Source organism: Ranitomeya imitator, chromosome 5 (genome assembly GCF_032444005.1).
Source record: "Ranitomeya imitator isolate aRanImi1 chromosome 5, aRanImi1.pri, whole genome shotgun sequence".
NCBI lineage: Eukaryota > Metazoa > Chordata > Amphibia > Anura > Dendrobatidae > Ranitomeya > Ranitomeya imitator.
The window spans coordinates 351,177,231-351,249,319 of record NC_091286.1 but is presented as its reverse complement, the minus strand read 5'-3'; the positions used below and the strand labels follow the sequence as shown (position 1 = coordinate 351,249,319).

The 72,089-nt window shown below is 44.4% G+C and overlaps 1 protein-coding gene across 1 annotated transcript; it reads left to right on the top strand.

The window, feature by feature from the left end:
- The first annotated feature begins 50,428 nt into the window (after positions 1 to 50,428).
- Positions 50,429 to 51,573, top strand: LOC138637757 (uncharacterized). Its single transcript, XM_069726674.1, has 2 exons — positions 50,429 to 50,473; positions 50,565 to 51,573. Exons 1-2 carry the CDS (start codon positions 50,460 to 50,462, stop codon positions 51,571 to 51,573), a joined length of 1,023 nt encoding a protein of 340 aa, XP_069582775.1. The 5' UTR covers positions 50,429 to 50,459.
- The last annotated feature ends 20,516 nt before the right edge of the window (positions 51,574 to 72,089 follow it).

The window sequence follows — 72,089 nt, the reverse complement described above, 5'->3', positions numbered from 1 at the left end:
ATAATTTATACAATGTGATTTTCTGGATTTTATTTTTGATATCCTATCTCTGAATGTTAAAATGAACCTACCCTTAAAATTATAGACTGTTTATGTCTTTGTCAGTGAGCAAACTTACAAAATCAGCAAAGGAATAAAAAACTTATTTCCCCCACTGTATACCACACGGTGAACGGCATAAAAGATAAAACAAAATCTTGAACTGCTATTGGTTTGTTCATTCTGACTCACAATGATCACAATAAAGCTCGACTCACATTTATCCTGTGCTCTAAGTTGGGGTTTACGTGTAAACTACAATTTTGTGCACCAAAATAGATACTGCTGAACAGAGGCCAGACATGTCGATATTAGCTTTCAGGATCAGTGTTTCCAATAGGTGGCTCTAAAGTTCTAGCCCTATTCATCTCTGAAGAGGCAATTTGCATATTTGAATTCCCAGAGGAGCATGCATAGCGTTTAAGTCACCTCACTCTGACATGCCAGGCTTTACTTGTCACTCTCCACAAGAAGAAGTGTTACCCCTTAGACCCCAGTCCAGAGCCTCTCACTTAGCCAAATGAGATCTTATACTTTCCACTGATGAGGGTCAACACCACAAAATATTGTGTCTGCAAATTGAGATTCTAGTTTGGCTTTTATCCTAAGTCATATTGCAAGGCTTGTTAAAGAGTTGCTGCTTCCAATAGGTGGCACTTGAATTCTAGTCCTCTTCCTCTCTCAAGAGACAATTTACATAGCAGATATTTAAATGGTAAACCCTCATGTAAGTGCTCAGCATAGGGCACAGGATCAATGTGAACTGATCCAAAATGCTATGTTCCCCTAAAATACACCAATAAAAGCTTCAACTCAATCCACAAAAAAAACAAGTCCCTCCTCAGATCCACATCTTTAATGGAAATATAGGGGGCTTCCATGTTGCTGGTAGCACGAAGGCTCTGGAAAAGCACCATGGCTTCACCCCAAATGAAATCCAGCAAAATCTGTGCACCCAAATCTTAATGCCCCCTTCCTTCTGAGCCATACAGTGAACCTAAACCACAATTGGCAACAACATGGTTGGCATTACTTTATGGAGGAGAGCCCACTTAATTTACCGAGTCCATGTCAGCACATGCTGAGCGCAATATCATGGACAATACAATCTTTTGGGAACTACAGTAACATATTTGCAATTTTTGTTCTGCAATATATACTATGTTTGGGGTCATTTGATCAGGATTTCTGCTGTTCTGGCACTTAGCGGCTCTGCAGATGGAGACAGCACACTATTCTAGGAAAATCCATGCTCTAAAAGTGAAATAGCCGCAATACTCTCCAAAGCCTTCTGGGTGGCCAAACAATACTATACAAGCACTTGTAGGGTATTACGTTCAGAAGAAATTATGAAACATTATGGGGCCATTTTTTACTTATTTCTCCTAGTGAAATTTTGAAATCTGGGCTTAAAACATAATTCTAGTAATAAAAATATAATTAGTTTTTCTCCTCCAACTAATCATATAAAAGTTTGTGACACTTCACTCATACCCCCTTTCGTCATTTCCCCTGTCTTTGTGTGTTTCTGTATTTTTGAGTTTTTACTTCTTTTTCTTCTCTCTATTTATTCTAAAAAAAATGTTAAATCAATGTACAATTTGCAATTATAATGTGAAATATACTTTCCTCTTTTGGTTATGTTTGATTCACTATTGATGTTACAATTAAGGCCTGTGTTATGACTTGTATTTGTTTTTCCTTTTCAAAACTTAATAAAGTTACATTGATAAAAAAACAAAATTGTGAAACACCTGTGGTGCCAATATGCTCACTGCACCCCTAGATGAATTCATTGAGGAATGTTTGCAAAATGGGGTTTGCAAAGTTTGTAGTCGCCATACTGCTCACTGCATGCACTGATCTGCTTCACCCAGTGACAGATCATCTCACTGAGCTGCCTAGTGCTACACTTCCAGTACTTTATAATTGAAAAAATGGAGGGCACCACCTTAAATATAGCCTATGAGTAAGAAAGTCCTGAATCTCCCTCAACAAGTAAACAAGCACCATAGAACTAATAGAAAAGAGACATGTTGTATAGGAGATCAACAGGACAAATAGTAGCTAAATATCAAAAATATTTTATTAAACAGTCTAGTAAGCAAACAACACAATTAAAAACAATTAAAAGCACAAAAAATGCCCGTAATAACGGGAAATACAGGACATAGCCCACAGACAAAAATGTACTTAAATATATTGGCACCTGAGAAAGCTGAAATAAATGACAGGGCGCATCCAAAAGGAGGAGCGATCATGACAATACATCAATCACATCCAGAATAATTATATAAATATTTCGGTAGAATAACACTGGAGAGCACCTGTCCCAGCTAGTAATCAGACTAGGACCACATAAAGGGATGTACACACCCAGACACCTGACTATTAACCTATAAGTGGTAAGGACATATCTGCCCAGATACCATATCCTAAAATAACCAATACACGTTAGATATAATGACCCAACCTAAAAAAGGGTAGTCTTATTGCGAGAATATCCTATATAAGCATACCAATAGGATGAGGAATACTCAAGCCCATTCAGGACAGTAGCAGGTAGGTCACAGGTCCAGGTCACAGGTCCAGTCCGTCCTGTCAGTCAGGATACCAGTCAGAATGTCACAGAGAAGTCCGTGGGGCTATGTTGCAACAAGTCAGAAGGCAGAAGCAAGTCCGAATACAAGCCAAGTCAGAAACCAGAGAATCAAACCGACAAACAGGGAAACACTGGGAAAAGGGCAGACAGAGGGAGTCAACAGACACGGGGCAAGTCAGAGATCACAGCCGGACAAATCAAGGGCTACCAGAGTCAGGTTCACACGCCGAAGGCAGAACTATAGCTGACACCGCCAGCAGGATGCAAAGGAGCTAAATAGCAAACCTGAACCCAGGATGAGGAAGAGCAAAGTTTACCCTTGACATGATCCACCTGGAAAAAGGGCAGACAGGATTAAACCCTAGAATGGATCATGACAAAAACAATATGTAAACAACACATAAACGGTTACGGCAACAGGGTAATAGCAGAGGGTCAAGTAACAGGTTAACTTATCAGTCTCTGGTTGCTAGACGATGGAGGCTGGAAAATCCCACAATGGCGCCGTAAGTGACGCGAGAAGTCTCTGATCTGGTCCTGGAGATAAGGCTAGGTTAACATTATTGTATGAGTCCGCAGTGCAAACGCATAGAAAAACTCATGCTTACGCAGCGTTTTTTATCCACATCATCTTACGGATGACCCTCAAAAAAGCTGCGTGTGCATGCGCTTGCATGCGTTTTTGCATGCGTTTGCATTGCTCATGCGCATTCGTTCGATATTTCCAATGTTTTTCAGTAGCTTTTCCTTGACATCAGACACCCAATGGGGGTGTCTCATGGGATTTCTATATATATATATAGACACACTGCACTGCGGAAATCCTCGTCTTTTGCTGCTGTTTCCTGCTGCAAGATGGATCTTAGTATAGGAAAAATCAGCCGCACTCAAATGGTTGAAAGTTCTGCAAACTGTGTAGTTTCTTTATTAACATATACAAAAAACATCACCAGGTGCTTTTTTTGGAGGTAAATAGGTGGCGGACTATTCAAATCAGGTAACGTTTCGACCCAACCGGGTCTTTATCAAAACCTCACTTATGCCAAAGAGGTAAAGGGGAGAAGAGAGAGCCGAGTTCCCATAGGGCAGCTCCGGTGGAGTTGTGTGGAAGCGTGTCCGCCTGGTGGGTGATGTGGACACATCTCTTCTCCCCTTTACCTCTTTGGCATGAGTGAGGTTTTGATAAAGACCCGGTTGGGTCGAAACGTTGCCTGATTTGAATAGTCTGCCACCTATTTACCTCCAAAAAAAGCACCTGGTGATGTTTTTTGTATATGTTAATAAAGAAACTACACAGTTTGCAGAACTTTCAACCATTTGAGTGCGGCTGATTTTTCCTATACTTGGACTGTTTGTTCATGCCTGCACCAGCCCAGTAACAGTGTGCACATCTTTTTCCTGGATTTGCAAGATGGATCTTGACATGGAGAGCTTCTATGCTAATCTGGATTTACAATTGGCTGTTGCCTTTGCTTTTGCTTGTCAAGAAGAAAGATGAAGACAAAGACTGAGAAGACGTAGTCATCGCTACTGGCAGCACCCCATCATTGAACTACGAGAGAGCCCTGGAGCCTACACTCGTTATACACCGAGCTGCGTGCAAACCCTCAGAAGTTTTTTGACTATACGAGGATGTCTGACGGAGTTTCGATGACTTGCTACAACATGTCTGAGGATCCATTACCAGGCATGACATACAACTCCGTAGAGCAATTCCTGCTAAAGAACGTCTGTTGGTGACCCTGAGGTACATAATTGTGAAAAACAAACACATGTTCATTGTATTATTGTTAGAAAACCCATGTATTAATTTTTGTATTTCCATTTTCTGTTCAACAAATTCCTGGCTACAGGAGAGACCTTATCATCTCTCCATTTCCAGTTCCAGATTGGAGTGTCCACCCTTTCTGGGATTGTTGGAGACACCTGCAGGGCTTTATGTGACATTCTGCGTCAAGAATTCCTCCTCCAACCCACAACTGAACTCTGGCTTGAAAATGTGGAAAAATTCCAGGACATTTGTAATTTTCCTAACTGTGTGGCAAACACATTCGGATTATGAAACCAGCTGGAAGTGGAACTGAGTATTTTAATTACAAAAAAATATTTTTCTATTGTTCTCATGGTGATTGCAGATGCTGAATGTCGATTTGTCGCTATGGACTTTGGCTCATTTGGACGAGGAAATGACTCTCAGACTTTCAAAAACTCTGACATGGGCCAACGTTTGTATCATAATAACTTCAATTTTCCACAGCCACAATCTCTTCCCAACACTGAAGGACCACCAATGCCATTTGCTATGGTTGGGGATGAGGCCTTTCAAATGTGTGCAAAACTCCTAAAACCTTACTCAAGTAGGGACTTGAATCATACCAAATGGATTTTCAACTACCAACTGACAAGGGCATGAAGAACTGTGGAGTGTGCCTTTGGCTTGCTGGTATCTAAATGGCGTATTTTGGAAACACCAATCAATCTAAAAATTGAGACAATTGATGAGGTTGTGAAAGCATGTGCACAATTATATCCTGGCGAAAGAGCGACCCAACTTACACCATGTTCCAAATTATTATGCAAATGACATTTTTCTCAGATTTTCCTAAATGGTCCGTGCAAATGACAGTCAGTCCAATAAAAGTCATCACCCGTTAGAGTATACATCGAATTTTATTGAAGAAACCTCCCAATGATAACAGTATAATCTCCAAAATGAATACAAACTCAAAATGCACTGTTCCAAATTATTAGCCACAGTAGAATTTCTAAACATTTGATATGTTTTACAGAACAGAAAATGCTCATTTGTGGAATTTGCAGCATTAGGTCACATTAGGTCACATTAACTGAACTCCAAAACATCCCAACAGGCCAAGTTACATGTTAACATAGGAACCCTTCTTTAATGTCACCTTCACAATTCTTGCATCCATTGAACTTGTGAGTTTTTGGAGAGTTTCTGCTTGTATTTCTTTGCATGAGCTGCTGTTTTGATGTGAACTGCCTCCCACCCTCATAGATCTTTTGCTTGATGATACACCAAAGGTTCTCTATAGGGTTGAGGTCAGAGAAAGAAGGTGGTCACCCCATGAGTTTATCTCCTTTTATGTCCATAGCATCCAATGACTCCGAGGTATTCTTTGCAGTATGAAATGGTGCATTGTCATGCATGAAGATGATTTTGCTCCTGTATGCACGCTTCTGCTTTTCAAAACCATGGAACAAAGTTGTCAGTCAGAAACTCTATTTACTTTCCAGATGTCATTTTCACACCTTCAGGAACCTTAAAGGGCCTTACCAGCTGTTTCCCCATGATTCGGGCCCAAAACATGACTCCTCCACCTCCTTGCTGACGTCACAGCCTTGTTGGGACACGATGGCCATCCACCAACCATCCACTACTCATCCATCTGGACCATCCAGGGTTGCTCGACACTCATCAGTAAACAAGACTGTTTGAAAATTAGTCTTCATGTATGTCTGGCCCCACCACAACCATTTCTGGTTGTGAACACTGGTTAGGGGTGGCCGAATAGTAGGTTTGTACACCACAGCAAGCCTATGAAGGATCCTACACCTTGAGATTCGAGGGACTCCAAAGGCACCAGCAGCTTCAAATAGCTGTTTGCTGCTTTGTAATGGTATTTTGGCAGCTGCTCTCTTAATCCAATGAATTTGTCTGGCAGAAATTATGCCTTTATCTGCATGAACTCTGTGCTCTGTTTCAGTCACAAATCACTTCACAGTATGATGATCACTCTTAAGTTTTCCTGAAATATCTAATGTTTTCATACCTTGTCCAAGGCATTGCACTATTTAACGCTTTTCAGCAGCAGAGAGATCCTTTTTATTTCCCATATTGCTTAATAATGTGGCCTGCTTAATAATGTGGAACATCATTTTTAAGTAGTTTTCCTTTAATTAGAATCACCTGGAAAACTAATTATCACATGTGTTTAAGATTAATTTCAGTAATCCATTGAGCCCTGAGACACAATACCATCCACGAGTTTATTTGAAAAACAAAATAATTAAATCTTTATGACACTTAAATGCAATTTGCATAATAATTTGGAACACAGTGTAGAACCCGAGGGACCTGTTACATTGCATGATTACAAAGATCACCCTCTGAAGACTACAGTGGAAGTTGCCCAGATGAGGGATAAGTTTGCTGCATACTTTATTTCTGATAATAAGCCTGTGGCATGGCAAGACGGAATGGTTTAAGCCTCTAAGTAAGGTAAAAATGTACCTGTAATGTAAAACTGTACCTGTAATGTTTGCTGAACTAAATAGTAAAATACCTGTTGTAAAACACCGGTTACAAGTTCCCTCAACAATACCATACACACGTGTGTGTTTGCGGCAGCACTTAAAGGGACACTGTCACTTGAATTTGGAGGGAACAATCTTCAGCCATGGAGGCGGGGTTTTTGGGTATTTGATTCACCCTTTCCTTACCCGCTGGCTGCAATATTGGATTGAAGTTCATTCTCTGTCCTCCATAGTACACGCCTGTGCAAGGCAAGATTGGCTTGTGCAGGCATGTACTACGGAGGACAGAGAATGAACTTCAATCCAATATTGCAGCCAGCGGGTAAGGAAAGGGTGAATCAAACACCCAAAAACCCCGCTTCCATGGCTGAAGATTGTTCCCTCCAAATTCAGGTGACAGTGTCCCTTTAAAGACACAAAGAAAACACAGATATTGTGCAAACAAAATAAACATTTATTTAACAAATAAATTACAGGGTTTAGGATCGGGGTCTATCTGAGGGTTAGATGTGGTGGACCTTTGGGTGTGGAGCTGTGAGGAATGGGTGGTAATTGATGAAGGGGTTACAGGGGAAGGGGCAACAAGATGAAGTATTGGATCATGGATGGGACTGGACACATTGGGAGTAGACAACACAGTGGAATCATGGGAATGGATAGACAAACTGGAAGGGACAGACAAGGAAAAGTGGTGACATATTTGACAACAGAGACACATTGCTAGGTGAGGGTGGATGTGGTGGGTCCAATTTTAGCAGGGATTTTTGACCCTGGGTCTTCGTCCTGGTGGAAAAATTTTTAGTTTTGGACCTTTGCTTTCTTGGCCATGTGGGAGTGGTGGCCTCTGTAATAGTCATCTGGCTTGGTGCTGTGGACTAGGCAGCATGGTGGATGCTGCTGGCTGCAGGAGTGCTGAACTTGGGAAAGTAGTGGTGGATGCTGCCGGGTGCAGGGGTGCTGAACTTGGGAGCGTCGTGGATGCTGCTGGCTGCAGGGATGATGAAGTCGGCAGCGTGGTGGATCTGTGAACTGGAGGGTAAAGTAGATGTTCGGCTGCTGGTAATATCCTCCGGCCTGTGGATTGTAACTTTGGGACTGCTGCTGCAATGCGTGGCTGTAAGCAGCCTGGCAGGCCTGCATGACGTTGATCTGGAATTGAGTCGTAAGGTTTTGCGACACTTCCCGCTCATTGAGCAAAAAAATGTTGCGCTGGTCTCTCAAGGTTGGCTTCCAGTCGGTCAAGGTGTTTGTTGACATCCTGTAGAAGTGTGTTCACATTGTGAACCCACTCTTCAGTCTATCACCAGGCACCTTAATCCCATCCTGGAAGACAGAGCTTAAGTGCATAAACTCGGGCATGAGTGACCTCTCCCAGGCCCTCTGCCGCTGACGAGAAGACCCAACCAAAGCAGCAGCAGAGGGCTGGGAGAGGGGAAAACCTGATGGATAGGCAGCTGCCTGTTCCTCAGTATGTAAGGCCTGCCAGGATACTCCTTCGCTGGTGGATGATTGGGACTGTGTCTAGACTGTGACCACAAAGAACAAAAAGACAGCGCCACAATGGATGGTGAAAAAAAATAAGAGCTTACATTTATTCTGCCTCCTGTAGCGACGTTTCGGTCAACAGACCTTTATCAAGCACTCTGACTGAAACATCGCTACAGGAGGCAGAATAAATGAAAGCTCTTATTTTTTTCACCATCCATTGTGGCGCTGTCTTTTTGTTCTTTGTGGTCTTGGTACTGTCCTGGATGGGCTCCCTGGTTTTGGATGTGCGCCCTTGTGTCCGCTGAGACCTTCAATCTATAAAGAAAAGGGTGCGGTTTTGACTTTCTTTTGTTTTGACTCTGTGTCTTTTCATTGGCTGGTCGATGAGGGTCCGCTCCAACAGAGGACGATCCAGGTTGTGTGGTGCTGAACCAGGTTCTGTGGTAAAAATAAAAGAAAAGCATTAGTAAAACACGGAAAAAGGTTAAATAATAGTAAGACAACACAAAATATACTCACGTTCGCGTAGCAAGCGCAGGCCACAGAAAAGCAAGGTTCCGGTGGTATTTTGTATTTTCTGAGTATTCTTTGAGCAACACCACTTTTAACCTGGTTCTCCTGTCTCATGTCCTTGTTGAAGGGATCCTTCATCGAGCGCCAACGCACTCTTATTCTCTTCACTGTGAAGGGGAAGAAAGGAAAAAATTAATTGTAAAACAATGCACCTACATTTACAGTTTCATTGGCATGTCACACCACATTGCAATACTTACCAAAATCATTTCTGGTACGTGGTGTGGCACAGTCCCAATCATGCACCAGCGATCTGGCCACTTCTACCCAGAATCGTCAAGTGACACCAACGTCGGACTGCTAACGATCACAGGTGTCCCACAAAGGTATTCGCTCTTGCACAAGGTGAAATAGTTGCTCATTTTCAATGTCCTGTTGGGCGTTTTCCCGTTGTGGAACCTATAGATCCAATAAAACAAAATAATGCTAAGTAAAAATAAAACAAAAATCAATTACAACTCTGATGAAAAGAATACTTAGACCATGTCTTTCCTCCAGAGACACATGAGCCCAATGACCCTGGGAAGATTCATATCCACTCGACTGCTCCTGCTCTTCATCAGTGGAAGTTACCTGTAAAGAAATTACATGATTTAACACAGGTATAGTATTGCCAGTCAATACATACCAATCAGTATAGCAAATGTGATTACATAATCGGTGTCATGTCCACCCTGGGAAGCAGTCACTTCTTCACTTGAGGACGTGGTTGAAAAACTGGCAAAAGTCAAGTGAAACACTACAGCAAAAAAAGAAAAAAAAAAAAAAAGAAAAAAATTTAAACTTGTTAAGAGCGAAACACAATGTAGTTCCCCTCCCCCCCCCCCCAAAAAAAAGGACACCAATGCATACATTACAAGCAGTAGTCCAACAGCATAGCAGTCAGCACAGGACAGGGACAGGCGGCAGCACCAGGAGATACGGCAGCACCAGGAGACAACCAGTCTAAATGAACAGAAAAAAAAAAAAATTAAGAGAGACAGACATTTTCAAAGGTTCTATACTTACATAGCTAGTGTTGTCCTCACCAGGAGAGACGCCAGCACCAGAGACAGATGGCAGCACCAGGAGAGATGGCAGCACCAGGAGACAACCAGTCTAAAGGAACAGAAAAAAACATTAAAGGTACTGTCACACTAGACGATATCGCTAGCGATCCGTGACGTTGCAGCGTCTTCGCTAGCGATATCGTCCAGTGTGACAGGCAGCAGCGATCAGGCCCCTGCTGGGAGATCGCTGGTCGGGGAAGAAAGTCCAGAACTTTATTTGGTCGCTGGACTCCCCGTAGACATCGCTGAATCGGCGTGTGTGACACCGATTCAGCGATGTCTTTGCCGGTAACCAGGGTAAACATCGGGTAACTAAGCGCAGGGCCGCGCTTAGTAACCCGATGTTTACCCTGGTTACCATCCTAAAAGTAAAAAAACAAACACTACATACTTACCTACAGCCGTCTGTCCTCCAGCGCTGTGCTCTGCTCTCCTCCTGCTCTGGCTGTGAGCGTCGGTCAGCCGGAATGCAGAGCGGTGACGTCACCGCTCTGCTTTCTGGCTGCCCGGCGCTCACAGCCAGACCAGAGAAGCAGAGCGCCGAGGACAGACAGCGGAAGGTAAGTATGTAGCGTTTGTTTTTTTACTTTTTAAGATGGTAACCAGGGTAAACATCGGGTTACTAAGCGCGGCCCTGCGCTTAGTTACCCGATGTTTACCCTGGTTACCGGGGACCTCGGGATCGTTGGTCGCTGGAGAGCTGTCTGTGTGACAGCTCTCCAGCGACCAAACAGCGACGCTGCAGCGATCCGGATCGTTGTCGGTATCGCTGCAGCGTCGCTATGTGTGACGGTACCTTAAGAGAGACAGACATTTTCAAAGGTTCTATACTTACATAGCCAGTGTTGTCCTCACCAGGACACCAGCACCAGAAGAGACGCCAGCACCAGAGACAGATGGCAGCACCAGAGACAGATGGCAGCACCAGGAGACAACCAGTCTTCCATGCAGAGTCTTGTGCTTCTGTGCAGAGTCTTGTGCTTCCTTGCAGAGTCTTGAGAGTAATGGATTACCTGTCTCCACACCCCCTTTTATACAGCAGTGATTTTGCAGGTGGTAACATAGTTTCCTGGACATGATTAGTGTGAAGTACTCATTGCATTCCGAACGCATGTGTACGCATGTCCTTGCATACCAATGCGTTCCCATAGACAGTAATGCATTTTTTTATGCAATCATCCGTAATCATCTGAATGCGGATGATTGCACAATATTTGACGCCTTCAAAACATGTTGCATTCGCCGCACACCATGAAACAACGCATGGTAAGCAAAATCATGCGAATGCATGTCCGTGCATACACCATGTTAAATATATGTATGCATGACGCATGCGGATCTATGCAGATCAAACGCTGCGTTCACAGACGCAAATGTGAAACCAGCCTAAGTGAAGCACTGTCTCTGCACAGCGGTAAAGTATCCAGTTCTTCCTGCACGTGGTCTCCTGATCTTGGAATAGGGTGCTTTCCGCGGGCAAGTTTGTGGCACCGCTGGTAAAGTGCACAGTCCAGGAGGGTAGGCCACAATCTCACTACTGAACTCAGCGTGCACCGCGGGATCGGTACTGCGCGGTTTATCTGCGGTTGTCAGAGGCATAGTCCGGTAAGCACTCTTGGGGTCAGAGGGCGGCATGTAAATTTCCCTTTTGGAGACAAGGTCTGTCAGAGCAGGGATCATAGTCGGATCACGGGGCTCTGTCAATTGGCGTTGATCAGCGGCGAGGGAGTCAACCTTCTCTTGTCGCACACGCAGGGTACCCGCCAAAAGCCCCTTCTTCCCGTACTCAGTCCTTTATACCCGATCTGCCCCATCAGTCAGGTGCATAGGCCTGCTCCAGTCAGGAAGTCTTTCCCCTGGCAATAATGGTGACAGCTCCAACAGTTCCAGCCCGGACACACAGCAGGGACCCCTAGCCCGGTCTACATCCTAATCAGGGCTAATAACATTTTTTTTTTTTATTTTTGCCTCGGAAAATGGGGGGTGCATCTTATAGTCCAGATGTACTTGTTCTTGCTGTGGATGGGGAGGTGGGGAAGCGACAGCAGAGCAGTGGGTCACAGGAGGCAGGAGCCAGTGGCTGTGGCTAACTCCTGTGCCCGCTGCTAAAGAGAAATTAATTTTCACTGCATTCCACACCCATAGGAGTGGAGAGCACTGAATATTCATTCCCTTTACTAGCAGGCACACGTGAATACCCGGTTGCTCTTTCATAGCGGGCACGCTGTTAGCAGCAGCCGCCGCCTTCCTGCAGCTACTGGGCATGCACGCAACTTAAGGGAATGAATATTCACTGCTCTCCACTCCCATAGGTGTGGAATGCAGTGACTATTCGTTCCCTGCAGTAGCGGGCACACGTGAACGCTCAGCAGCTGCAGGAAGTCGGCTGCTGCAGCTAACACTGTGCCCACTACTAAAGATCAATAGATATTCACTGCTCTTCATGCCCGAATTATAAGCAGCACATGACGTACCTGCTATGCGCTGCTTACAAGCATAAATCAGTTGCTGGCATCGGAACAAAACTCTGCGAGGGAGCGCAGGAAGGTAAGTATAATGGTTTATGTTTTTTTTTATTGTTGTTCTGATGGGGGCCATGCATACTAGGATGGGGATGGGGGCCATTCATACCAGGATAAGGATGGGGCCATGCATACAAGGAAAGAGATGGGGGCCATGTATACCAGGATAGGGATGAGGGGTTACACATTCCAGTTGGGGATTAAGAGACCATAAATACCGAGATATGGAATATTAGTACAAAATTGACATTTTTTGCTTCAATTTTTTTTCTAATTTACTCCTCTAAAACCTAGGTGAGTCTTAGGCTGCCGTCACATTAGCAGTATGTGGTCAGTATTTTACATCAGTATTTGTAAGCCAAAACCAGGAGTGGGTGATAAATGCAGAAGTGTTGCATATGTTTCTATTATACTTTTCCTCTAATTGTTCCACTCCTGGTTTTGGCTGACAAATACTGATGTAAAATACTGACCAAATACTGCTAGTGTGACAGCAGCCTTAGGGTCCAGTATGTTTTATTGTCCGAAAAATACGGTATTTTGTTTTCTGTAGTAAAACCGCTGTTAACTGCATTCGGTGAAGGGAAAATCTAGGATTAGAGGCATCTAGGCAGGGTTTAATATTTCTATTGCAGTACTTGTATAACGGGTCCTGCAACATTAACCCCTTAGTGACTGAGCTAATTTTGACCTTAATGACCAGGCCAAATTTTTGAAATCTGACCAGTGTCACTTTATGTGGTAATAACTCTGGAACATTTTAATATATCCCAGTGATTTTGAGATTATTTTTTCATGACATATTGTACTTCATGATATTGGTGAAATGCACTGTGCATGCGCCCACCATTTTGCTTCATGAAGAAGAGGAGGGCCAGGGGATGGTGATTTCAGCACTAAGGTATCATGTGGGGCCTAATTAGAAACTTTCTCTCCACTGAAAGCAGGTAACAACAGTTTTATTACAGAAAGGAAAATGTTTTGCATTTTACTGTGTATCGCAGGCAATTCCCACATGTTCATTGGCTAGTAGAGCGGGGACTTGAGCATGCGCCCAGCATTTTGCTTCATGTAGAGGAGGAGGATGGCGATTCCGGCACTAAGGTAAAGTGGGGGACCTGGGGACACCATTTATCTCTCCTCTGACATGTTAGATCATGTCAGAGGAGCGAGAAATTTTTTTTCACCTTTTTTTTTTTAACATGATTGCTGTTATTCGTTGAAATGATCAAGGACCAAAAAAATGGTCCTGGTTGTGTACTCCAGAGTCTCAGCTAACCCCCGGAGCTGAAACGTTGGAAATTTTCTGACACTGGGGAGCACTATTCTTCTATTCTCGATTGCCACGGAATAAGGCCTCTTAGCGGCCGACGTTTTTATGGGTATCGGTGGTCGCTAAAGGGTTAAAACAACAATCCTTGTCAAGGCTAAATATTTTCCTTTCTGTAGTAAAACCGCTGTTACTTGCAATCAGTGGAGTGAAAGTTTAGAATTAGAGTCATGTAGGCAGGGTTTAATATTGCTATTGCAGTAATTTTCAACCACTACCGCTAAAATAACAATCCTTCTCAGGGATAAATCTCCCTACCTAATTTAAAATGCGCAAGAAGTGTGGTAATGGACAGGAAAGTGGATGATGCACGCAGAGGCCGAGGACGTGGAACAAGTGAAACTGTGCTTACTGTGGGAGCACCACAAACATACTCAACCACGAGACCTAGCTTCCTTCAAGAGGGGGGCACGGGACACCACTCTTGGAGCCAAAACAGTGCAGACAACTGGTTGGTTGCATGTCAGATAATGTTTTCAGTATGTTTCCCAGCGCCACCCTGTCTTCCATGTAAGAGGTGGTGCTGTTATGGACAGTAAGAACAGGCTGTCACTTTAAAGGGACTCTGTCACCTGAATTTGGAGGGAACAATCTTCAGCCATAGGGGTAGGGTTTTCGGGTGTTTGATTCACCCTTTCCTTTCCCGCTGGCTGCATGCTGGCTGCAATATTGGATTGAAGTTCATTCTCTGTCCTCCGTAGCACATGCCTGCACAATGCAATCTTCCTGAAGCCGCGCGTGCGCAGATGAAGCGCTCTGCTTCCCGAGGCTTCAGGAAAATGGCCGTGGAAGGCCGCGCGTGCGCAGATGGAGATCGCGGCGGCCATTTTCCTGAAGCCCCGGGAAGCAGAGCGCTTCATCTGCGCACGCGCGGCTTCGGGAAGGTGGCCGCCCCACCGATAACAACAGGATTAACCCGGCTCTGCTGCTTACCGGGCTGCTGCATCACCTCACCGGAGAAAGGGACCCCGCTTACTGCGCCTTCTCATCCCTGCACCTCTGCCGCCATGGTAAGCCTGCATTGCGACTATTAGACGCACCCCCAATTTTCCCCCCTTTTTTGGGGGGGAAAAAGTGCGTCTTGTAGTCCGAAAAATACGGTAGATAAATAGCTGCACTCAATTGTACTAAAGCAAATGAATGTGTGATACATGAAATGTGAATAGCATAATGGCTTGTGAAATCTATGAAAAACACAAGATGCTTAGCACAAAATTTGGCCCAAAAATGTGAGCCCATCCACCAACGTCAAGGTAATCTCATGGATTGGATGGGTCCCTGACCTGACTGCCTAGACTGAACACTTATCTCTGGCTAGACTAGTTCTCTGTTCAGTCAGTTTACCATTACTTGCAAATATTTGAGCAGCCACGGTCAGAAGAATACGACAGTGGGGAACAGCATTTTGTGTGGTAGATGATGATGAGATACTGTTGCCAACAAATGATGTTGCTAAGTCAAAAAGTCCGGAGGACCATAGTGCGGAAGTGGAAGGCGAGGTGGTTGACGATGAAGTCACTGACCCAATCTGTGAAGGTGCCATGTAGAACGAGGCCAGCAGTGCAGAGGAGGAGGGATTCACAGCATCTCAACAGTCAGGAAGAAGCAGTGGAATGTCCAGAGGGAGAAGTCGGGAAACTGTTCCCCAGAGCACCCACATGCCAAGGGTTAGGTGTTCCCTAGTCTGGCGCTTTTTTAAAGAAAGTGAGGATGATAAAAAGATGGTCATTTGCAATCTGTGCCATACCAAGATTAGCAGGGGCCTGACCCACTACCAGCCTGACCACCAACAGCATGCTCAGGCACATGTCATAAAAGCACCAGAGCACCAGACTAGGTGGGACGAACGCCTGGGTCCACAATCAGTGACACCACTGCCTCTTCCCCTGTGCTACATGGTTGCCAATCCCCTTGTCCATGATGCTGGCGTGAATTCCTCCCATATTCGCAAGCATCATCAGCAACCATGTCTAATTCCTTGTGCCAGAGCAGCATTCAGCTGTGTTTAACCCTGGACATGAAACGCAAGCATAAATACCCACAGCCTCAAACACTGAACGGGCACATTTCCAGACTGCTTGCCCTGGCAATGTTGCCATTTAGGTTTATGGACATTGAGGCTTTCCACAACCTTATGACGGCAGTCATCTCTCAGTACATGTTCCCCAGCTGCCACTATTTTTCCTAGTGTGCCGTCCCTGCCTTACACAAATATATGTCCCATAACATCACCCATGCCCTGACAAACGCAGTTACTGGGACTGTCCACTTAATAACCAACACATGGACAAGTGCTTGTGGCCAGGGATGCAACATCTCCCTGACGTCACACTGGGTGAACCTAGTGGATGCCGGAATCGAGTAACACCCTGGGATGGCAGACATGCTACTCTGAGGATTGCGGGCCCTAGTTCCATCAGTGTTTCCTCCACCTACTACACTAGTTCCTGCACCCCCTCCTCCTCTTCATCCTCTATCTCCGAATTGTCATCCATATCAGTCCTAATGTCACAGATCCCTTCTCGGTGGTGTCTGTTATGTCTGCTAATGAAAGGTGTAATGAAGGCAATCCAGAGACACAGTGTGCCTAGCGATCAGAGCGCACACAGTGATCTGACAAATACCCAAAAACAAAAGAACGAGCTCTGAGACGTGGAAACTCTGTAGACTGCACACCTGATCCTATCCTAAACACAACTAAAAGTGGCTGTGGATTGCGCCTAACCACTACCTATGCAACTCGGCACAGCCTAAGAAACTAGCTAGCCTGAAGATAGAAAAATAGGCCTGACTTGCCCCCAGAGAAATACCCCAAAGGAAAAGGCAGCCCCCCACATATAATGACTGTGAGTAAGATGAAAAGACAAAACGTAGGGATGAAATAGATTCAGCAAAGTGGGGCCCGATATTCTTAGACAGAGCGAGGACAGTAAAGCGAACTTTGCAGTCTACAAAAAACCCTAAAGCAAAACCCACGCAAAGGGGGCAAAAAAGACCCACCGTGCCGGACTAACGGCACGGCGGTACACCCTTTGCGTCTCAGAGCTTCCAGCAAAACAAAAGACAAGCTGGACAGAAAAAAGGCAACAAAATAGCAAAAAAGCACTTAGCTATACAGAGCAGCAGGTCACAGGAACAATCAGGAGAAGCTCAGATCCAACACTGGAACATTGACTAGGAGCAAGGATAGCAGCATCAGGTGGAGTTAAGTAACGAAGCAGCTAATGAGCTCACCAGAACACCTGAGGAAGGAAGCTCAGAAGCTGCAGTACCACTTGTGACCACAGGAGTGAATTCAGCCACAGAATTCACAACAGTACCCCCCCCTTGAGGAGGGGTCACCGAACCCTCACCAGAGCCCCCAGGCCTACCAGGATGAGCCGCATGAAAGGCACGAACAAGATCGGGAGCATGAACATCAGAGGCAAAAACCCAGGAATTATCTTCCTGAGCATAACCCTTCCATTTAACCAGATACTGGAGTTTCCGTCTAGAAACACGAGAATCCAAAATCTTCTCCACAATATACTCCAATTCCCCCTTCACCAAAACCGGGGCAGGAGGCTCAACAGATGGAACCATAGGTGCCACGTATCTCCGCAACAATGACCTATGGAATACATTATGTATGGAAAAGGAGTCTGGGAGGGTCAGACGAAAAGACACAGGATTGAGAACCTCAGAAATCCTATACGGACCAATAAAACGAGGTTTAAATTTAGGAGAGGAAACCTTCATAGGAATATGACGAGAAGATAACCAAACCAGATCCCCAACACGAAGTCGGGGACCCACACGGCGTCTGCGATTAGCGAAAAGTTGAGCCTTCTCCTGGGACAAGGTCAAATTGTCCACTACCTGAGTCCAGATCTGCTGCAACCTGTCCACCACAGAATCCACACCAGGACAGTCCGAAGACTCAACCTGTCCTGAAGAGAAACGAGGATGGAACCCAGAATTGCAAAAAAATGGAGAAACCAAGGTAGCCGAGCTGGCCCGATTATTAAGGGCGAACTCAGCCAACGGCAAAAAGGACACCCAATCATCCTGGTCTGCAGAAACAAAACATCTCAGATATGTTTCCAAGGTCTGATTGGTTCGTTCGGTCTGGCCATTAGTCTGAGGATGGAAAGCCGAGGAAAAGGATAGGTCAATGCCCATCCTACCACAAAAGGCTCGCCAAAACCTTGAAACAAACTGGGAACCTCTGTCAGAAACAATATTCTCAGGAATGCCATGCAACCGAACCACATGCTGAAAGAACAAAGGTACCAAATCAGAGGAGGAAGGCAATTTAGCCAAGGGCACCAGATGGACCATTTTAGAAAAGCGATCACAGACCACCCAAATGACTGACATCTTTTGAGAAACGGGAAGGTCAGAAATGAAATCCATCGAAATATGTGTCCAAGGCCTCTTCGGGACCGGCAAGGGCAAAAGCAACCCACTGGCACGAGAACAGGAGGGCTTAGCCCTAGCACAAATCCCACAGGACTGCACAAAAGTACGTACATCCCGTGACAGAGATGGCCACCAGAAGGATCTAGCCACTAACTCTCTGGTACCAAAGATTCCAGGATGACCAGCCAACACCGAACAATGAAGTTCAGAGATAAGTTTATTAGTCCACCTATCAGGGACGAACAGTTTCTCCGCTGGACAACGATCAGGTTTATTCGCCTGAAATTTTTGCAGCACCCGCCGCAAATCAGGGGAGATGGCAGACACAATGACTCCTTCCTTGAGGATACCCGCTGGCTCAGATAAACCCGGAGAGTCGGGCACAAAACTCCTAGACAGAGCATCCGCCTTCACATTTTTAGAGCCCGGAAGGTACGAAATCACAAAGTCGAAGCGGGCAAAAAATAACGACCAACGGGCCTGTCTAGGATTCAAGCGCTTGGCAGACTCGAGATAAGTCAAGTTCTTATGATCAGTCAATACCACCACGCGATGCTTAGCTCCTTCAAGCCAATGACGCCACTCCTCGAATGCCCACTTCATGGCCAGCAACTCTCGGTTGCCCACATCATAATTACGCTCAGCGGGCGAAAACTTCCTGGAAAAGAAAGCACATGGTTTCATCACTGAGCAATCAGAACCTCTCTGTGACAAAACCGCCCCTGCTCCAATCTCAGAAGCATCAACCTCGACCTGGAACGGAAGAGAAACATCTGGCTGACACAACACACGGCAGAACAAAAACGAAGCTTCAACTCCTGAAAAGCTTCCACAGCAGCAGAAGACCAATTGACCAAATCAGCACCCTTCTTGGTCAAATCGGTCAATGGTTTGGCAATGCTAGAAAAATTACAGATGAAGCGACGATAAAAATTAGCAAAGCCCAGGAACTTTTGCAGACTTTTCAGAGATGTCGGCTGAATCCAATCCTGGATGGCTTGGACCTTAACTGGATCCATCTCGATAGTAGAAGGGGAAAAGATGAATCCCAAAAATGAAACTTTCTGCACACCGAAGAGACACTTTGATCCCTTCACAAACAAAGAGTTAGCACGCAGGACCTGAAAAACCATTCTGATCTGCTTCACATGAGACTCCCAATCATCTTAGAAGATCAAAATGTCATCCAAGTAAACAATCAGGAATTTATCCAGGTACTCACGGAAGATGTCATGCATAAAGGATTGAAACACTGATGGAGCATTGGCAAGTCCGAACGGCATCACTAGATACTCAAAATGACCCTCGGGCGTATTGAATGCAGTTTTCCATTCATCTCCTTGCCTGATTCTCACCAGATTATACGCACCACGAAGATCTATCTTAGTGAACCAACTAGCCCCCTTAATCCGAGCAAACAAGTCAGATAACAATGGCAAGGCAAACTGAAATTTAACAGTGATCTTATTAAGAAGGCGGTAATCAATACACGGTCTCAGCGAACCATCCTTCTTAGCTACAAAGAAGAACCCTGCTCCCAGTGGTGATGACGATGGGCGAATATGTCCCTTCTCTAGGGATTCCTTCACATAACTGCGCATAGCGGCGTGTTCGGGCACGGATAAATTAAATAATCGACCCTTAGGGAATTTACTACCAGGAATCAAATTGATAGCACAATCACAATCCCTATGCGGAGGTAGGGCATCGGACTTGGGCTCTTCAAATACATCCTGATAATCAGACAAGAACTCTGGGACCTCAGAAGGGGTGGATGACGAAATCGACAAAAATGGAACATCACCATGTACCCCCTGACAACCCCAGCTGGATACCGACATGGAATTCCAATCCAATACTGGATTATGGGTTTGTAGCCATGGCAACCCCAACACGACCACATCATGCAGATTATGCAACACCAGAAAGCGAATAACTTCCTGATGTGCAGGAGCCATGCACATGGTCAGCTGGGCCCAGTACTGAGGTTTATTCTTGGCCAAAGGTGTAGCATCAATTCCTCTCAATGGAATAGGACACCGCAAAGGCTCCAAGAAAAACCCACAACGTTTAGCATAATCCAAATCCATCAGATTTAGGGCAGCGCCTGAATCCACAAACGCCATGACAGAAAACGACGACAAAGAGCATATCAAGGTAATGGACAGAAGGAATTTGGACTGTACAGTACCAATGACGGCAGACCTAGCGGACCGCTTAGTGCGCTTAGGACAATCAGAAATAGCATGAGTGGAATCACCACAGTAGAAACATAGCCCATTCAGACGTCTGTATTCCTGCCGTTCCACTCTGGTCATAGTCCTATCGCACTGCATAGGCTCAGGTTTAACCTCAGGCAAAACCGCCAAATGGTGCACAGATTTACGCTCGCGCAAGCGTCTACCGATCTGAATGGCTAAAGACAAAGACTCATTCAAACCAGCAGGCATAGGAAATCCCACCATGACATCCTTAAGAGCCTCAGAGAGACCCTTTCTGAACAAAGCTGCCAGCGCAGATTCATTCCACTGAGTGAGTACTGACCATTTCCTAAATTTCTGACAATATACTTCTATAGCATCCTGACCCTGGCACAAAGCCAGCAAATTTTTCTCAGCCTGATCCACTGAATTAGGCTCATCGTACAGTAATCCGAGTGCCAGGAAAAACGCATCGACACTACTCAATGCAGGGTCTCCTGGCGCAAGAGAAAATGCCCAGTCTTGAGGGTCGCCGCGCAAAAAAGAAATAATAATCAAAACCTGTTGAATAGGATTACCAGAAGAATGAGGTTTCAAGGCCAGAAATAGCTTACAATTATTTTTGAAACTTGGAAACTTAGTTCTATCTCCAAAAAACAAATCAGGAATAGGAATTCTTGTTTCTAACATAGATTTCTGATCAATAGTATCTTGAATCTTTTGTACATTTATAACGAGATTATCCATTGAAGAGCACAGACCCTGAAAATCCATGTCCACACCTGTGTCCAGAAACACCCAAATGTCTAGGGGAAAAAAAAAAAAAAAAAGTGAACACAGAGCAGAGAAAAAAAAAAAAAATGATGTCAGAACTTTTTCTTTCCCTCTATTGAGAATCATTAGTTGGCTCCTAGTACTGTTGTGTCTGCTAATGAAAGGTGTAATGAAGGCAATCCAGAGACACAGTGTGCCTAGCGATCAGAGCGCACACAGTGATCTGACAAATACCCAAAAACAAAAGAACGAGCTCTGAGACGTGGAAACTCTGTAGACTGCACACCTGATCCTATCCTAAACACAACTAAAAGTGGCTGTGGATTGCGCCTAACCACTACCTATGCAACTCGGCACAGCCTAAGAAACTAGCTAGCCTGAAGATAGAAAAATAGGCCTGACTTGCCCCCAGAGAAATACCCCAAAGGAAAAGGCAGCCCCCCACATATAATGACTGTGAGTAAGATGAAAAGACAAAACGTAGGGATGAAATAGATTCAGCAAAGTGGGGCCCGATATTCTTAGACAGAGCGAGGACAGTAAAGCGAACTTTGCAGTCTACAAAAAACCCTAAAGCAAAACCCACGCAAAGGGGGCAAAAAAGACCCACCGTGCCGGACTAACTGCACGGCGGTACACCCTTTGCGTCTCAGAGCTTCCAGCAAAACAAAAGACAAGCTGGACAGAAAAAAGGCAACAAAATAGCAAAAAAGCACTTAGCTATACAGAGCAGCAGGTCACAGGAACAATCAGGAGAAGCTCAGATCCAACACTGGAACATTGACTAGGAGCAAGGATAGCAGCATCAGGTGGAGTTAAGTAACGAAGCAGCTAATGAGCTCACCAGAACACCTGAGGAAGGAAGCTCAGAAGCTGCAGTACCACTTGTGACCACAGGAGTGAATTCAGCCACAGAATTCACAACAGGTGTCACTTATTCGTCACGTGCCTGCTCTCACACGTGACTTGGGGTTGTACCTGCAAGGGTTAATCTATCTCCCCACTCTCAGTCCAGCATTCAACCTCTGTCCTATGCTGTAATGGGAGCATAAATCACACACCGACCCAGGCCACACACCCGCTGATACGCGCTGCCACCACTCATCGAATACACAGGCGATGAGTCCCGAAACTAACAATAATACTAATAAAAATATGTCTATCACTCATAAGGCTCACACACCTTTAGGCTATAGATTCTTTTAGAACATTCAAGGTTCAACTTGTTAAAGTTTTATACTTTAATAATAAAAAGTTCAATGCTTACAATGAGAAAAAGGTATAAAAATATGATAATAAAAAGACATACAACTTATGCAAAACAGTGTCAAAATAAACAGGAGAAAACTTACAGAAATTATCTAACTGGTAGTTGTTTTCTGCTCCCTGAGGAAAGGAAGAATGTAGATTGGATCACATCAGCTTCTCAGGCTGCCCCCATCATGTGAACACAATTCTCTGTCTGCAGCCTAAATTTATAACTTTGACCTGAGGTCAGGCTTCTAGACCGGCCTCCCAGGTTAATATCATAATTGCAGTCTGTTTGATTGGGCACGGCCACTCTACTAATGAATATATATTATTTTCCTCTGGAGACACTTGTGAGGTGGTTCCCAGGGATAGCTAGCCTTCAGGCCGCAATTAGCGTCTCCCCTCCAAGACCTGGAAGGTGCCAAATGTTGCTTTTCTTCTTGGCCCTAGCTAGACCCCCTGGTGAGATATGGAGACAGAATTTCTACTAGTACCAAGGAAGTACCTATTAACACCTAGGTGCGACTTGCCTTCACGACAGATGTTACCTTATCACTAGTCACAGATATAACCCTAGACATATGTCCCTGCACATATATATATATATATATTTCACCACACCTCCCTCCTTATGAACGTGCATGGGGGTTGACTTACAGGTCAGCTCCCGAGCACGTATCTGGTTCTGCCCCATCTTGGCGAGACAGGCCATCGGCATTGCCATGATCAACTCCCTTCTTGTGCTGAATTGTGAAATCATATTGCTGAAGTATCAAACTCCATCTAAGCAATTTCCCATTGTCCCCAACTACTCTGTTGAGCCAACTCAATGGGTTATGATGTGTGATCACGATGAAGTTGCGTCCATAGAGGTATGGTTGCAGCTTCTGCAGAGCCCACACAATTGCCAAACATTCTTTTTCAATGGGGGCATAAGCCACTTCTCTGGGCAGGAGTTTCCTGCTTAGGTACAGAATTGGGTGTTCCTCTCCTTGTTGGTTCACCTGGATGAGAACTGCACTTAGCCCATAGGTGCTGGCATCTGTTTGCACTACAAACCGGCAAGTGAAATCTGGTGCCTGCAGGACGGGTGAACTAACCAATGCTGACTTTAGGGCAGAAAATGATTTCTCACACTGAGGACTCCAGGAGACAATTTTAGGAAGTCTCTTCCTGGTCAGATCAGTTAATGGTTTGGCCAGAGCACTGTATTTTGGTACAAACCTCCTATAGTAGCCAGCCGTACCCAGGAAGGACAGTACCTGCTTCTTGATTCGTGGGGTGGCCCAGGCTGCAATGGTTTCTTCCTTCCCTGGCTCAGGTTTTAGCAGTCCTCCCCCCACCCGGTGTCCCAGGTATTGTAGTTCCCGCATGGCTACCTGACACTTCCCTGGCTTAACGGTAAGACCTGCAGTTTTAAGATTTTGCAACCCCTGCGAAAGATGTACGAGGTGTTCCTCCCAAGAATCACTAAAGATGGCTATATCATGAAGATAAGCGACGGCAAAACCATCACATCCTTCCAATAAGTGATTGTAACCTCTGGAAGGTCGCAGGGGCATTCTTCATACCAAAGGGTATCACCAGAAACTCAAACAGACCGAATGGCAGACCTCTCCTGAGCTTCTTTGGTCAGGGGTATCTGCCAGTATCCCCTACTCAGGTCCATGATGGTAAGGTACGATGCTTTAGCTAGCTGCTCTAACAGCTCATCTATCCTCGGCATGGGGTAGACCTCACATGTAGTCAGTACATTTAATTTTCGGTAGTCTACACAGAACCGGGTAGTACGGTTCTTTTTTGGGACAAGAACCACAGGCGAGGCCCAGGCACTCTGGGATTTTTGTATCACCTTGAGTTTCAGCATCTCCTCTACCTGTTCCCTCATGTGTGCCTTCACCTCTGCTGACACACAGTATGCAGACTGCCGTACTGGGGGATTAGTACCAGTGTCCACATGGTGAACTGCTAAGTGTGTCCTCCCAGGCTCCCCTGTGAAGACTTCGGTGAACTCGCTGAACGCCCCCATCAGCTCAGACCTCTGACTGTGGGATAGCTCAGGGTTAAACTCTGCTGACTCCAGGGACTCCATGTACTGAGTCCCGGCCCCCACATCCAGTAACAGATCAGCCTCCCACTCTTCAGGCAGGCTACAGACAGGTAAGACACAGGCCTCCCTGGCATGATGTGCCTTCAACATATTTACATGAAACACTTTCTGACGCTTTGCATGCTCATCTAGTGTCACCACATAATTAACATCATTCAGCTGCTTATATACAGTATATGGTCCCTCCCATGCGGCCTGCAATTTATTCTGTACCTAGGGACCAACACCCAAACCTTCTGCCCTTCCTCGTAGGCCCTTAGTCTGGCATTACGGTTGTACCAGACGTTCTGGTTGATTTGGGCCTGGGTCACGTTCTCATGGGCCAGGTTGCTCAGTTTTTGCATTCTCTCTCTGAGCCGCAGTACATATTCGACCACTGAGACTCCAGTAGTTCTGGGGTCGTCCTCCCAACAGTCCTTAATCAAATCAAGTGGCCCCCTGACCCTCCTCCCATAAACCAGTTCAAAGCGGGAGAATCCAGTAGACGCCTGGGATACCTCTCTGTAGGCAAACAACAGATGGGGGAGGTACCGCTCCCAGTCTCTCCCTTCAGTCTCCACCAACATTTTCAGGATTTGTTTTTATTTTCCATTAAAACGCTAGCAGAGTCCGTTGGTGTGGGGATTATAGGCGCTGGCCACAACATGCTGCACTTGTATTCCAAGATGTCTGGAATACAAGTCCTGCCTGGTCCAAGTATATCCTCTTTGCCAGAAGCAGCAGGGGGTTGGTCTGCAAGACATCTGAGCTCTTCCAGACTGACATCTGTCTGCAGGGCCTCCTAGAAGCTCTGATGGTCCGCCTGCAGGCCCTGGCCTAGTGTGACTGCCAGGCCCTGGTCAGAAGCTGAGTGTTCAGTGTCTGTTATCAGGGACCTTGGTGGGTCTGCCATGTATGGAGGCTCCGGGACCACAGTATGGGCCTCCTGTCCTGGCAGTTCTGTCTGAGACTCATCCTCTAATCTCTGGGCCTGAGTCTGAGCCACAGCCTGACTCCGGGTCACAGCTGCCACATAATTACAGTCCTGTGCATTGGGAAATTTCCCCTCCTCGCACGGGATCTCAGGTGGGTCTCTTTCTTCCACCTTCTCTGCATCATTTACTTGCAAGGGAGGAACATAGTGGGACACCATCCTCCCCAGGTCCGTGCCTAGCAACACATTGGTGGGAATAGCCTCTGATACTCCCACTTCTCTCAGTCCTTTCCCTGCTCCCCAGTCCAGGTACACACGGGCCATGGGCATGACAGGGCTGACCCCTCCAATCCCGGTTATAGACATAGTCTTTCCTGGTATGATATCGGCAGGGGTTATCATGGCTGGACGCACCAGGGTCACCTCTGCCCCAGTGTCTCTGAGACCAATGGTGACTTTATTGCCAACAGTGACAGATTGACAGTTCTCATTTGCCCTCGCATCAGAGTCGGCTACAAAGAGGACAGATGGTGGGGGCACAGTCGGCTTTGTGGTGGTAGTTGGGCGTTTCTCCCTATCAGGGCAGACAGCGCTATCATGTCTCAGTTTGTTGCAGGAGAAGCACCGGCGTGCATTGCCTAGAGAATGTCTATTTCCCGGGGCCCCATAGAAGGTGGGCTTGGACAGCACTGGTGATCGGCCGGCAGAGGGAGAAGGGTCCCCGTTTGGCTTACCTCCCCTCCAGCTGAATCCCGATGGCTTCTGCACCTCAGGCATCCTGTTAGCCACATAGCAGTCTGCAATCCTTGCAGCCTGATCCGCAGTTTGTGGCTCCAGGTCACACACAAATCATCGTACATCCGTGGGGCACATGTGAAGAAATTGATCCTTGGCCATAAGATCTGTTAAGTCCTCAAAACTGTTAACAGAAAGTCCCCTAATCCATTGGTGGGACGTGGTCCCCAAGGTGCTCACAACATCCGCATAGCTGTCAGTTGATCCACGTTGTAGGTTCCAGAACTTTCTACGGTGTCAGGTTGTATTTCCTGATCAGGGCCTCTTTTATGGCCTCATAGTTCGCATCTAGCTCTGGTGGGAGGTCAGCAAAAACTTCCAGGGCTTTGCCTCTCAACCATGGGGTTAGATACTGTGCCCACTGCTCACGGGGTAGATGGTACTGCCTGCAGGTTTTTTTCAAATCCCCGCAGGAAAGTATCTAAGTCCATATCCTTCTCCATCACAGGGCAGTTTTCAAGACGTGGCCTCCTTGGATTTATGTCCTGGGAGGGGGTTATCTGAGGACTGATACCCCGCTCTATTTGAGCCATCTGAAGCTGGAACGCTCTGTCCTCCCGGCGTTCTGCAGCATCTCTCTCAGCCTGTGGGTGCTGTAGAATAAGCTGCATGTGCAGATTGGGATCACTTGTTCCCAGCCGTTGTAAGTCCATTTGCAAAGTACAGTCCATAGGCTCCTCAGCACTAGCATTGCTGACATTTCCATCAGGCATCTCTGGTGCAAGAGCTGGCATTGCTGGGTCTCTCTGAGGTGGGCTCTCTCCTTGCCCAGATGTTCCAGCACTTTGCTCTATGTCCTACGTATATATATGTCCTACAGTATATATATATTTCACCACACCCAAGCTAAAAGCAATGATGCAGCACTGCCTCGGTGGCACTAATTTATTTAGGTGACAAACCACACCAACACCAATGCAGAGTTGAAAGGTATAACCGACCAGACACATCTGTGGCTTTCACCCCAGAACCTATAACCAGGCATGGTTGTGTTTGATAATGGCTGTAACCTGGTGGCAAGCTTGCACATGTACCATGTCTGACCCAGTTTCTCAACTTAGTCATTCAGTGGTTTCTGAAAACCTACTACCCAGAGCTACATGTGAAGTTATGCCACGTGTAAGCCCATTTCCGCAAGTCAGCTACAGCTGCCACTGGCTTGACAGTGCTGCAGCAATGTTTGCAAGTGCCATCTCAATGACTGGTGTTCGACATGATCACATGCTGGAACTCCACATTAATTGTGTTGGCAAGGTTTTGTGAGCAGCAGGGGGCAGCAATTGAATACCAGCTACATCATGCCAGCACGTATTCCGGTCAGCCTCCACACATGACATCCGACGAGTTGGCATGGATGTCTGACATCTTTGAGAAATCAAAACTTTGAGAAATCAACCAACATGGTGAGCGGCGATGGTGCCATAATCAGTGTAACCATTCCACTTCTGTGTCCACTCAGACATTTGCTGCTTACAATTAAAATGGAAGCTTTGCAAGTGGACCAGGTGGAGATGGAGGAAGAAAGTACATAGGGTGATACAACCCAGCCCAGCCTCAGGTTCTCAGCTCGGATTGCGTGATAATGACGATGAGGAGAAACGGGAGATGGTTGCCTGTGCTACAGAGAGTGCTCTCCACACCAGCTTCATCCGATCTGTTCAGGATAGATGGGCTGCCAAAGAGGAGATGGAGAATCATCCTTCTGGTTGGGATAGGAAAGTCTTGCCTGTTGGGATTCTGGCACAAATGGCTTCCTTTATGTCCTGCTGCCTTTCCCTTGACCCTAATCAGATGCATTTTGGCCAACCTTCATTATAGTTTCTTCACCCTTCTCGACCCACACTATAAGGAAAACTTTCCATTTTTCCTTCCTGTGGTGGAGAGTGCAAGTAAAATGGTGCAATAGCAGAAGGCCCTAGTCAACCAATTAGTAAAAAAAAATCCCATTTGACAACGCTGGTGGCAGAGATCATACATCCTTGGGCAATCAAGGAGGACACATGTGGGATATTCACACCAGGTCTAACAGAGGCAGGAGAATACTATAACAAGTCTGGGACAGTTTCATTAGACCCTCCTAGCGCTCATGGCCTAATATGCAAGGTTGTCTGACAAAAAAGGAAAAGTTTTTTTTCAGATGGTGAAGGAGTACCTAGCAGACCACACCAGCCTCCTCCGCGATTCCTCTGTGCATTACAACTATTGGGTTTCCAAGCTGGACACGTGGCATGAAGTATCCCTCTACACCTTGGAGGTGCTGGCCTGCCCTGCCATTAGCGTTTTGTCAGAGCAGGTTTTTAGTGCCACCAGGGGCATAATAACTGATAGGTTCCGCCTGTCAACTGAAAATGCTGACATTCTGACTCTTATCAAAATGAGCAAGGGCTGGCATAGCCCAGACTCCAACTCCACTGGATGACAGCAGCAGAACATAAAGCAAATTCAGGTGTTCGTTTTTTTTCTGGTGTATTCCCATGCACCTATTCCCAGCCAAAAAAAGGTATAAGGTTCATGGTTTCTTCTTTTTCTTGTCCTTCTCCTTTTACAGTATCACCCTGGGGCCTTCGCTGAAAATTTACAAGACCTGGATTGGCCCAGACTTCTCAACCCCACTGTATGACAGTCAAAACACATATAAGACCAATAAATAAATAAAGATACTTCCAAAGTATAAAATATCAGAAAAGAGGGAAGCAGAAAAATCCAAAGAGCAAAATAAATGAATACTAAGTAACAAAAAACTGGTATAAAGCACAATACCTGTACCTGTATGAGACTATAGACAAGGTCCCTGACACGCATTTTGCTATTGCTTCTGCTTGGGAGGTGTGCGAAGTGACAGCAAAACGCGCATCAGGGACCATGACTAAGGCACGCTAGCCGAAACGCGTTTTTTTCTGTAGTGCTGCACTGTGTCAGGCCGACATGTTACATAGTTATTAAGGTTGAAGGAAGACTATAAGTCCATCTAGTTCAACCCATAGCCTAACCTAACATGCCCTAACATGTTGATCCAGAGGAAGGCAAAAAAAAAACATGTGGCAAAGAGTAAGCTCCACCTTGGGGAAAAAAATTCCTTCCCGACTCCACATACGGCAATCAGACTAGTTCCCTGGATCAACGCCCTATCAAGGAATCTAGTGTATATACCCTGTAACATTATACTTTTCCAGAAATGTATCCAGTCCCCTCTTAAATTTAAGTAATGAATCACTCATTACAACATCATACGGCAGAGAGTTCCATAGTCTCACTGCTCTTACAGTAAAGAATCCGCATCTTTTATTATGCTTAAACCTTTTTTCCTCCAAACGTAGAGGATGCCCCTCATCCAGAGTGATCATGGGCCTCTTGGCTGCATCTCTGATCAGTCTTCTCCTTGTTTGAGATGAAAGTTTGAGGGTCTTGGAAGATTTGCAGTGGTATGATACTCCTTCCATTTCAATATGATCACTTGCACAGTGCTCCTTGGGATGTTTAAAGTTTTGAAAATTATTTTGTATCCAAATCCAGATTTAAACTTCTCCACAACAGTATCACAGACCTGCCTGTTGTGTTCCTTGGTCTTCATGATGCTCTCTGTGCTTCAAACAGAACCCTGAGACTATCTCAGAGCAGGTGCATTTATACGGAGACTTGATTACACACAGGTGGATTATATTTATCATCATTAGGCATTTAGGACAACATTGGATCATTCAGAGATCCACAATGAACTTCTGGAGTGAGTTTGCTGCATTGAAAGTAAAAGGGCCTAATAATATTGCATGCCCCACTTTTCAGTAAATTTCTACAAAAATATAAAATAACCAATAAATTTCACAATTGTGTTCCATTTGTTGTTGATTCTTCACCAAAAATTTACATTTTGTATCTTTATGTTTGAAGCATGATATGTGGGAAAAGCTGAAAAGTTCCAGGGGGCCGAAAACTTTTGCAAGGTACTGTATATAGTGATTTGCACAATGTAGTAGCTCTGGTTCAGCCTTGCTCTCTAGTGGCCAGCTTTTGGGATAAGATGAATCAGAGATACCAGGCAAACATCAGACAATCGGGCAATAAAACGACAGAATTCAAAAAGCTGCCAAGATAACATAAGTCCAAAACAGACAGTGGTTAAATAAACCTCCATGTTTTACAATAACAATCAACAAACATAGAAAAACATAGAACTATTTGTGAGGTAAAAGCTTTCAGACAATGAAGTAAACATTTCTCAAGATTGTGTCACTATGAGCATTGTCTGTCTGTAAGTGTATGACCAGCAATGCTGCTCTGTCACGGATTGAATGCATTCTGTATATTTCAATATGGACTCAAAATATCCATTTTTATATTCACACTACAGGTACCCCGGAAGAAGACATAGGAAAAGGCACTTGAGGATTTTGGGCGTAAACAATTAAAAATGAAGATGCTCCTGAAGACTCCACAATATGGTTGTTGAAGGAGAACTGCGCCCAGGGGAGTAGTTGTACCCAGTCATCCCAGCAGGTAGAAATAAAGTGGTGAAGATCATTTTTGAGAGTCTGGTTAACCCGTTCCACTTGTCCATTAGTCTGTGAATGGTACGTGTAGGAGGAATCCAGCTGGACAGCAATAACGTTACTGTTCTTCACAGTCACTGGGATTTGCTAAGCGCAGCATAATCCAGATTAGAGGAGTGTCGTGGGAAGCGCTGGACTAAATCTTGTGGGAACTTTTTTTCTATAATAAATTATTGAACAAGGGGCAGTGGCTTGTTTTTATTTCTCTCTTTTTTATGTTATTCAGGTTTCAATTTGTAGATTACGTCGAACCTGCATGAGATTTAAAAAAAAATTGCTGAACCATGGAAAGAGTTGGGGAGTGTTTTTTTAACCCCTTAGTGACAGAGCCAATTTGGTACTTAATGACCGAGCCAATTTTTACAATTCTGACCACTGTCACTTTATGAGGTTATAACTCTGGAACGCTTTAACGGATCCCGCTGATTCTGAGATTGTTTTTTCGTGACATATTGTACTTCATGTTAGTGGTAACATTTCTTCGATATTACTTGCGATTATTTATGAAAAAAACGGAAATATGGCGAAATTTTTTAAAATTTTGCAATTTTCAAACTTTGTATTTTTATACCCTTAAATCAGAGAGATATGTCACGAAAAATAGTTAATAAATAACATTTCCCACATGTCTACTTTACATCAGCACAATTTTGGAAACAAAATTTTTTTTTGTTAGGGAGTTATAAGGGTTAAAAGTTGACCAGCAATTTCTTATTTTTACAACACCATTTTTTTTTAGGGACCACATCACATTTGAAGTCATTTTGAGGGGTCTATATGATAGAAAATAACGAAGTGTGACACCATTCTAAAAACTACACCCCTCAGGGTTCTCAAAACCACATTCAGGGTATGTGCACACGTCTGGATTTTTAGCGGTTTTTTTGCGTAATTTCGCTATAAAAACGCTATAATTCCGCATAAAAAATGCTAAAAATATGCATCCTATCATTTAGAATGCATTCCGGATTTTTTGTTCAGATGGATGCGTTTTTTACCACAAAAAAAAACGCATTCCGCAAAAAAAATGGACATGCTCATTCTTTTTGCGGATTTTTTGCGGATTTATAAGCCAAAATGACTTTCAAGAAAAAAAAAAAAAACGCAAAAATTCCGCAAAAATTCCGCAAAAAAATCAGCGCAAAAAACGCGCAAAAACCGCGAAAAATCCGTGCGGAAAAAAACGCGATTTTCTGCCAGAATTCTCCGGATTTTGTCAGGAAAAAAACCTGACGTCTGCACATACCCTCAAGAAGTTTATTAACCCTTTACGTGCTTCACAGGAACTGAAACAATGTGGACGGAAAAAATGAACATTTAACTTTTTTTTGCAAACATCTTAATTCAGAACCATTTTTTTATTTTCACATGTGTAAAAACAGAAATGTAACCATAAATTTTGTTATGCAATTTCTCCTGAATACGCCAATACCCCATATGTGGGGGTAAACCACTGTTTGGGCGCACCGCAGAGCTTGGAAGTGAAGGAGCGCCGTTTGACTTTTTCAATGCAGAATTGGCTGGAATTGAGATCGGACGCCAATGTCACGTTTAGAGAGGCCCTGATGTACCTAAACAGTGGAAACTCCCCACAAGTGACACCATTTTGGAAACTAGACCCCTTAAGGAACTTATCTAGATGTGGGGTGAGCACTTTGAACCCCCAAGTGCTTCACGGAAGTTTATAACGTAGAGCCGTGAAAATAAAAAATCGCTTTTGTTTACACAAAAATGATTTTTTCACCCACAAATTCTTATTTTCACAAGGGTAACAGGAGAAATTAGACCACAAAAGTTGTTGTGCGATTTCTCCTGAATACGTCGATACCCCATATGTGAGGGTAAACCACTGTTTGGGCGCACCACAGAGCTTGGAAGGGAAGGAGTGCCGTTTTACTTTTTCAATGTAGAATTGTCTGGAATTGAGATCGGACGCCATGTTGCGTTTGCAGAGCCCCTGGTGTGCCTAAACCGTGGAAACCCCCCACAAGTGACACCATTTTGGAAACTAGACCCCTTAAGGAACTTATCTAGATGTGTGGTGAGCACTTTAAACCCCCATGTTCTTCACAGAAGTTTATAACGTAGAGCCGTGAAAATAAAAAAATCGCATTTTTTCTACAAAAATGATCTTTTTGCCCCCAAATTTTTATTTTCACAAGGGTAACAGGAGAAATTAGACCACAAAAGTTGTTGTGCAATTTCTCCTGAGTGCGTCGATACCCAATATGTCGGGGTAAACCACTGTTTGGGCGCACCGCAGAGCTTGGAAGAGAAGGAGTGCCGTTTTACTTTTTCAATTTAGAATTGTCTGGAATTGAGATCGGACGCCATGTTGTGTTTGGAGAGCCCCTGATGTACCTAAACAGTAGAAATCCCCCACAAGTGACCCCATTTTGGAAACTAGACCCCCCATGGAACTTATCTAGATGTGTGGTGAGAACCTTGAATGCCCAAGTGCTTCACAGAAGTTTAGAATGCAGAGTCGTGAAAATAAAAAATATTTTTTTTTTCCACAAAAAAGATATTTTAGCCCCCAAGTTTTTATTTTCACAAGGGTATCAAGAGAAATTGGACCCCAAGAGTTGTTGTCCAATTTATCCCGAGTACGCTGATGCGCCATATGTGGGGGTAAACCACTGTTTGGGCGCACGGCAGAGCTCGGAAGGGAAGGAGCGCCGTTTTGGAATGCAGACTTTGATAGAATGGTCTGTGGGCATTATGTTGCGATTGCAGAGCCCCTGATGTACCTAAACAGTAGTAACCCCCCACAAGTGACCCCATTTTGGAAACTAGACCCCCCATGGAACTTATCTAGATGTGTGGTGAGAACTTTGAATGCCCAAGTGCTTCACAGAAGTTTAGAATGCAGAGTCGTGAAAATAAAAAATATTTTTTTTCCACAAAAAAGATATTGTAGCCCCCAAGTTTTTATTTTCACAAGGGTAACAGGAGAAATTGGACCACGAAAGTTGTTGTTCAATTTATCCTGAGTAAGCTGATGCCCCATATGTGGGGGTAAACCACTGTTTGGGCGCACGGCAGAGCTCGGAAGGGAAGGAGCGCCGTTTTGGAATGCAGACTTAGATAGAATGGCCTGTGGGCGTTATGTTGCGTTTGCAGAGCCCCTGATGTACCTAAACAGTAGTAACCCCCCACAAGTGACCTCATTTTGGAAACTAGACCCCCCACGGAACTTATCTAGATATGTGGTGAGAACTTTGAATGCCCAAGTGCTTCACAGAAGTTTAGAATGCAGAGTCGTGAAAATAAAAAATATTTTTTTTTCCACAAAAAAGATATTGTAGCCCTCAAGTTTTTATTTTCACAAGGGTAACAGGAGAAATTGGACTGCAATAGTTGTTGTCCAATTTATCCCGAGTACGCTGATGCGCCATATGTGGGGGTAAACCACTGTTTGGGCGCACGGCAGAGCTCGGAAGGGAAGGAGCGCCGTTTTGGAATGCAGACTTTGATGGAATGGTCTGTGGGCGTTATGTTCCGTTTGCAGAGCCCCTGATGTACCTAAACAGTAGTAACCCCCCACAAGTGACCCCATTTTGGAAACTAGACCCCCCACGGAACTTATCTAGATGTGTGGTGAGAACTTTGAATGCCCAAGTGCTTCACAGAAGTTTAGAATGCAGAGTCGTGAAAATAAAAAATATATTTTTTTCCACAAAAAAGATATTGTAGCCCCCAAGTTTTTATTTTCACAAGGGTAACAGGAGAAATTGGACCACGAAAGTTGTTGTTCAATTGATCCTGAGTACGCTGATGCCCCATATGTGGGGGTAACCCACTGTTTGGGCGCACGGCAGAGCTCGGAAGGAAAGGAGCGCCGTTTTGGAATGCAGACTTAGAATGGCCTGTGGGCGTTATGTTGCGTTTGCAGAGCCCCTGATGTGCCTAAACAGTAGTAACCCCCCACAAGTGACCCCATTTTGGAAACTAGACCCCCCAAGGAACTTATATAGATGTGTGGTGAGAACTTTGAATGTCAAAGTGCTTCACAGAAGTTTATAATGCAGAGTCATAAAAATAAAAAATATTTTTTTTTCCGCAAAAAAGATTTTGTAGCCCCCAAGTTTTTATTTTCACAAGGGTAACAGGAGAAATTGGACCCCAGAAGTTGTTGTCCAATTTATCCCGAGTACGCTGATGCCCCATATGTGGGGGTAACCCACTGTTTGGGCGCACGGCAGAGCTCAGAAGGGAGGGAGCACCATTTGACTTTTTGAGCGCAAAATTGGCTGTCGTGTTTGGAGACCCCCTGATGTACCTAAACAGTGGAAAACCCCCAATTCTAGCTCCAACCCTAACCCCAACACACCCCTAACCCTAATCCCAACCCGATCCATAATCCTAATCACTAACCCTAACGATAATCACAACCCTTACCCCAAAACAACCCTAATGTCAACCCTAACCATAACCCTAATCAAAACCCTAAATCCAACACACCCCTAATCCTAATCTCAACCCTAACCTCAAACCTAACCCTAATCCCAATACACCCCTAATCACAACCCTAACCTTAACCCTAATCCCAAACCTAACCCTAATCCCAAGCGTAACCCTAATTCCAACCCTAACCCTAATCCAAACCCTAACCCTAATCCCAGCTCTAACCCTAACTTTAGCCCCAACCCTAGCCCTAACTTTAGCCCCAACCCTAACCCTAGCCCTAAGGCTACTTTCACACTTGCGTCATTTGGCATCCGTCGCAATCCGTTGTTTTGGACAAGAAATGGATCCTGCAAATGTACCCGCAGGATGCGTTTTTTCCCCATAGACTTGTATTGCCGACGGATCGTGACAGATGGCCACACGTCGCGTCCGTCGTGCACTGGATCAGTGTTTTGGCGGACCGTCAGCACAAAAAAAGTTCAATGTAACTTTTTTTGTACGTTGCATCCGCCATTTCTGACCGCGCATGCGTGGCCGTAACTCCGCCCCCTCCTCCCCAGGACATAGATTGGGCAGCGGATGCGTTGAAAAACTACATCCGCTGCCCACGTTGGGCACAATTTTCACAACCTGCGTCGGTATGTCAGGCCGATGCATTGCGACGGCCCCGAACCGACGTAAGTGTGAAAGAAGCCTAACCCTAAATTTAGCGCCAACCCAAAGATTCTCCCGGGGCCGTCCGGCGGGCACACTGCGCATGCGCCCGCCATTTTGAAGATGGCGGCGCCCATCGGGAGCCACGAGGAGCACCGGGGGAGACAGGTGAGTATCGGGGGGCGATCGGGGACCCCTTTTCTCTGTCCTCTGATGTGCGATCACATCGGAGGACAGAGAAATTAAAAAGAAATCGCGTTTTTGTTTTTTTTTTGCGATCGTCGGTAAACGGTTAATTACCGGCGATCGCAAATGCGGGGTCGGTACAAAACCCCCCGAATCATGTTCTCTGGGGTCTCGGCTACCCCCGGCAGCCGAGACCCCGGAGAAAATCCGACTCTGGGGGGCGCTATTTACTTTTTCCACAGCGCCGTTAATTAATGGCGCTGTGGTTTAAGTACCCTTAGCGGCCGCCGTAAAAGGCGTATCGGCGGTCGCTAAGGGGTTAAAGCACAGCATAAACCGTAGCAGGGTAATAAAGTAAACGTGGCCTTTCTGGCCTAATGGCAAAACAAAGATAAAGTCCAAAAGAGTCCTTTCACTGCAAGATTCACCTGCAGGTAACACACCAAGTCCTCAGCTCCTCCTAGAGCCACATGGGAGTTCCTCCTCTTCCAAAACACAACACACACTGACTCCCAAGACAAGATATTTAAGCCAGATCATATAATGATCATATGACCATTTTGCGATCGCAAAAACAAAAACAAAAAAAAACGCAATCTCTTTTTAATTTCTCTGTCCTCCGATGTGATCGCACATCGGAGGACAGAGAAAAGGGGTCCCAGGTGGCCCCCCAATACTCACCTAGCTCCCCCGATGCTCCTCGCGGCTCCCGGTGGGCGCCGCCATCTTAAAAATGGCGCAGTGCGCCCGCCGGCCGGCCCCGCGAGACTCTTTGGGGTCTCGGCTGCCGGGGGTAGCCGAGACCCCAAAGAGCATGATCGGGGTCGGTTTTACCGACGCCTGTTTTGCGATCGCCGGTAATTAACTGTTTACCGGCGACCGCAAAAAAAAAAAAAGTAAAGTGTAATTCTCTGTCCTCTGATGTGATCGCACATCAGAGGACAGAGAAATAGGGGGATTCGGGGACCCTACAATACTCACCTGTGTCCCTGGATCCTCTTGCTGCTCCTCCTGGCCGCCGGCAGAAGAAAATGGCGGGCGCATGCGCAGTGCGCCTGCCATCTGTCTCCATCTGCCGGCCGGCAGGAGAACAGCAGTTGGGGCTAAAATTAGGGGTAGGGTTAGGGGTAGGGTTAGGGGTAGGGGTAGGGTTAGGGGTAGGGTTAGGGTTAGGGTTAGGGGTAGGGTTAGGGGTAGGGTTAGGGGTAGGGTTAGGGGTAGGGGTAGGGTTAGGGTTAGGGGTAGGGTTAGGGCTAGGGTTAGGGCTAGGGTTAGGGCTATGGTTGGGGCTAAATTTAGGGTTAGGGTTGGGGCTAAATTTAGGGTTAGGGTTGGGGCTAAATTTAGGGTTAGGCTTCTTTCACACTTATGTCGCTACGGGGCTGTCGCAATGCGTCGGCCCGACATACCGACGCACGTTGTGAAAATTGTGCACAACGTGGGCAGCAGCTCTAGTTTTTCAACGCATCTGCTGCCCAATCTATGTCCTGGGGAGGAGGGGGCGGAGTTACGGCCACGCATGCGCGGTCAGAAATGGCGGATGCGACGTACAAAAAAACGTTTCATTGAACGTTTTTTTGTGCCGACGGTCCGCCAAAACACAACTGATCCAGTGCACGACGGACGCGACGTGTGGCCATCCGTCACGATCCGTCGGCAATACAAGTCTATGGGCAAAAAACGCATCCTGAGGGCACATTTGCAGGATCCGTTTCTTGTCCAAAACGACGGATTGCGACGGATGCCAAACGACGCAAGTGTGAAAGTAGCCTTAGGGCTAGGGTTAGGGTTGGGGCTAAAGTTAGGGCTAGGGTTGGGGCTAAAGTTAGGGTTAGAGCTGGGATTAGGGTTAGGGTTTGGATTAGGGTTGGTATTAGGGTTAGGGTTGGCATTAGGGTTACGCTTGGGATTAGGGTTAGGTTTGGGATTAGGGTTAAGGTTAGGGTTGTGATTAGGGGTGTATTGGGATTAGGGTTAGGTTTGAGGTTAGGGTTGAGATTAGGATTAGGGGTGTGTTGGATTTAGGGTTTTGATTAGGGTTATGGTTAGGATTGACATTAGGGTTGTTTTGGGGTAAGGGTTGTGATTATGGTTAGGGTTAGTGATTAGGATTATGGATCAGGTTGGGATTAGGGTTAGGGGTGTGTTGGGGTTAGGGTTGGAGCTAGAATTGGGGGGTTTCCACTGTTTAGGTACATCAGGGGGTCTCCAAACACGACAGCCAATTTTGCGCTCAAAAAGTCAAATGGTGCTCCCTCCCTTCTGAGCTCTGCCGTGCGCCCAAACAGTGGGTTACCCCCACATATGGGGCATCAGCGTACTCGGGATAAATTGGACAACAACTTCTGGGGTCCAATTTCTCCTGTTACCCTTGTGAAAATAAAAACTTGGGGGCTACAATATCTTTTTTGTGAAAAAAAAAAATATTTTTTATTTTCACGACTCTGCATTCTAAACTTCTGTGAAGCACTTGGGCATTCAAAGTTCTCACCACACATCTAGATAAGTTCCTTGGGGGGTCTAGTTTTCAAAATGGGGTCACTTGTGGGGGGTTACTACAGTTTAGGTACATCAGGGGCTCTGCAATCGCAACATAATGCCCACAGACCATTCTATCAAAGTCTGCATTCCAAAAAGGCGCTCCTTCCCTTCCGAGCTCTGCCGTGCGCCCAAACAGTGGTTTACCCCCACATATGGCACATCAGCGTACTCGGGATAAATTGGACAACAACTATTGCAGTCCAATTTCTCCTGTTACCCTTGTGAAAATAAAATCTTTGGGGCTACAATATCTTTTTTGTGGAAAAAAAAATATTTTTTATTTTCACGACTCTGCATTCTAAACTTCTGTGAAGCACTTGGGCATTCAAAGTTCTCACCACACATCTAGATAAGTTCCTTGGGGGATCTAGTTTACAAAATGGGGTAACTTGTGGGGGGTTACTACAGTTTAGGTACATCAGGGGCTCTGCAATCGCAACATAATGCCCACAGACCATTCTATCAAAGTCTGCATTCCGAAAAGGCGCTCCTTCCCTTCCGAGCTCTGCCGTGCGCCCAAACAGTGGTTTACCCCCACATATGGCACATCAGCGTACTCGGGATAAATTGGACAACAACTATTGCAGTCCAATTTCTCCTGTTACCCTTGTGAAAATAAAAACTTGGGGGCTACAATATCTTTTTTGTGGAAAAAAAAATATTTTTTATTTTCACGACTCTGCATTCTAAACTTCTGTGAAGCACTTGGGCATTCAAAGTTCTCACCACACATCTAGATAAGTTCCTAGGGGGGTCTAGTTTCCAAAATGTGGTCACTTGTGGAGGGTTTCTACTGCTTAAGTACATCAGGGGCTCTGCAAACGCAACATAATACCCGCAGACCATTCTATCAAAGTCTGCATTCCAAAACGGCGCTCCTTCCTTCCGAGCTCTGCCGTGCGCCCAAACAGTGGTTTACCCCCACATATGGGGTAACAGCATACTCAGGACAAATTGGACAACAACTTTTGGGGTCCAATTTCTCTTGTTACCCTTGTGAACTTGGGGGCTAAAAAATCTTTTTTGTGGAAAAAAAAAATATTTTTTATTTTCACGGCTCTGCATTATAAACTTCTGTGAAGCACTTGGGCATTCAAGGTTCTCGCCACACATCTAGATAAGTTCCATAGGGGGTCTAGTTTCCAAAATGGGGTCACTTGTGGGGGATTTCTACTGTTTAGGCACATCAGGGGCTCTCCAAACGCGACATGGCGTCCGATCTCAATTCCAGCCAATTCTACATTGAAAAAGTAAAACGGCGCTCCTTCACTTCCAAGCTCTGCGGTGCGCCCAAACAGTGGTTTACCCTCACATATGGGGTATCGACGTATTCAGGAGAAATCGCACAACAACTTTTGTGGTCTAATTTCTCCTGTTACCCTTGTGAAAATAAGAATTTGTGGGCGAAAAGATCATTTTTGTGTAAACAAAAGCGATTTTTTATTTTCACGGCTCTACGTTATAAACTTCTGTGAAGCACTTGGGGGTTCAAAGTGCTCACCACACATCTAGATAAGTTCCTTAAGGGGTCTAGTTTCCAAAATGGTGTCACTTGAGGGGTTTCCACTGTTTAGGCACATCAGGGGCTCTCTAAACGTGACATGGTGTCCGATCTCTATTCCAGCCAATTCTGCATTGAAAAAGTCAAACGGCGCTCCTTCACTTCTAAGTTCTGCGGTGCGCCCAAAAAGTGGTTTACCCCCACATATGGGGTATTGGCGTATTCAGGAGAAATTGCATAACAAAATTTATGGTTACATTTCTGTTTTTACACTTGTGAAAATAAAAAAAATGGTTCTGAATTAAGATGTTTGCAAAAAAAAGTTAAATGTTCATTTTTTCCTTCCACATTGTTTCAGTTCCTGTGAAGCACGTAAAGGGTTAATAAACTTCTTGAATGTGGTTTTGAGAACCTTGAGGGGTGTAGTTTTTAGAATGGTGTCACACTTCATTATTTTCTATCATATAGACCCCTCAAAATTACTTCAAATGTGATGTGGTCCCTAAAAAAAAATGGTGTTGTAAAAATGAGAAATTGCTGGTCAACTTTTAACCCTTATAACTCCCTAACAAAAAAAAATTTTGTTTCCAAAATTGTGCTGATGTAAAGTAGACATGTGGGAAATGTTATTTATTAACTATTTTTCGTGACATATCTCTCTGATTTAAGGGCATAAAAATACAAAGTTTGAAAATTGCAAAATTTTAAAAATTTTCGCCATATTTCCGTTTTTTTCATAAATAATCGCAAGTAATATCGAAGAAATGTTACCACTAACATGAAGTACAATATGTCACGAAAAAACAATCTCAGAATCAGCGGAACCATTGAAGCGTTCCAGAGTTATAACCTCATAAAGTGACAGTGGTCAGAATTGCAAAAATTGGCCTGGTCATTAAGTACCAAATTGGCTCTGTCACTAAGGGGTTAATAAACCAGTGGGTGATTTACCTCAAGAGGTGTTCATGAGTTTACCTTTGCAAGCAGCCAAGTGAGTCAACCCCTCATAGTGGTTTGCATGTTAATGACCATGCCAATTTCTACATTTCTGACCAGTGTCACTTTATGAGGTAATAACTCTGGAGTGCTTAAACGGATTCCAAAGATTCTGAGAATGTTTTTTCGTGACATATTGTACTTCATGATAGTGGAAATATTTATTCAATATAACTTGCGTTTATTTGTGGGAGAAAAAAAACAGAAATTTAGTGAAAATTTGAAAAATTTTGCAATTTTCCAACTTTGGATTCTTATGCCCTTAAATCAGAGAGATGTGTCACACAAAATAGTTAATAAATTACATTTCCCACATGTCTACTTTACATCAGCACAATTTTGGAACCAAAATTTTTTTTTGTAAGGAAGTTATAAGGATTAAAAGTTGACCAGCGATTTTTCATTTTTCCAACAAAATTTAAAAAAAACATTTTTTTTAGAGACCACATCACATTTGAAGTCACTTTGAGGGGTCTATATGATAGAAAATACCCCAAATGTGTCACCATTCTAAAAACATGCACCACTCAAGGACCTCAAAACCATATTCAAGAAGTTCATTAACTCTTCAGGTGTTTCACAGGAATTTTTGGAATGTGGAAAAAATATATAGTTACTTACCGATAGTGGTATTTCTCTGACCCCATGACAGTACCACGGAGAGAGGGGATCAGCCCCACCGGGACAGGTAACCTACAGATACAGTAAAAAGGCAGTACCCCTCTTCCGCATCAGTTGTTTTACAGAGCACTAAAGCAACTTTCAGATTAATCGATATTACTAATTAAATTAAATATTTATCATTATTGAATGGAAGCACCATGTGACAATATTTACTAAATAACTACAGTACATGTGCACATCCACACGGGAAGGGAGGGAATATATGGGTGCCGTCATGGGGCCAGAGAAATACCGTTATCAGTAAGTAGCTATATTTTTCTCTCTCCCTCTATGATGGCACCACGAAGAGAATTGCAGAGATATGCAGATTAGGGTGGGACCACCACCTCCAGAACTCTTTTGCCAAAAGGAAGATCTGAAGAGGAGGCTAGATCTAGCCGATAGTGGTTGAAGAATGTAGAGGGAGAGGACCAAGTAGCGGCTCTACATATCTGTTCTATCGAGGCTCCGTCTCTTTCCGCCCAGGAAGTTGCCACTGATTTTGTTGTGTGAGCCTTTATTTTCTCCGAGGAGTATGAGAGTGTGATTGTTAGGGCTGGCGGACCGCACCGAGTATATTTAAATATAATTATTGGTGCGTTCGCAGCCCGGGGTCCACCGTGCAGGAGACGAACCTGCTGCTAGCAAATGGCGGCACAATATGGCGGGATAAGCAAACTCTTGTTACTTCACAGAGTCACACAGAATGGAAAACGCTGTGCCCTGTTAGCGTCACAGGTGAACACAGCTGCCTAACAGAGCAAAAGCAATCAGTGGTCAGGGAGTAACAAGCACACAAACACCTCCTCTCCGGTGGAGCTGATTCTAATGGCTTTACGCCAGCCCTGAATTCACCACACAAAACTCACCAGAGGTGCCGGTATTCTAGTGGCTTATTTCAGCCGGACCCTGACCACAAGCAGACAAGACCACTGAATAGCAAAAGCTCATGACATAAGCTGATCCTAGCGCATGGCCGTGTGGCCTTGCAAATCTTTTATAGCTGCAGCAACTTCAGGACCTTCCTAGAAGACCAATGGGAGCTGCCACAGTACCTGTTTTTGTTCTTTTTATCCCCCCCATCCGTCCCGGAGACTTTTGAGATGCTTCCTATTACCGAATCTCCTACTTTGAAAGGGCCGTTTGTAGGAATAACCGGAGAGATTAGGGAAAGATTTCTCTTTATCTCCCGCTTTATCTAAAGTATCATCCAGCGTGGGCCCAAACAGGAACTCTCCTTTGCAGGGGATAGAACACAATTTCGATTTAGTTTGAAGATCCCCCGCCAAGTCTTAAGCCACAAAGGCCACCTAGTTGCATTCAAAAAAGAAGCTGACCTAGCGGCTAGTCTGACAGAATCCGCGGATGCGTCTGTCAAAAATGCCGCCACCCAACTCATTATAGGAAGTGTTTAAAATTGTCTCTCTAGTGGTCTTGTCTTTTAGCTGCTTCTAATTGATCTAGTCAGATCATTAGAGCCACAGCTGTACAAGTGGTGTCAATTGCAAGCTTTAGTCCACCCCCAGCGGCCTCCCAGGAACCTTTTAAAAAAGAATCTGGCTTCATGTCCATGGGTTCTTTTAACGTTCCCATATCTTTGAAAGGAAGTGCAAATTTTTTTGAGGCTTGGGAGGTAGCCACATCTAATTTTGGGGCTTTTTCCCAGAATGAACACATGGGGTCTTCCAAGGGTTATTTTCTTTTGGGGATGAAAAGGTCCTTTTTTTCTGTTTTTTTCCATTCTTTTTTAATTAACTCTTGGACTTTCTCCTTCAATGGATATGACCTCCTGCTTTATTGTTCAAGCCCGCTAAACATTATATCTTGAACGGTTTTCTTGGGCCGGAGGTCCACGAAAGCCATGGTGGAGCTAATAGTTTTAACTAAATTATTTTACATTTTCTCAAGGGTAAAAGGACAAATTGCACCATACAATTTGTTGTGCAATTTTTCCTGAGTACGCCGATACCCCATATGTGGGGGAATACTATTTCTGAGGCACAATGCAAAGCTCAGAAGGGAAGAGGAGCCATATTGGAGTTCAGATTTTGCTGGAATGGTTTGAGGGTGCCATGTCACATTGGCAAAGCCCCTGAGGTGCCAGAACTACAGAAACCCATTATATGTGAACTGATTTTACAAACTACATTCTCAAATTAATTAATCTAGGTCAGTGATATTTTTCAGGCACAGTGCAAAGCTCAGAAGGGCCATACTATAGTGCAGATTTTACTGTTATGGTTTGGGGATGCCATGATCCACTAGGAGAGCCCGAGTTGCCAGAAGAGCAGAAGCCCCCCCATATAACCCAAACTACACCTCTCGACAAATTCATCTAGGGGTGCAGTAATCTTGCAGTAATATTGATACCACGGGTGTGTCACAGAATTTTATACCATTGGGCAGTGAAGAAAAAATAACATTTTTACCACCAAAATTTTGTTTTAGCCTGAAATTTTACATTTTCACACAAGTAGGTAAAAATGGCACCAAAATTTAAATTTGTCCAATTTCTAATGTATGTGGCAATACCTCATATGTGGCTGACAAGTACTACTTAGCCATATGGATATACTCGGGAGGGACGGATTGCTTATTTGCCTCCTGGACCGCAGGTTTTCCTAGAACAGTTTGTGGACTCCATATACAGAGCCCCTAATTTCTAGAAGAGCAGAATCCCACCTCTAGTGGCCCCATTATGGATATTATACGCCTTTAGGAATTTATCTACAGGTGTAGTGGCGATTTTGACTCCATGGGTATTTTCCAGAAACAAGCAGCAATGAATGTTGCGGAGCGAAAATTGCAAACTGCCGTTTAGTGACCAGTACGCTGTAGTTAACAGTACTTTATGCCCAGCTCATGCTTCTGGAGACATGTACCTGTAAGTTAGGCGGGCTTTCATTGCTTCAGAAATGCCAGTCATGTGGAAAGCTATATGTGGTTTAGGTACACTGTGGGATTCAGCTTTAGGGGGAGCATTTAGAGCGCAGAATTTGCTGAATTTCATTTGAGGGGCGAGAAGACCTTTTGCTTTTCCAGAGTCTTTGTACTATCAGTAACGTGGAAGCCTCCTATATTTCCATTAACAGATGACAGACTTGAGTGAGGACTCGCTTTATTTGTGGATTGAGTTGAAGCATTTATTGGTAACATTTTACATACTGTAACTTTTGGAATCACATTTATCCGGTGCTCAAAGTTGAGCACTTACTCTGGGGTTTCCATCTAAATCTTTGAGTGACACGATTCAGATTAAACCCCTTCCCCCCTCCGAGGGATCCATTCGCTATGAGGCAGCAGGTACTCTGGACTCCGTCCAGCATTGTCCTTTTCAGAAGTGCATAAAACGGTGGTCAACGGCACGTTAAAGCAATCCTAAAAATTGTAAAAAATGGACACTGCTGAAACACAGGTACTATGTTGTCTACAGTGCTTCCATCTGCCTCATTATAGGGAACCTTCCAACTGGGGTTCCATCTGAATCACGTATTTCAGAGATTTACACGGAAACCACGGTATAAGCGCTCAGCGCAGGATAAAATGTGCATCGAGCCTTACTGCAATCTTTGGGAGGCAAGAATGAACAAAACAGCAGGTGAACATGCCATTCCTCGTGCGGTATAAGTGATTAGACAACTTTATTCTGGTTAGTGTGATTACCGCGTTACCAGATTTAAATGTTTATATGTTTGGCTACTGTCACACACTAAAAGACACTTTATTACAAACTAGTTTTGGCATCACCATATTTTGAGCTATAATTTTTCCATATATCGGCCCATAGAGTCATGCGAAGCTTGTTTTTTGCGGGACAAGTTCACGTTTTTATTGCTACCATTTTCAGACATATGACATTATTTGATCGCTTTCTATTCCGATTTTTGTGAGACAGAATGAACAAAATCAAGGATTTTGTTTTGTTTCTGGGTGGAAAGGGAGAGAAATTATGTTGTTTCACATGTGGGAAAATTGATAAAGCAGCTTTATTCTTCGGTCAGTATGATTACAGCGATCCTTTTTTTTGTGTTTTTACACAATTTTTTCTATAAAATAGTTTCTACTATTTTTGCATCGCTTTACTCTGAGAGCTTTATCTTTTTTTTTGCTGATGGAGCTGTATGATGGCTTGTTTTATAAGAAGGTGACGTTTTCAGAGGTGTCATGTTTATATTTGCCTTTTTGATCACGCTTTATTCCACTTTTTGCTTGGCGGTAGGATAATAAAGCAGTTTTGTTTTTTTTTTAAAGGTGTCAAGTAGTGGAACAGTTTCATAGGTCGGATTATTCTGGACACGCACGATACCAAATGTGTAGTTGTTTATATATATATATATATATATATATATATATACATATATTTATATATATATATATATATATATATTTTTTCATGAAAATACACTGCTCGAAAAATTAAAGGGAACACTAAAATCCCACATCCTAGATATCACTGAATGAAATGTTCCAGTTGTAAATCTTTATTCATTACATAGTGGACCGTGTTGAGAACAATAAAACCTAAAAATTATCAACGTAAATCACAACTAATTTCCCACGGAGGTCTGGAGTTGGAATGGTGTTCAAAATCAAAGTGGAAAATTAAGTTACAGGCTGATCCAACTTCAGTGGAAATGTCTCAAAACAAGGAAATGATGCTCAGTAGTGTGTGTGGCCTCCACGTGCCTGTATAACCTCTCTACAATGCCTGGACATGCTCTGGATGGTCTCCTGAGGGATCTCCTCCCAGACCTGGACTAAAGCATCCGCCAACTCCTGGACAGTCTGTGGTGCAATGTGACGTTGGAGATGGTGCGAGACATGATGTCCCAGATGTGTTCAATCGGATTCAGGTCTGGACCAATCCATAGTTTCAATGCCTTCATCTTGCAGGAACTGCTGACACACTAAAGCCACGAGGTCTGGCATTGTCCTGCATTAGAAGGAACCCAGGGCCGATCGCACCAGCATATGGTCTCACAAGGGGTCCGAAGATCTCTCGGTACCTAATGGCAGTCAGGCTACCTCTGGCAAGCACATGGAGGGCTGTGCGGCCCTCAAAAGAAATGCCACCCCACTCCATTACCGACCCCCTGCCAAACCGGTCATGCTGAAGGATGTTGCAGGCAGATCGCTCTCCACGGCATCTCCAGACTCTGTCACATGCTCAGTGTGCACTTGCTTTCATCTGTGAAGAGCACAGGGCGCCAGTGGCAAGTTTGCCAATCCTGGTGTTCTGTGGCAAATGCCAAGCATCCTACATGGTGTTGGACTGTGAGAACAACCCCCATATGTGGATGTCGGGCACTCAGATCATCCTCATGGAGTCGGTTTCTAACCATTTGTGCACACATGCACATTTATTGGAGGTCATTTTGCAGGGCTCTGGCAGTGCTCCTCCTTGCACAAAGGTTGAGGTAGCGGTCCTGCTGCTGGGTTGTTGCCCACCTACAGCCCCCTCCACGTCTCCTGGCCTGTCTCCTGGTAGCGCCTCCAGCCTCTGGACACTGCGCTAACAAAGGAAACCTTCTTACCATAAATCGCATTGATGTGCCATCCTGGATGAGCTGCACTACCTGAGCCATTTGAGTGGGTTGTAGAGTCCGTCTCATGCTACCACGAGGGTGAAAGCACAACCAACATTCAAAAGTGACCAAAACATCAGCCAGAAAGCATTGGTACTGACATGTGGTCTGTGGTCCCCACCTGCAGAACCACTGCTTTACTGAGTGTGTCTTGATTTGATAATTGCCAAAAATTTCCATCTGTTGTCTATTCCATTCGCACAACAGTATGTGAAATTGATTGTCAAACAGTGTTGTTTCCTAAGTGGACAGTTTGATTTCACAGAAGTTTAATTTACTCCGAGTTATATTCTGTTTGTGTTCCCTTTATTTTTATGAGCAGTGTATTTATTTATTCAGTGCTGCACTGACAAAGTTGCTGATCATACGACAACATTGGGTCACCATGGCAACAAGGGACTCCATGATGATGTCCCTGGGTCTCCGATCCAAGAGCAGAAGGGCTGTCTTTCTTTTGCTTGCTCCCCCATTCAAGGGGTTAGTCTTGGAAGCTGTGAAGGCCTGCTCTGACACTGAGTGCAGGGTATCAGCTGCGAGAATCAGCTGATACCCGGCGACAATTGCACACGCGCACAGCCTATGTGCATGCAAAATCGCCAGGACATATCCATACATCCCAGGTCAATAAGACAAAAGGTAACAGGGATGTATGGATACATCTTGGGTGGGAAAGGGGTTAAAAAGATCTTTCAGATATAGCGGTATCAGTAGCTGGTTGTGAGGCACCTGTCCTAAAACTATTGGTCGCTTTTTGACACCAGGACAATTCCATGGCTTTGAAATCCATTCTAGTAAATCGGGCCATGTGTTTAAAAACAGAAAAATACATGAATATACAACCCATGCACCATCTCTCAACGCTCGATAGTGTAACACTCTTGGGATGCGAGAGATCACCAATCCCAGGATTCTCAGAGTACCTGACCTATACTGTTCTCTCTCTGGAAGGATCAGATCGTTTCTGATTTCTTCCCTTTTTATAAGGGGTAGGGAGAACATTCTGAGATGAGTTGAGGAGGACTGAGTGTCTGGTTGTAAATCGTACTTCTCCCAGTTGATTTACCACCCTAGATTTTTCTCAATGGAGGCACTGACAGAGAAGTCTGCTACCAAAAAAAATGTATGGGATGACAATTATCTCCTTTCACAAGAAGGCCATCACTACAGTCATTATCTTCGAAAATACACGAGGTGCTGCTGACAGGCCAAACAGACAAGTTGGAAGTAGCGGATTACTCCGATACTACAGTGCAGACCTCAGGAACTGTTGGCAGGCTGGATGGCCATATAATAATATGCATATTTTAGCTCTGATGTGAATATTACTAATATTAATAAATGCCTCCCCTATTAACCCAATATAATCAACTACTAGATGGTGGCCCGATTCTAACGCATCGGGTATTCTAGAATATGCATGTCCACATAGTAATAATAATAATAATCTTTATATAGCGCCAACATATTCCGCAGCGCTTTACAGTTTCACAGCTTCAAACAAAACAGTCATAAGTAACAATGTTAACAATACAATAATTAACCCCTTTACCCCCAAGGGTGGTTTGCACGTTATGGACCGGGCCAATTTTTACAATTCTGACCACTGTCCATTTATGAGGTTATAACTCTGGAACGCTTCAACGGATCCCGGTGATTCTGACACTGTTTTCTCGTGACATATTGTACTTCATGATAGTAAAATTTCTTTGATATTTCCTGCGTTTATTTGTGAAATAAACGGAAATTTGGCGAAAATTTTGAAAACTTCGCAATTTTCCAACTTTGAATTTTTATGCAATTAAATCACAGAGATATGTCACATAAAATACTTAATAAGTAACATTTCCCACATGTTTACTTTACATCAGCACAATTTTGGAACCAACATTTTTTTTTTGTTAGGGAGTTATAAGGGTTAGGCCGGCGTCACACTTGCGAGTTTTACGGACGTAAGAGCGCAGAAACTACGTCCGTAAAACTCGCATAACATACGGCACAATGATTCTCTATGGGTCTAGTCCTATCAGCCGTATATTACGGATCCGTAATATACTGCGTTGTACGGCCGCACAAAATCGCAGCATGCTGCGTTTGTCAGCGTATAGCGCAAAAAATACACCAATGCAAGTCTATGGGAGAGCGTATAATACGGAATGCATACGGACCATGCGTGTGCATTGCGAGAAATACGCAACTTACAGGCAGATGTCCGGAAATGTCCAAAGGTGTCAATCAGGCAGGTGAGACATGCTAATTAGCTGAAAAAGCCAGACAGTGAACCCGGAAGTCTGCTGCACGCCTCCAAGGAGTGATATTCAGCATGGCAAACATTGTCAATACGGACATGCTGATAATTTTGGTCCAAGAGAGGCCTGTCATATGGGACCACAGAGACCCAAATTATGCCAACAGGGCACAAAAAGAGGCTGCATGGAGGAGTGTGTGTGGGTCCCTCTTCCCACATTATGACCAGCAGCCACGTGAGGCACAGCGACAGATAAGTAAGTACACCCATGTTGGAAATGTAATGCTCTTGTGAAACAGCAGGCCTTTACTACTTTGAATTTCTCATCAAGAATGTATTAAATATTCATGAAAGAACTAGAAAGCACACCAGTAGATACATGGTGTTGTACCTGATAAAAGGATTTCATTAATGTTTTAAATAGGTGTCCCTTACTAACAGTGTTTCCCATTAATTGTCCTTTCTGTGATAGAGGTTAGGGGACTCTGTCCTTGTGGCCTTGCTTCATAATTGTGTGTTTTTTTTTTTTTAAATTTAATATTAAATGTGCTCCTCAAATGCCTATTTGTATGCTTCACTTAAATCTGTGTATTCAATTTCACCTTGTGTGAGCAATCTGCATAATGGTGTAATGAATGTGTGTATTTTTTGTTGTTTTTTAGTGGGTGATGTTACAACAAGGTGGCGGAGTATCCGGGACCAGTATAGGAGGGAGAGGCAGCAGCGGGAGAAAAGTGGAGCCGGGGCACCTCCAAAAAAACAAACAAACATATATTTCGACCGCCTAACCTTCCTTAACCCCAGCATGGACCTCAGGCCGTAAGTACAAACATCACTCACTGTTTTAATTTTTTTTTTGGAGAGAAAATTTCTTTTAAATTGTGACAAAATTTTTTGTTTTATTTTTCAGAACTCAGTCTAACCTCACTGACAGGGAGACAGGGTCTGAGTCAGAGCTGGTCATTGACCCAGTTGGGGAAGGTGAAGAGGTGGCTGGTCCATCTGCTGCTCCCTCAGGCTCCATCCCTCATAGATCCTCCACATCTGGCCAGGCAGCTCCATCTGCATCACAACCACACCCAGAGGCCCCAGAGTTTGCATCTTCCGCCGCAGCATCATCATCAGCTGCAGCACCACCACCTAGCCAGGATGAGCCTGGAAATAGCAGCAGCCCAACTGTTGCCCTGGATCCATCCCCACAGGCTGCAGTCAGACCACAGCGTTCACGCCGCAGGAGAGAGCTGATCCAAAGCCGCCGAAACGTTGATGCTGGGGTCATGAACTATTTGGCACGGGTTCGAGAGGATGATGGGGAGGAGGGATTTACAAGGAGCCTTGCCCAGTACTTAAGGTCCATAGAGCGGGAGTTGAGGCTGCGTTTGAGAGGGTGTTTTCAGATCCTTATTGACGCATGCACCCCCCCAAATAACCCATACAATCTATTGCAGATGATTGAACAGTGGCAGATGTCACCTGAAAATATTCTGCGGCCTCAAAGATTACAAGGCCTGGCTGCTCAACAAGGATCTGAAGCACCCCCTCAACGTCAGCCAACACCTCAACCCCAAACAACAACGAACCCACAATGGCAACCTCAGCAACATATGGCTGGATATCATCAACCATCCCAATATGGCCACTTGTCCTCACCTAGTGCTGGAGGCTGGTCCCAACCTGGGTATGGACAATATGGTCATTTTGGGTTGGGGTATGATTCCCGGACATATGGTCAGCAACAGCAGGGGTATGTCCCAAATCCTCGGCCCACTCTTCAAACTTACCAGCATCATAGCTGGGCTAATGTCCCTCAGGCCACTACAACATCTGCACAGGGTTCTGGACAATTGGGCGTACAAAGGCCACCTGATGCTGACCCTGAGCAAGCTACATCTCCTGCACCAACCTACCAGGACTTGTAATTTTGTTTTATGTTTGTTTTGGTTTGTTATTTTTTCCTTGTTATTTTTTTGAGGTTTATATTTTTTTAACCACAATATTGGTTTAGATTGTGCATGCATAGCAGTCTTAATTGTGGATTTTGTTCAGAATGTTGTTGCCACTAAAAAAAGGCAAATTTGTGGCCAAAATCTGGTTATGGGCCCAAAAAAAACCCCATAACAAATGGTATGCAGTAAAAAGTTATATTAATACCAATCAAAGTCTGGATGCGCTCGAATCATTCTTCCATCACACACACATGATATGCTGACAACCATATGTGAAATAATTAAATACAACAGACAGAGATTAGAAATTGGTTAACACATACTTCATAGATCAAAATAATTAAACATGCAAAAATGCATAGTCTTGCCAGGGAGTAGCACCTTGAGGAGTCAAAAAATAATTTGTAAAGACATCACGAACTTTAAGACCAGAAAGTGGACGGTGCAAAGGAGGGACATATGGGGTAGGCCTACTAACATTGTTCATGAGGTGATCTTCAAAATGTGGAGAGGAACAATCATGTATTCTTGTGAAATTATGTAGAATTACACAGGCTTTGATCACTTCATTGATTGTAGCCTCACTCAGCTGGATGGCAGACTGAAGAACACGCCATTTGGCAACAAGAATCCCAAAGGCGCACTCAACCAGTCTCCGTGCCCTTGCAAGTCTCAAATTAAACACCCTCCGCCGGTGGTCAAGGTTGCGCCTGGGGTAAGGCCTCATGACGTGCCTCGTCAGTTGGAAGGCCTCATCCCCAACAAAAACAAAAGGCAGTGCTTCCGCATTGGAGCCTGGGAGTTGTTGTGGTGGTGGGAGGTTCAACTGGTTGTCACGTAGCTGCCGACCCATTATGGACGAATTGAAGACCCTAGAGTCTCCAGTTCGCCCATAGGCACCAATGTCTACAATTATAAACCTGTAGTTACTGTCAGCAACTGCTAACAGAACTACAGAGAAAAACTGTTTGTAATTGTAGAATTGGGAACCAGAGTTCGGCGGCTTACGCACCCTGATATGTTTCCCATCCACAGCTCCAATGCAGTTAGGGAAGTCACAAGTATTTTTGAAACCAGTGGCGATTTTGAGCCAATCCTCCTGTTTGGGCTCAGGCATCACAACTTCCTGAAGTTTCTGCCATATTTGGGAACAGGTTGTCCTAACAATGGCTGAAATTGTCGACCGCCCAATCAGAAACTCCAGGTGTAGACCCGCATAGGACAAGCCTGTGGACAGGAAGCTGCAATACAAGAAAAATGTAAAAAAACCATTAACATGATGACTACGAAAACAGGAATAAGCAAAAGTGTATATTTCATTTCCTAGGACATTATTTACAATCGAAAAAGGTTAATTTTACTATCTTAAAATAATAGCATATTAACAACATTCTTTTATATGTGCTTGTGGCTTCATGTCCAAGTTAAGTTAATGAAACATAGTAGGACACCACACAGTTTAGAACAAACAAACAAAAAACAGTATGGGCGAATGTGGAATACATACCGTAAGGTAAGGAGCAGACGCTCCTCAGCAGAGATGGCTTTTCTCATCCAGGTGTCCTGATAGGTGAGGGCAGGACGTAAGATCTCCAACAACATGTCAAAAGTCCTGATGGACATGCGACTATACAGGTAAAACTTGTCAGGATGTGCCCTCAAAGCTGAATATAGTCTCTGGAAATGTCCATTACTCTGGCGTTGGGTCAATAGAGGATGGACCCACAATCTTCGTCTCCTCCTTAGCGGATCAACATTGACCGGATATGGCTGTCCAAAGCGACGAGACAACACCCAGTGAAGCAACACCCGCTGAGTTGTGCTTAAATACACATGGTCAGACATGTTTGTAAGTTCCAAGCAACACACCCAAAATATGCTAGAGAACATATAGGGCAGATGGGAGGGGTCCACCTGTTGTCGAGGGCTTAAATAGTGTGTTTAATGATGATTTAAATGATGTGCAGGCCAGAAAACCGTTAAATGTCCATTTTGTGAGGGTGCGTGAAAAAAACGCAATACGGATTACATACGGATTACACACGCACAAGCACATGCGCAAAATACGCGACCGCACCTAAGAAACGCAGTAACTACGGAAGTCGATTACGGAGACATTGTGGCGTATTGAACGCGTAGTACGGACATATAATACGTTCCGTATTGTCTTACGCCAAGTGTGACGCCGGCCTTAAAAGTTGACCAGCAATTTCTCATTTTTACAACACCATTTTTTTTAGGGACCACAACTCATTTGAAGTCATTTTGAGGGGTCTATATGATAGAAAATACCCAAGTGTGACACCATTCTAAAAACTGCACCCCTCAAGATGCTCAAAACCACATTCAAGAAGTTTATTAACCCATCAGGTGTTTCACAGGAATTTTTGGAATGTTTAAATAAAAATGAACATTTAACTTTTTTTCACAAAAAATTTAATTCAGCTCCAATTTGTTTTATTTTACCAAGGGTAACAGGAGAAAATGGACCCCAAACGTTGTTGTACAATTTGTCTTGAGTACAATGATCCCACCAAGTGGTTCACAGAAGTTTATAATGCAGAACCGTAAAAATAAATAATCGTTTATCTTTTCGCCCCCAATTTTTTATTTTCCCAAGGGTAAGAGAAGAAATTGGACCCCAAAAGTTGTTGTACAATTTGTCCTGAGTACGCTGATACCCCATATGTGAGAGTAAACCACTGTTTGGACGCATGGGAGAATTCGGAAGGGAAGGAGCGCCGTTTGACTTTTCAATGCAAAATTGACAGGAATTGAGATGGGACACCATGTTGCGTTTGGAGAGCCACTGATGTGCCTAAACATTGAAACCCCCCACAAGTGACATCATTTTGGAAAGTAGACCCCCTAAGGAACTTATCTAGAGGTATGGTGAGCACTTTGACCCACCAAGTGCTTCACAGAAGTTTATAATGTAGAACCGTAAAAATAAAAAATCATTTTTTTCACATTATCTTTTCGCCCCCAATTTTGTTTTTTTCCCAAGGGTAAGAGAAGAAATTGAACCCCAAAAGTTGTTGTACAATTTGTCCTGAGTACGCGGATACCCCATATGTGGGGGTAAACCACTGTTTGGGCGCATGGGAGAGCTCGGAAGGGAAGGAGTGCCGTTTGACTTTTCAAGGCAAAATTGACAGGAATTGAGATGGGACGCTGTTATGCTGTGCTATCAGGCAACACAGTGTGCAGTAATCAGCGCACATACAGTGATATGGCAATAACCCAAAAACAATAGAACAAGCTCTGAGACGTGGAATCTCTGCAGACTGCAATACCTGAACCTATCCTAAACACAACTAAAAGCAGCAGTGGATTGCGCCTAACACTACCTATGCAACTCGGCACTGCCTGAGGAGCTGACTAGCCTGAAGATAGAAATACAAGCCTGACTTGCCTCAGAGAAATACCCCAAAGGAATAGGCAGCCCCCCACATATAATGACTGTTAGCAAGATGAAAAGACAAAACGTAGGAATGAAATAGATTCAGCAAAGTGAGACCCGATATTCTAGACAGAGCGAGGATAGCAAAGAGAACTATGCAGTCTACAAAAAACCCTAAAGCAGAACCACGCAAAGGGGGGCAAAAAGACCCACCGTGCCGAACTAACGGCACGGCGGTGCACCCTTTGCGTCTCAGAGCTTCCAGCAAAAGAGAATAGCACAGCTGGACAGAAAAAACGGAAACAAAAACAAAGTAACACTTATCTAGCAGAGCAGCAGGCCACAGGAAAGATGCAGAAGCACAGATCCAACACTGGAACATTGACAAGGAGCAAGGAAGACAGACTCAGGTGGAGTTAAATAGCAAGGCAGCCAACGAGCTCACCAAAACACCTGAGGGAGGAAGCCCAGAGGCTGCAATACCACTTGTGACCACAGGAGTGAATTCAGCCACAGAATTCACAACAGTACCCCCCCCTTGAGGAGGGGTCACTGAACCCTCACCAGAACCCCCAGGCCGACCAGGATGAGCCACATGAAAGGCACGAACAAGATCTGGGGCATGGACATCAGAGGCAAAAACCCAGGAATTATCCTCCTGAGCATAACCCATCCATTTGACCAGATACTGGAGTTTCCGTCTAGAGACACGAGAATCCAAAATTTTCTCCACAATATACTCCAATTCCCCCTCCACCAAAACAGGGGCAGGAGGCTCCACAGATGGAACCATAGGTGCCACGTATCTTCTCAACAACGACCTATGGAATACATTATGTATGGAAAAGGAGTCTGGGAGGGTCAGACGAAAAGACACCGGATTGAGAATCTCAGAAATCCTATACGGACCAATAAAACGAGGTTTAAATTTAGGAGAGGAAACCTTCATAGGAATATGACGAGAAGATAACCAAACCAGATCCCCAACACGAAGTCGGGGACCCACACGGCGTCTACGATTAGCGAAAAGCTGAGCCTTCTCCTGGGACAAGGTCAAATTGTCCACTACCTGAGTCCAGATCAGCTGCAACCTGTCCACCACAGAATCCACACCAGGACAGTCCGAAGACTCAACCTGTCCTGAAGAGAAACGAGGATGGAACCCAGAATTGCAGAAAAATGGAGAGACCAAGGTAGCCGAGCTGGCCCGATTATTAAGGGCGAACTCAGCCAACGGCAAAAATGACACCCAATCATCCTGGTCAGCAGAAACAAAACATCTCAGATATGTTTCCAAGGTCTGATTGGTTCGTTCGGTCTGGCCATTAGTCTGAGGATGGAAGGCCGAGGAAAAAGATAGGTCAATGCCCATCCTACCACAAAAGGCTCGCCAGAACCTCGAGACAAACTGGGAACCTCTGTCAGAAACAATATTCTCAGGAATGCCATGCAAACGAACCACATGCTGGAAGAACAAAGGCACCAAATCAGAGGAGGAAGGCAATTTAACCAAGGGCACCAGATGGACCATTTTAGAAAAGCGATCACAGACCACCCAAATGACCGACATCTTTTGAGAAACGGGAAGGTCAGAAATGAAATCCATCGAAATATGTGTCCAAGGCCTCTTCGGGACCGGCAAGGGCAAAAGCAACCCACTGGCACGTGAACAGCAGGGCTTAGCCCTAGCACAAATCCCACAGGACTGCACAAAAGCACGCACATCCCGTGACAGAGATGGCCACCAGAAGGATCTAGCCACTAACTCTCTGGTACCAAAGATTCCTGGATGACCAGCCAGCACCGAACAATGAAGTTCAGAGATAACTTTACTAGTCCACCTATCAGGGACGAACAGTTTCTCGGCCGGACAACGATCAGGTTTATTAGCCTGAAATTTCTGCAACACTCTCCGCAAATCAGGAGAGATGGCAGACACAATGACTCCTTCCTTGAGGATACTCGCCGGCTCAGATAACCCCGGAGAGTCGGGCACAAAACTCCTAGACAGAGCATCCGCCTTCACATTTTTAGAGCCCGGAAGGTACGAAATCACAAAATCAAAACGAGCAAAAAAATAACGACCAACGGGCCTGTCTAGGATTCAAGCGCTTGGCAGACTCGAGATAAGTAAGATTCTTATGATCAGTCAATACCACCACGCGATGCTTAGCTCCCTCAAGCCAATGACGCCACTCCTCGAATGCCCACTTCATGGCCAGCAACTCTCGGTTGCCCACATCATAATTACGCTCAGCAGCAGAAAATTTCCTGGAAAAGAAAGCACATGGTTTCAACACTGAGCAACCAGAACCTCTCTGTGACAAAACCGCCCCTGCTCCAGTCTCAGAAGCATCAACCTCGACCTGGAACGGAAGAGAAACATCTGGTTGACACAACACAGGGGCACAGCAAAAACGACGCTTCAACTCCTGAAAAGCTTCCACAGCAGCAGAAGACCAATTAACCAAATCAGCACCCTTCTTGGTCAAATCGGTCAATGGTCTGGCAATGCTAGAAAAATTACAGATGAAGCGACGATAAAAATTAGCAAAGCCCAGGAATTTCTGCAGACTTTTCAGAGATGTCGGCTGAGTCCAATCCTGGATGGCCTGGACCTTAACCGGATCCATCTCGATAGTAGAAGGGGAAAAGATGAACCCCAAAAATGAAACTTTCTGCACACTGAAGAGACACTTTGATCCCTTCACGAACAAGGAATTAGCATGCAGTACCTGGAAAACCATTCTGACTTGCTTCACATGAGACTCCCAATCATCAGAGAAGATCAAAATGTCATCCAAGTAAACAATCAGGAATTTATCCAGATACTCACGGAAAATGTCATGCATAAAAGACTGAAAAACAGATGGAGCATTGGCAAGTCCGAACGGCATCACCAGATACTCAAAATGACCCTCGGGCGTATTAAATGCCGTTTTCCATTCATCTCCCTGCCTGATTCTCACCAGATTATACGCACCACGAAGATCAATCTTAGTAAACCAACTAGCCCCCTTAATCCGAGCAAACAAGTCAGATATCAATGGCAAGGGATACTGAAACTTAACAGTGATCTTATTAAGAAGGCGGTAATCAATACACGGTCTTAGCGAACCATCCTTTTTGGCTACAAAAAAGAACCCTGCTCCCAATGGTGATGACGATGGGCGAATATGTCCCTTCTCCAGGGATTCTTTCACATAACTGCGCATAGCGGTGTGTTCAGGCACGGACAAATTAAATAAACGACCCTTAGGGAATTTACTACCAGGAATCAAATTGATAGCACAATCACAATTCCTATGCGGAGGTAGGGCATCAGACTTGGGCTCTTCAAATACATCCTGAAAGTCAGACAAGAACTCTGGGATGTCAGAAGGAATGGATGACGAAATAGACAAAAATGGAACATCACCATGTACTCCCTGACAACCCCAGCTGGTTACCGACATAGAGTTCCAATCTAATACTGGATTATGGGTTTGTAGCCATGGCAACCCCAACACGACCACATCATGCAGATTATGCAGTACCAGAAAGCGAATAACTTCCTGATGTGCAGGAGCCATGCACATGGTCAGCTGGGCCCAGTACTGAGGCTTATTCTTGGCCAAAGGTGTAGCATCAATTCCTCTCAATGGAATAGGACACCGCAAAGGCTCCAAGAAAAATCCACAACGTTTAGCATAATCCAAATCCATCAGATTCAGGGCAGCGCCTGAATCCACAAACGCCATGACAGAATACGATGACAAAGAGCATATCAAGGTAATGGACAGAAGGAATTTGGACTGTACAGTACCAATGACGGCAGAGCTATCGAACCGCCTAGTGCGCTTAGGACAATTAGAAATAGCATGAGTGGAATCACCACAGTAGAAACACAGCCTGTTCAGACGTCTGTGTTCTTGCCGTTCAACTTTAGTCATAGTCCTGTCACCAAAAAACAAATCAGGAATAGGAATTCTTGGTTCTAGCATAGATTTCTGATCAATTGTATCTTGAATCTTTTGTACATTTATAACGAGATTATCCATTGAGGAGCACAGAGCCTGAATATCCATGTCCACAGCTGTGTCCTGAAGCACTCTAATGTCTAGGGGAAAAAAAAAAAAAAACTGAAGACAGAGCTGAGGAAAAAAAAATGATGTCAGGACTTCTTTTTTCCCTCTATTGAGAATCATTGGTTGGGCTCCTTGTACTGTTATGCTGTGCTATCAGGCAACACAGTGTGCAGTAATCAGCGCACATACAGTGATATGGCAATAACCCAAAAACAATAGAACAAGCTCTGAGACGTGGAATCTCTGCAGACTGCAATACCTGAACCTATCCTAAACACAACTAAAAGCAGCAGTGGATTGCGCCTAACACTACCTATGCAACTCGGCACTGCCTGAGGAGCTGACTAGCCTGAAGATAGAAATACAAGCCTGACTTGCCTCAGAGAAATACCCCAAAGGAATAGGCAGCCCCCCACATATAATGACTGTTAGCAAGATGAAAAGACAAAACGTAGGAATGAAATAGATTCAGCAAAGTGAGACCCGATATTCTAGACAGAGCGAGGATAGCAAAGAGAACTATGCAGTCTACAAAAAACCCTAAAGCAGAACCACGCAAGGGGGGCAAAAAGACCCACCGTGCCGAACTAACGGCACAGCGGTGCACCCTTTGCGTCTCAGAGCTTCCAGCAAAAGAGAATAGCACAGCTGGACAGAAAAAACGGAAACAAAAACAAAGTAACACTTATCTAGCAGAGCAGCAGGCCACAGGAAAGATGCAGAAGCACAGATCCAACACTGGAACATTGACAAGGAGCAAGGAAGACAGACTCAGGTGGAGTTAAATAGCAAGGCAGCCAACGAGCTCACCAAAACACCTGAGGGAGGAAGCCCAGAGGCTGCAATACCACTTGTGACCACAGGAGTGAATTCAGCCACAGAATTCACAACAGGACGCCATGTCGCGTTTGGAGAGCCCCTGATGTGCCTAAACATTGAAACTCCCCACAAGTGACACCATTTTGGAAAGTAGACCCCCTAAGGAACTTATCTAGATGTGTGGTGAGCACTTTGACCCACCAAGGGCTTCACAGAAGTTTATAATGCAGAGCCGTAAAAATAAAACAAAAATTTTTTCCCACAAAAATTATTTTTTAGCCCCCAGTTTTGTATTTTCCCGAGGGTGACAGGTGAAATTGGACCCCAAAAGTTGTTGTCCAGTTTGTCCTGAGTGCGCTGATACCCCATATGTGGGGGGGAAACCACCGTTTGGGCGCATGGGAGGGCTCGGAAGGGAAGGAGCCTCATTTGGAATGCAGACTTAGATGGAATGGTCTGCAGGCGTCACATTGCGTTTGCAGAGCCCCTAATGTACCTAAACAATAGAAACCCCCCACAAGTGACACCATTTTGGAAAGTAGACGCCCTAAGGAACTCATCTAGATGTGATGTAAGAGCTTTGAACTCCCAAGTGTTTCACTACAGTTTATAACGCAGAGCCGTGCAAATAAAAAATATTGTTTTTTCCACAAAAATTATTTTTTAGCCCCCAGTTTTGTATTTTTTCAAGGGTAACAGGAGAAATTGGACCCTAAATATTGTTGTCCAATTTGTCCTGAGTACGCTGATACCCGATATGTGGGGGGGGGGGGGGGGGGTTTGGGCGCATGGGAGGGCTCAGAAGGGAAGGAGCGCCATTTGGAATGCAGACTTAGATGGAATGGTCTGCAGGTGTCACATTGCATTTGCAGAGCCCCTAATGTACCTAAACAGTAGAAACCCCCACAAGTGACCCCATATTGGAAACTAGACCCCACAAGGAACTTATCTAGATATGTTGTGAGATCTTTGAACCCCCAAGTGTTTCACTACAGTTTATAACGCAGAGCCGTGAAAATAAAAAATCCTTTTTTTTCCCACAAAAATTATTTTTTAACCCCCAGTTTTGTAATTTCCCAAGGGTAACAGGAGAAATTGGACCCGAAAAGTTGTTGTCCAATTTGTCCTGAGTACGCTGATACCCCATATGTTGGGGTAAACCCCTGTTTGGGCACACGGGAGAGCTCGGAAGGGAAGGAGCACTGTTTTACTTTTTCAACGCAGAATTGGCTGGAATTGAGATCGGACGCCATGTCGCGTTTGGTGAGCCCCTGATGTGCCTAAACAGTGGAAACCCCCCAATTATAACTGAAACCCTAATCCAAACACACTCCTAACCCTAATCACAATGGTAACCCTAACCACACCTCTAACCCAGACACACCCCTAACCCTAATCCCAACCCTATTCCCAACCGTAAATGTTATCCAAACCCTAACTTTTGCCCCAACCCTAACTGTAGCCTTAACCCTAGCCCCAACCCTAACCCTAGCCCCAACCCTAACCCTAACCCTAATGGGAAAATGGAAATACATTTTTTTTAATTTTTCCCTAACTAAGGGGGTGATGAAGGGGGGTTTGATTTAGTTTTATAGCGGGTTTTTTAGCGGATTTTTATGATTGGCAGCCGTCATACACTAAAAGACGCTTTTTATTGCAAAAAAATTTTTTTGCGTTACCACATTTTGAGAGCTATAATTTTTCCATATTTTGGTCCACAGAGTCATGTGAGGTCTTGTTTTTTTGCGGGACGAGTTGACGTTTTTATTGGTAACATTTTCGGGCACGTGACATTTTTTGATCGCTTTTTATTCCGATTTTTGTGAGGCAGAATGACCAAAAACCAGCTATTCATGAATTTCTTTTGGGGGAGGCATTTATACCGTTCCGCGTTTGGTACAGCTGTACAAGTGGTGTCAATTGCAAGCTTTAGTCCACCCCCAGCGGCCTCCCAGGAACCTTTTAAAAAAGAATCTGGCTTCATGTCCATGGGGTCTTTTAACGTTCCCATATCTTTGAAAAGAAGTGCAAATTTTTTTGAGGCTTGGGAGGTAGCCACATCTAATTTTGGGGCTTTTTCCCAGAATGAACACATGGGGTCTTCCAAGGGGTATTTTCTTTTGGGGATGAAAAGGTCCTTTTTTTCTGTTTTTTTCCATTCTTTTTTAATTAACTCTTGGACTTTCTCCTTCAATGGATATGACCTCCTGCTTTATTGTTCAATCCCGCTAAACATTATATCTTGAACGGTTTTCTTGGGCCGGAGGTCCACGAAACCCATGGTGGAGCTAATAGTTTTAACTAAATTATTTTACATTTTCTCAAGGGTAAAAGGACAAATTGCACCATACAATTTGTTGTGCAATTTTTCCTGAGTACGCCGATACCCCATATGTGGGGGAATACTATTTCTGAGGCACAATGCAAAGCTCAGAAGGGAAGAGGAGCCATATTGGAGTTCAGATTTTGCTGGAATGGTTTGAGGGTGCCATGTCACATTGGCAAAGCCCCTGAGGTGCCAGAACTACAGAAACCCATTATATGTGAACTGATTTTACAAACTACATTCTCAAATTAATTAATCTAGGTCAGTGATATTTTTCAGGCACAGTGCAAAGCTCAGAAGGGCCATACTATAGTGCAGATTTTACTGTTATGGTTTGGGGATGCCATGATCCACTAGGAGAGCCCGAGTTGCCAGAAGAGCAGAAGCCCCCCCATATAACCCAAACTACACCTCTCGACAAATTCATCTAGGGGTGCAGTAATCTTGCAGTAATATTGATACCACGGGTGTGTCACAGAATTTTATACCATTGGGCAGTGAAGAAAAAATAACATTTTTACCACCAAAATTTTGTTTTAGCCTGAAATTTTACATTTTCACACAAGTAGGTAAAAATGGCACCAAAATTTAAATTTGTCCAATTTCTAATGTATGTGGCAATACCTCATATGTGGCTGACAAGTACTACTTAGCCATATGGATATACTCGGGAGGGACGGATTGCTTATTTGCATCCAGGACCGCAGGTTTTCCTAGAACAGTTTGTGGACTCCATATACAGAGCCCCTAATTTCTAGAAGAGCAGAATCCCACCTCTAGTGGCCCCATTATGGATATTATACGCCTTTAGGAATTTATCTACAGGTGTAGTGGCGATTTTGACTCCATGGGTATTTTCCAGAAACAAGCAGCAATGAATGTTGCGGAGCGAAAATTGCAAACTGCCGTTTAGTGACCAGTACGCTGTAGTTAACAGTACTTTATGCCCAGCTCATGCTTCTGGAGACATGTACCTGTAAGTTAGGCGGGCTTTCATTGCTTCAGAAATGCCAGTCATGTGGAAAGCTATATATGGTTTAGGTACACTGTGGGATTCAGCTTTAGGGGGAGCATTTAGAGCGCAGAATTTGCTGAATTTCATTTGAGGGGCGAGAAGACCTTTTGCTTTTCCAGAGTCTTTGTACTATCAGTAACGTGGAAGCCTCCTATATTTCCATTAACAGATGACAGACTTGAGTGAGGACTCGCTTTATTTGTGGATTGAGTTGAAGCATTTATTGGTAACATTTTACATACTGTAACTTTTGGAATCACATTTATCCGGTGCTCAAAGTTGAGCACTTACTCTGGGGTTTCCATCTAAATCTTTGAGTGACACGATTCAGATTAAACCCCTTCCCCCCTCCGAGGGATCCATTCGCTATGAGGCAGCAGGTACTCTGGACTCCGTCCAGCATTGTCCTTTTCAGAAGTGCATAAAACGGTGGTCAACGGCACGTTAAAGCAATCCTAAAAATTGTAAAAAATGGACACTGCTGAAACACAGGTACTATGTTGTCTACAGTGCTTCCATCTGCCTCATTATAGGGAACCTTCCAACTGGGGTTCCATCTGAATTACGTATTTCAGAGATTTACACGGAAACCACAGTATAAGCGCTCAGCGCAGGATAAAATGTGCATCGAGCCTTACTGCAATCTTTGGGAGGCAAGAATGAACAAAACAGCAGGTGAACATGCCATTCCTCGTGCGGTATAAGTGATTAGACAACTTTATTCTGGTTAGTGTGATTACCGCGATACCAGATTTAAATGTTTATATGTTTGGCTACTGTCACACACTAAAAGACACTTTATTACAAACTAGTTTTGGCATCACCATATTTTGAGCTATAATTTTTCCATATATCGGCCCATAGAGTCATGCGAAGCTTGTTTTTTGCGGGACAAGTTCACGTTTTTATTGCTACCATTTTCAGACATATGACATTATTTGATCGCTTTCTATTCCGATTTTTGTGAGACAGAATGAACAAAATCAAGGATTTTATTTTGTTTCTGGGTGGAAAGGGAGAGAAATTATGTTGTTTCACATGTGGGAAAATTGATAAAGCAGCTTTATTCTTCGGTCAGTATGATTACAGCGATCCTTTTTTTTGTGTTTTTACACAATTTTTTCTATAAAATAGTTTCTACTATGTTTGCATCGCTTTACTCTGAGAGCTTTATCTTTTTTTTGCTGATGGAGCTGTATGATGGCTTGTTTTATAAGAAGGTGACGTTTTCAGAGGTGTCATGTTTATATTTGCCTTTTTGATCACGCTTTATTCCACTTTTTGCTTGGCGGTATGATAATAAAGCAGTTTTGTTTTTTTTTTAAAGGTGTCAAGTAGTGGAACAGTTTCATAGGTCGGATTATTCTGGACACGCACGATACCAAATGTGTAGTTGTTTATATATATATATATATATATATTTTTTTTTTTTTTTTTTTCATGAAAATACACTGCTCGAAAAATTAAAGGGAACACTAAAATCCCACATCCTAGATATCACTGAATGAAATGTTCCAGTTGTAAATCTTTATTCATTACATAGTGGACCGTGTTGAGAACAATAAAACCTAAAAATTATCAACGTAAATCACAACTAATGTCCCACGGAGGTCTGGAGTTGGAATGGTGTTCAAAATCAAAGTGGAAAATTAAGTTACAGGCTGATCCAACTTCAGTGGAAATGTCTCAAAACAAGGAAATGATGCTCAGTAGTGTGTGTGGCCTCCACGTGCCTGTATAACCTCTCTACAATGCCTGGACATGCTCTGGATGGTCTCCTGAGGGATCTCCTCCCAGACCTGGACTAAAGCATCCGCCAACTCCTGGACAGTCTGTGGTGCAATGTGACGTTGGTGGATGGTGCGAGACATGATGTCCCAGATGTGTTCAATCGGATTCAGGTCTGGACCAATCCATAGTTTCAATGCCTTCATCTTGCAGGAACTGCTGACACACTAAAGCCACGAGGTCTGGCATTGTCCTGCATTAGAAGGAACCCAGGGCCGATCGCACCAGCATATGGTCTCACAAGGGGTCCGAAGATCTCTCAGTACCTAATGGCAGTCAGGCTACCTCTGGCAAGCACATGGAGGGCTGTGCGGCCCTCAAAAGAAATGCCACCCCACTCCATTACCGACCCACTGCCAAACCGGTCATGCTGAAGGATGTTGCAGGCAGATCGCTCTCCACGGCATCTCCAGACTCTGTCACATGCTCAGTGTGCACTTGCTTTCATCTGTGAAGAGCACAGGGCGCCAGTGGCAAGTTTGCCAATCCTGGTGTTCTGTGGCAAATGCCAAGCGTCCTACATGGTGTTGGACTGTGAGAACAACCCCCATATGTGGATGTCGGGCACTCAGATCATCCTCATGGAGTCGGTTTCTAACCATTTGTGCACACATGCACATTTGTTGGAGGTCATTTTGCAGGGCTCTGGCAGTGCTCCTCCTTGCACAAAGGCTGAGGTAGCGGTCCTGCTGCTGGGTTGTTGCACACCTACAGCCCCCTCCACGTCTCCTGGCCTGTCTCCTGGTAGCGCCTCCAGCCTCTGGACACTGCTCTGACAAAGCAAACCTTCTTGCCATAAATCGCATTGATGTGCCATCCTGGATGAGCTGCACTACCTGAGCCATTTGAGTGGGTTGTAGAGTCCGTCTCATGCTACCACGAGGGTGAAAGCACAACCAACATTCAAAAGTGACCAAAACATCAGCCAGAAAGCATTGGTACTGACATGTGGTCTGTGGTCCCCACCTGCAGAACCACTGCTTTACTGAGTGTGTCTTGATTTGATAATTGCCAAAAATTTCCATCTGTTGTCTATTCCATTCGCACAACAGTATGTGAAATTGATTGTCAAACAGTGTTGTTTCCTAAGTGGACAGTTTGATTTCACAGAAGTTTAATTTACTCCGAGTTATATTCTGTTTGTGTTCCCTTTATTTTTATGAGCAGTGTATTTATTTATTCCGTGCTGCACTGACAAAGTTGCTGATCATACGACAACATTGGGTCACCATGGCAACAAGGGACTCCATGATGATGTCCCTGGGTCTCCGATCCAAGAGCAGAAGGGCTGTCTTTCTTTTGCTTGCTCCCCCATTCAAGGGGTTAGTCTTGGAAGCTGTGAAGGCCTGCTCTGACACTGAGTGCAGGGTATCAGCTGCGAGAATCAGCTGATACCCGTCGACAATTGCACACGCGCACAGCCTATGTGCATGCAAAATCGCCAGGACATATCCATACATCCCAGGTCAATAAGACAAAAGGTAACAGGGATGTATGGATACATCTTGGGTGGGAAAGGGGTTAAAAAGATCTTTCAGATATAGCGGTATCAGTAGCTGGTTGTGAGGCACCTGTCCTAAAACTATTGGTCGCTTTTTGACACCAGGACAATTCCATGGCTTTGAAATCCATTCTAGTAAATCGGGCCATGTGTTTAAAAACAGAAAAATACATGAATATACAACCCATGCACCATCTCTCAACGCTCGATAGTGTAACACTCTTGGGATGCGAGAGATCACCAATCCCAGGATTCTCAGAGTACCTGACCTATACTGTTCTCTCTCTGGAAGGATCAGATTGTTTCTGATTTCTTCCCTTTTTATAAGGGGTAGGGAGAACATTCTGAGATGAGTTGAGGAGGACTGAGTGTCTGGTTGTAAATCGTACTTCTCCCAGTTGATTTACCACCCTAGATTTTTCTCAATGGAGGCACTGACAGAGAAGTCTGCTACCAAAAAAAATGTATGGGATGACAATTATCTCCTTTCACAAGAAGGCCATCACTACAGTCATTATCTTCGAAAATACACGAGGTGCTGCTGACAGGCCAAACAGACAAGTTGGAAGTAGCGGATTACTCCGATACTACAGTGCAGACCTCAGGAACTGTTGGCAGGCTGGATGGCCATATAATAATATGCATATTTTAGCTCTGATGTGAATATTACTAATATTAATAAATGCCTTCCCTATTAACCCAATATAATCAACTACTAGATGGTGGCCCGATTCTAACGCATCGGGTATTCCGCAGCGCTTTACAGTTTCACAGCTTCAAACAAAACAGTCATAAGTAACAATGTTAACAATACAATAATTAACCCCTTTACCCCCAAGGGTGGTTTGCACGTTATGGACCGGGCCAATTTTTACAATTCTGACCACTGTCCATTTATGAGGTTACAACTCTGGAACGCTTCAACGGATCTCGGTGATTCTGACACTGTTTTCTCGTGGCATATTGTACTTCATGATAGTAAAATTTCTTTGATATTTCCTGCGTTTAATTGTGAAATAAACGGAAATTTGGCGAAAATTTTGAAAACTTCGCAATTTTCCAACTTTGAATTTTTATGCAATTAAATCACAGAGATATGTCACATAAAATACTTAATAAGTAACATTTCCCACATGTCTACTTTACATCAGCACAATTTTGGAACCAACATTTTTTTTTTGTTAGGGAGTTAGAAGGGTTAAAAGTTGACCAGCAATTTCTCATTTTTACAACACCATTTTTTTTAGGGACCACAACTCATTTGAAGTCATTTTGAGGGGTCTATATGATAGAAAATACCCAAGTGTGACACCATTCTAAAAACTGCACCCCTCAAGATGCTCAAAACCACATTCAAGAAGTTTATTAACCCATCAGGTGTTTCACAGGAATTTTTGGAATGTTTAAATAAAAATGAACATTTAACTTTTTTTCACAAAAAATTTAATTCAGCTCCAATTTGTTTTATTTTACCAAGGGTAACAGGAGAAAATGGACCCCAAACGTTGTTGTACAATTTGTCTTGAGTACAATGATCCCACCAAGTGGTTCACAGAAGTTTATAATGCAGAACCGTAAAAATAAATAATCGTTTATCTTTTCGCCCCCAATTTTTTATTTTCCCAAGGGTAAGAGAAGAAATTGGACCCCAAAAGTTGTTGTACAATTTGTCCTGAGTACGCTGATACCCCATATGTGAGAGTAAACCACTGTTTGGACGCATGGGAGAACTCGGAAGGGAAGGAGCGCCGTTTGACTTTTCAATGCAAAATTGACAGGAATTGAGATGGGACACCATGTTGCGTTTGGAGAGCCACTGATGTGCCTAAACATTGAAACCCCCCACAAGTGACATCATTTTGGAAAGTAGACCCCCTAAGGAACTTATCTAGAGGTATGGTGAGCACTTTGACCCACCAAGTGCTTCACAGAAGTTTATAATGTAGAACCGTAAAAATAAAAAATCATTTTTTTTCACATTATCTTTTCGCCCCCAATTTTGTTTTTTTCCCAAGGGTAAGAGAAGAAATTGAACCCCAAAAGTTGTTGTACAATTTGTCCTGAGTACGCGGATACCCCATATGTGGGTATAAACCACTGTTTGGGCGCATGGGAGAGCTCGGAAGGGAAGGAGTGCCGTTTGACTTTTCAAGGCAAAATTGACAGGAATTGAGATGGGACGCCATGTCGCGTTTGGAGAGCCCCTGATGTGCCTAAACATTGAAACTCCCCACAAGTGACACCATTTTGGAAAGTAGACCCCCTAAGGAACTTATCTAGATGTGTGGTGAGCACTTTGACCCACCAAGGGCTTCACAGAAGTTTATAATGCAGAGCCGTAAAAATAAAACAAAAATTTTTTCCCACAAAAATTATTTTTTAGCCCCCAGTTTTGTATTTTCCCGAGGGTGACAGGTGAAATTGGACCCCAAAAGTTGTTGTCTAGTTTGTCCTGAGTGCGCTGATACCCCATATGTGGGGGGGAAACCACCGTTTGGGTGCATGGGAGGGCTCGGAAGGGAAGGAGCCTCATTTGGAATGCAGACTTAGATGGAATGGTCTGCAGGCGTCACATTGCGTTTGCAGAGCCCCTAATGTACCTAAACAATAGAAACCCCCCACAAGTGACACCATTTTGGAAAGTAGACGCCCTAAGGAACTCATCTAGATGTGATGTAAGAGCTTTGAACTCCCAAGTGTTTCACTACAGTTTATAACGCAGAGCCGCGCAAATAAAAAATATTGTTTTTTCCACAAAAATTATTTTTTAGCCCCCAGTTTTGTATTTTTTCAAGGGTAACAGGAGAAATTGGACCCTAAATATTGTTGTCCAATTTGTCCTGAGTACGCTGATACCCGATATGTGGGGGGGGGGGGGGGGGGGGTTTGGGCGCATGGGAGGGCTCAGAAGGGAAGGAGCGCCATTTGGAATGCAGACTTAGATGGAATGGTCTGCAGGTGTCACATTGCGTTTGCAGAGCCCCTAATGTACCTAAACAGTAGAAACCCCCACAAGTGACCCCATATTGGAAACTAGACCCCACAAGGAACTTATCTAGATATGTTGTGAGATCTTTGAACCCCCAAGTGTTTCACTACAGTTTATAACGCAGAGCCGTGAAAATAAAAAATCCTTTTTTTTCCCACAAAAATTATTTTTTAACCCCCAGTTTTGTAATTTCCCAAGGGTAACAGGAGAAATTGGACCCGAAAAGTTGTTGTCCAATTTGTCCTGAGTACGCTGATACCCCATATGTTGGGGTAAACCCCTGTTTGGGCACACGGGAGAGCTCGGAAGGGAAGGAGCACTGTTTTACTTTTTCAACGCAGAATTGGCTGGAATTGAGATCGGACGCCATGTCGCGTTTGGTGAGCCCCTGATGTGCCTAAACAGTGGAAACCCCCCAATTATAACTGAAACTCTAATCCAAACACACCCCTAACCCTAATCACAATGGTAACCCTAACCACACCTTTAACCCAGACACACCCCTAACCCTAATCCCAACCCTATTCCCAACCGTAAATGTTATCCAAACCCTAACTTTAGCCCCAACCCTAACTGTAGCCTTAACCCTAGCCCCAACCCTAACCCCAACCCTAATGGGAAAATGGAAATAAATACATTTTTTTAATTTTTCCCTAACTAAGGGGGTGATGAAGGGGGTTTGATTTACTTTTATAGCGGGTTTTTTAGCGGATTTTTATGATTGGCAGCCGTCATACACTAAAAGACGCTTTTTATTGCAAAAAATATTTTTTGCGTTACCACATTTTGAGAGCTATAATTTTTCCATATTTTGGTCCACAGAGTCATGTGAGGTCTTGTTTTTTGCGGGACGAGTTGACGTTTTTATTGGTAACATTTTCGGGCACGTGACATTTTTTGATCGCTTTTTATTCCGATTTTTGTGAGGCAGAATGACCAAAAACCAGCTATTGATGAATTTCTTTTGGGGGAGGCATTTATACCGTTCCGCGTTTGGTAAAATTGATAAAGCAGTTTTATTCTTCGGGTCAGTACGATTACAGCGATACCTCATTTATATTTTTTTTATGTTTTGGCGCTTTTATACGATAAAAACTGTTTTATAGAAAAAATAATTATTTTTGCATCGCTTTATTCTGAGCACTATAACTTTTTTATTTTTTTGCTGATGATGCTGTATGGTGGCTCGTTTTTTGCGGGACAAGATGACGCTTTCAGCGGTACCATGGTTATTTATATCTTTCTTTTTGATCGCGTGTTATTCCACTTTTTGGATCCGGGCCTGGAGCAGGGAGGGAGGTAAGGAGACCCTTGCAGCAACGCGATCACATCGCGTTGCTGCGGGGGTCTCAGGGAAGCCCGCAGGGAGCCCCCTCCCTGTGCGATGCTTCCCTGTACCACCAGCACACCGCGATCATGTTTCACCCCACATGGACGGAATAGTACGTCCAATGGCAGAAAGGGGTTAAAGCAACACAAGACAACCCTGCTCGTGAGAGCTTACAATCTACAAAGAGGTGGGGAAATACAAAGTACAGGTGTGTATTTACAATGATGGTGTATTTACAATGATGGTCCAGCCATCTTCAAGGAGTGGGGGATAGATGGAAGTAGTGAATGGGCTACACACAAACAAAATAACTGATTAGGGAACATGATAGGCCGCTCTGAACAAATGTGTTTTGAGGGAGCGCCTAAAACTATGCAAATTGTGGATGGTCCTAATTTTTGGGGGTAGAGCATTCCAGAGGATTGGCGCAGCACGGGAGAAGTCTTGTAGTCGGGAGTGGGAGGTACGGATTAGTGCAGACGTTAGTTGAAAGTCATTTGCAGAGCGAAGAGGTTGGTTAGGCCGATAGACAGAAATGAGGGAGGAGATGTGAGGGGGTGCTGCACTGTGAAGAGCTTTGTGGGTGAAAACAAGTACTTTGAATTGTATCCTGTAATGAATGGGCAGTCAGTGTAATGATTGGCGAAGAGCGGATGCATCTGAGTAACGATTAGCTAGATAGACGACCCTGGCTGCTGCATTAAGGATTGACTGGAGAGGGGAAAGTCGAGTGACGGGGAGGCCAATTAATAGAACGTTGCAGTAGTCCAGGCGGGAGTGGATCAGGGCAACAGTGAGGGTTTTTGTTGTTTCTATGGTGAGAAAAGGGCGGATTCTAGAGACGTTCTTTAGGTGTAAGCGGCATGAGTGGGCAAGAGATTGTATATGGGATGTGAAGGAGAGATCGGAGTCAAACATAACACCCAGACAGCGCACCTGCTGCCAGGGTGTTATTATGGCGCCACCCACGGAGAGGAAAACGTCAGGTTTAGGGAGGTTAGTAGATGGTGGGAGCAGAAGAACTTCAGTTTTGGAGAGGTTGAGTTTCAGATAGAGAGCGGACATGATGTCAGAGACAGCGGACAGACAGTCAGTGGCGTTCTGTAGTACAGCAGGAGTAAGGCCAGGGGATGACGTATATAGTTGTGTGTCGTCGGCATAAAGATGGTACTGAAAGCCAAATCTGCTGATGGTCTGTCCAATTGGGGCTGTGTAGAGGGAGAAGAGAAGGGGGCCAAGGACTGAGCCCTG